This window comes from Lytechinus pictus, chromosome 3, assembly GCF_037042905.1.
Source record: "Lytechinus pictus isolate F3 Inbred chromosome 3, Lp3.0, whole genome shotgun sequence".
NCBI lineage: Eukaryota > Metazoa > Echinodermata > Echinoidea > Temnopleuroida > Toxopneustidae > Lytechinus > Lytechinus pictus.
In genome coordinates, this window is record NC_087247.1 from 51,076,747 (window position 1) to 51,146,271 (window position 69,525).

The window sequence follows — 69,525 nt, forward strand, 5'->3', positions numbered from 1 at the left end:
AGTAAATTATGAACGAAGGCTTAAAAATGAATGAAGTGTTTTGGCGGCCGATCATATATATAAAATATATTCTCGTTTGGCGGTAATTTGTCAAATTATGCCGCCTAAACACTGTTGTCATAAGATATATTGGCATGGAATATGTTCTTTAATCCACAATGGTCACTTTTGCAAGGTGTGTAAAGCAGTGAATGATATTTTAGCCTCTAGTTATTAGATTTTCCACTTTGATGCCATGTACGTTGATTAATATTTCATATTGAATCGGGTCCTCATTCGGTACCTAGACGAAGGGGATTTATTTATAACTTTACATAGTACTTTAGGAACGCAATTGTAATTTGAATGTAAGGGTGTCACGCTCGAACTTTCAGTTTAGGCCTCACCTGATCTCATAGGCGGGGAGGCTGGTATTCTGTATACATTTATATTTTTCGTGAAATTTTGGCCTCACCCAAGTTCTCATGCGGGAAGGCTGGTATATATATGTATATTATATGATATAAGTATGCCATCTGTAATCCACCGATTTGCCGATAGCTCATCATGTAGTTAATAGCTGTGCTGGTATTCCTGTCCGGCTAGCAGAGAACCAGTGGGAAAGCAGCCGTGAAATTTAACGTTGAATTTTCTGGGAGGGGGGCCTTCTAGCCGGGGGTTTAACCCCCCTTCGGGGAGCTAAACAAAGGCTATCGGTTGGTTCCAGACATACATGAATGTAAGTCTATAATCAGAGGTATTCATATCCATGTTTTATACTTATGTGATTGTGACACCAGATTCGGAAAAGTGTTCATCTCTATTGAATAAAGCCACGACATAATCGCATATTATTTTGTTTTGTCATTTTGTTTGCCGAGTATAATGTATTTTAAAGACGACTCGGCGATTTAAAATGATTTATAGGTCGGCGAACAAAGCCAGGTCATGAAGGTGTTTGTAATTTGGAATGGCGAGGTTGACGAGGTGATACGTCACAATGGTGCGCCAGACGGTATTGTTTATGCGCACAATGACAATAATTTATACTGGGCGCAAGGAGCGCCCATATTTTGGCGCGCGCGCCTAGGCGAAGGCGCGAAAAATCCTTCATTTTAGTCTTGGCTTTCAACGGAGATGAACGTCCAAAATATTCGCTTGTAATTTTCCCACCTCCTCCCCAACAACCATCCATGTAAATGTTACGTTTGGGTCAAACAATGTTGGAATGTTTAAACACATGCAATGGGGAAGGTCGAGAATAAAGATACTCTAGGTATCATTCAGAGTTGATTTGTGTTTTATTGGAGTGTATAGCTCGTTATGAATGGAATAACGGATGTAGAATTGTTATATAATAATTTGGACATTTGAATTATTTTACTTACATGAATTTAATGTTGATTTATATAACGAAACACGAAGTCAAATCCGGGGGCAGTTTGCCTGGTCGCACATCAAAACAATATAAAGATCGTCGTGTATTTAGAAATGTGGGCCGTAAGGGAATTTTATCCTTCTGATCTATTTTGGTCTGTGGTCAGGTGGGTTTTCGCCCTTACCCGTTTTTGGGACTGGGTGTTCGTTATATGTTGGTAATTCACTTAAATAGAGTTCTCATATTATTGGCATGGCATATGTTCTTTAATCCACAATGGTCACTTTTGCAAGGTGTGTAAAGCAGTGAATGATATTTTAGCCTCTAGTTATTAGATTTTCCACTTTGATGCCATGTACGTTGATTAATATTTCATATTGAATCGGGTCCTCATTCGGTACCTAGACGAAGGGGATTTATTTATAACTTTACATAGTACTTTAGGAACGCAATTGTAATTTGAATGTAAGGGTGTCACGCTCGAACTTTCAGTTTAGGCCTCACCTGATCTCATAGGCGGGGAGGCTGGTATTCTGTATACATTTATATTTTTCGTGAAATTTTGGCCTCACCCAAGTTCTCATGCGGGAAGGCTGGTATATATATGTATATTATATGATATAAATATGCCATCTGTAATCCACCGATTTGCCGATAGCTCATCATGTAGTTAATAGCTGTGCTGGTATTCCTGTCCGGCTAGCAGAGAACCAGTGGGAAAGCAGCCGTGAAATTTAACGTTGAATTTTCTGGGAGGGGGGCCTTCTAGCCGGGGGTTTAACCCCCCTTCGGGGAGCTAAACAAAGGCTATCGGTTGGTTCCAGACATACATGAATGTAAGTCTATAATCAGAGGTATTCATATCCATGTTTTATACTTATGTGATTGTGACACCAGATTCGGAAAAGTGTTCATCTCTATTGAATAAAGCCACGACATAATCGCATATTATTTTGTTTTGTCATTTTGTTTGCCGAGTATAAATTTGCAGTTAATCCACTAATTTTCGGACATGTACGTGAGATTAGTTTGCTAACCGAGGACGCTTCGTACCGCAATACACACATAACTTGAGCTTAATAAGCCTAACGGGAACTTTTCACAAATCATGAGATTACGATATGGAGCTGTTTGAAGAAAGATGAGGAATTAATAGGCAGGATCATCTGGACCGGGGACGTCCCCGTTGATAGGTAAATTGTAACAAAATATCCCTAGAAGTCGGTCACTATAAGCTCATTTATGTATGTGGGAGCTTTGAGCAAAAATGAAAACGAGGAACAATTCTGTTCACTTTGAATTTTGTTGTCGGCAAATCATCATTATATATAAATATTCATATAATCATATATTGCGAACTATACATAAAGGATCAGGGCTTAGTTTATCTCTTATCATTTTATTTGGGGAGGGGATTTTCTCCACTATTTTTCACGTTAGTGGTTTTCAAACTATTATTTTACACTATGTTGTTAACACAAATGGTGATATGTAAATTTGTTGTCAATATTTACCTTGAAATTATATAATCAAGGTTGGATGAAATCTCTAAGAAAAACATGTTAGAAAAAGTGTGCGCTTGGGTGAGTGTTATGGTGTATGTGTGTGTATTTATATTTGACATACATACATGCATGTATACTTTATATTTCATATGTATTACCAAACCAAACACAACAAATGTAGGACTTCACATCTAATGAAGATAACATGCAGACAGTGCTTGTATTCTAGCCCCCCCCCCCTTGACCTCCATGTCTAACTTTTTGGACGTATTCTAAATATTTTATATTTGCTCGAATAAATGGAGATCCCTGAACTTCACATCTACACTCTTAAAATGTTGGGCAACATACTGTCCACACAACTGATTTAACAAGTTATCGAACTCTGGGTAGTTTTCAACAAAGTTTTTATACTGTGTAGTTTTCACCCAAAGCACACATTATTGGTTTAAAACTACCCAGAATTGTTTTAACCAATAATTTTTGTGTGGACAGTATGTTGCCCAACAAAGATAAAATACAAGCGGTGCTAGTATTCGAACAGCCCCCCCCCCCCCTCACATTGACTCCATGTTTTTTGTTTTTTTAGCTTTTAAAGTTATATACTAAAAACTTACTTCTATAAAGCAATAAAGAAACTAATTACACTTCATCTGTTTTTATTTTGAAACTATACTATTGAACTGGTTTTTTCTGTCGTAAATGAATAAACACGAGTTTGAAAATGAGTTTAAACCCTTTCCTCGGTCATTCAAATGAATAGTTTGCACTGTAATGACTAGACGTGCCATCCTACATGTATTTTGTAATCTGAATATTTTATATTTTTTAAATACAATTCCAAATAATCCTGCTTTTGATCCATCATGACGCGAATTTCGATTTATTTTAATTCAATGTACTTTGTGTATTTTCCTTTTACTGCCTTTTTCAATCATTCTACCCCTTTATTACACTTTCCTTCTTCGCATTCTTTTATTATTTTGTTACTATTCTTTTATTTTTCTTCTTCTTCTCATTCTTCTTCTATTTCTTCATCTTTTTCTTCATTTTACGTTTCTCTCATTTAACTTCTCTATCTTTATCTTCACCCTCAATTTGTTGTTGATCTTCGTCCTACCTTGGATAATAATGACGGAGAGAGATTCCTCACTTCGGTTGAATATGGCGCCGCAGAGAAAGCAGGTCTCAATCTCCATATCCCTTAAATCCATGTCCGATAGTCCTGATCCCGTCAAAGTGCGTCAAAGATACCGAGCTACTTACCAATAATCTTCATTGGAAGCTTTTGTACTTTGGAAGAGATTTACAAATAAACCACACCCGAAATCATTATGAAGTTCCAACTATGGATGGTGGCGAACGACCTGTTGTCAGTAACTACTGAAAGAAAGTGAAGTTACTAATCCGATCAGTATGAATTGTTAAATGGGGAATATGAATACAGTGATATTCTAAATCGATTTTGTAGAAAATGCTTTTGGATGACGTCATCATACAGTACCTCTAGCTAAGGTCAAAGAAAATTGATATATTAAGATATATTTATTGAGTCTCTTTTTTTAGAAGGAAACCTCGTTCATTAGGTTGTACCCATAGTAGAGGGATATATCCCCTTACTTCTTTCTTTCTTTCTGATAAATAACTAACAAAATATAGAGAAGGAAAAGGAAATTTATATTCAAATGAGAAACAATAAAGAAATAAATTAAATTGTGTTGTGGTAATGATGTCACGTAGCAAAAAAAAAAAATCAAGGCAGAGAGATCCTTTGTCCCCATATCTCTTTATACTATGCTTATAATGCCTTACTCACCATGCTCTCTGTATTAGAAATAACAATTTGGTTAAAGGTATCCACTTTGGTGAATCAGATGTAAAGCAAATTCTTTACGCTGATGATATGACTATTTTTGTCCAAGACTTATATAGACTTGATATATAGATTGGAGGTAATCTTAGAGAATTTTTATAAAATATCTGGTCTCAAGATTAACAGAAATAAAACGTTTATTTTGCCGTTAGGGCCTACTGCCTCCGGTATAAACTCTTTCCCACTTTGGAAAGCAAGTTGATATTGTGAAAAAAAATAGGTACCCATTTTCATTAAATCCTATATAAGGTGGCTGAAGAAATAAATTCAAAGAAATTTTGAGCAAAATTAGAAATATATTAAATTGGTGGAAACAAAGAGACCTCACATTAATTGGAAAGATCCACTTAGTGAAAACTTATATACATGTATATTCAAATTTGATTTATGTGAGCACTTTATCCCCACTATATACTTGAATGGGTATTCAAAGAAATCAGTTTTATTTCTTTCTATTTTTATGGCGAGGAAAGGACAAAATAAAAAGCTCTTTGTATCTTGATTATGGGAAGAGGGGGGTTAAAATGCGCAATTTTAAACTTGTTATTATGGTGAAAGGGTTATGTGGATCAAAAGACTCGTAACAGGTGATCAGACTGTGACATGGGAAAAAACACTTTAAATATCTCCTTAGACCTTTTGGTGGTAATCTGATTTTTTTCTGCATTATTTCGCCTGATATGATTAACATTAAATTACCAAGACATTATCAGGAAATGCCAAGTATTTGGCCTGATATGATTAACATTAAATTACCAAGACATTATCAGGAGATGCCAAGTATTTGGCCTGATATGAATGTATTTATAAAAAAAAGACATGAGTAATATAAGAAATGTAAACTTTTTCATTTACATCCAAAAAACAACAACACGCCCACGAACGACTAGTATTTCACAGTTTGCCAAGTACATTGTGCAACATGCTATGATATGCATTCAAAGTAGGAATGCAACAAATACCATCATAAAGTGTTCATTGGTGTGCTATTCTAGTCACCTGGTGTATTCAATTTCTTCATCCTGCTATGTAAGGCATGCTTACGTAATATCTTGCTTTGAAATCTGCCTATCATAATGAAAGAAATGAAAAGTCATTTGACCAAAATTGTCATAAAGTAACTACGAACTATTGTCTATTGTCCAGGGGTGTATGAAAAGGATGACCGAGGTTCCAGTACCTTTTCATAATTTAAAAATAACATGAAAACTGTCCGTACAGGAAATTTAAAAGACATTTTATCATCCTAGTATTAGCACATTGGATAACAAATTAAGAGAATTTCAATTTAAGTTACTATACAACATTATTTACGTGAATCACCATTAACACATATTTCATTTTGGAACAAGTAATAAATGCTCATTCTGCTGTAAAGATGAAGAAACCTATAAACATATATTTTCGAATGTGAAAATGTGGAAATGTGAAATCAATGTATAGTAATCTGTTTAATCTCCCAATTCTTGATAACTTAAGTTGGAAAGCAATTTATGTTGGTTTAGAGGTAGAGGAGATAACTGATGAAAAACAATTACTTAATCATATTGTTCTATCAATTAGATATTCTACATTATTTTCATGGAAGATGAAAATTCAAACTTACGAGATAGTTTGCTGAAAGGCAAAGAAGTTGAAAAGAAAATTGCGATCCAGCGAAATACACTAACACGGCATAAAAAAATGGAGATTTATTAATTCTCTAAGAATGGGGGAAGGGAGGGTGATGCCGGGTTTGCTGTTCAAAGCATTTAGTAGGCCCGTCGGATGTGCCGCGGTAGACTGCCTCCTTTGTTTCGTGTTGGGTTCCCCCCCCCTTGTGCGTTGCTTGTTCATATTTGCTCGTGTCCCCCCTAGTCTTTTCTTTTTTGTGTTTTGCTTGTTGATGTTTGGGTGTATATGTGTATTGTGTGGGGTTTCCTGTCCTTCAGGTTACATTTCTTTTGATCAAGTCAAATGTATGATGAAACAACTATGTATATTTTATTTGTATTATGTTACTCGGATATTTCATATGTATTATGTTACTCAGAAAAAAATGATATTGTATTGATGTGTTGAATGAATTCAATAAATAATAACTTAAAACAAAATACAGCCACACATTCATGTGTTACCATGATTACAATATAAAAGTATGAGAAGGGATTGGGGAGAGAGCTAATTGAGAGAAAATTTAGAAACTTTTTGGCAAGAAATTATTATTATTGATGTGATTATTAGTATTATTCGTTTAGGTACATATTTTTCCTTCACCTTTTAAGAAAATATGAGACCTCTCGAGAACTTTCAGAAGATAAACTGTAAGCCTAATTGTCTTATGTATACTTTACATCGAATCAATGAATTCTCTTTCATATCTCTTCACTTTAAATATCGATTTCTCATCATATGTATTACTCAATAACTTTATTTACTTTTATGGTGCTTAATTATCAGATAGTTTTGCCACGCTTTGACCTATTTCCTAAACTCGATCCTTCTCGCTATTAAGCTGATGACATTTTGGCTTGTCTACACAACAGCTGGCGTGTATGATAAAATGAGTATATTAGAGCAGTCAGTTGTGATTAGATGCGTGGGGTGTTTTAATGACGTTCTATTTCATCGTGTTTGTCATTAAACTTTGGTATCATGCAGGTTCTTTGCATAGCTGAGTAGCTACAGGTTCAGAGGACCCCTCCCAGGTGATAATTGCTTTAAAGCGATTTAATTTTTCAACAAATGCACAAAAAAAGAAGGAATAAGCTAGCGAGGAAAATGAAGGAATAAGTATTTCCTTAAAACACACACACATCAGTGAGCCCTGTATGAGAAATAGGGTTGCTAATTCCTTCACAGATGAATGTTATATGCCACCATAGTATACCATAAATTATTCCAAGTCAAACGAAATGGTTGAGGCCCCGAGATGATCCAAGCATACACAATAAAAATAAGAAAATAACAAATATTCAGATGGGGATTTTTATTTCTCCAAAATATTGTTCACCTTAAGAAACATTTTTAATACCTGTCTGCCTTTTTCCTATATGGAGAAAAAAAAATGCATAATACGTAGTCTTATATGGAAAAGTTGGTATGAGATGCCGTTCAAGGATTATTGTTTGGCTAATAATATACATCATAAGCTGAAAGGAGACCTAAGTCCATCATAACGCACTAAATAAAAATCAACCGTTTTTTATATCACTCAGAAAAGTAGGTTCTGCTTTATCGTGACAAATCTAAGAATCGTGAAAATTTTCAATTAAAATGCTAATGCAAACGATCGTCTCACGTATTCTATCAAGTGTTTTATCCAGGTGCCGATCTAGGATTCTTGGTTCATCCATGTATTTGTTTTGTTCTTTTCGGAAAAATCAAAAGCGGCGGCAATTTCATGAGATTTGGCCCATCTAGAGGGACGAGAGCTTAATCCTTTAGACACACATTAAAAAATTAGGGGGCACGCCCCCCCCCCTCCTGATCGCCTATACTGTGCTTTTGTTAATCAAGGAATGTTTGTTTAATTGGGATCTATTGAACAGAAAGGGGTATTCAATTAGCCAGTTGATATCACATGGAATCCAGTTATACGTATTGTTTGTTGCTATGTCTGGGAAACCCCAAGTTTGCTTTAGACCTTTCTTCTGAAAATATTCACACAATGTGAATACGTTAGTGACGGTAATTGTTTGTGCGTTCTTTTCAATTGCGCCTTAGAGTTTGTATAACTAATGAACAGGGTTACATCATTAGATTAGAAAATGGCTACATTCTTTTCAAGCAATAAGTAAGGTAATGATTTCGTTTCACGTTAGATTGTCATCTTCACTTTGGAATCACTGTCCTTGGAATTACACACATAATCATTACCATCTTTGATAATTCTTACATGAAATTTCTTTGAGGCTTTAAAGAATTTCGCTGGCCTTTTCGCTTGACCTACTTCCACCCCATTCTTTTCCACTTGAGCGGAAAACCAGTTTCACCACACCTTGTAATTTGCGAAGTTGAAGCACGACAACCTTAGCAGTTTCAGGGTGTGTCGCTATTGAATCCTTGGATAAGCCACATCGTCGTCCAAGTCGCATTTACCCGTTCAGCTTCAATTCATTATGGGCGCTGTGGAAGCCGTATTCATACCATGCTTGGTCGTCGTCTCCTTCGTTCACCTTTCATCTGCAGCCAGTCTTAAGAATTTAGATAAAAGCGATGCAACAACGGTAAGTAAATACGAGCATGGCGATTGTAGAAACGATTAGATAACCATCTTGCTAACCACGTTGCACTGGTGATTGTAATGCCATTCACTTAAAGTTTGCTTACTCAAATACAATATATTATTAATATTTTGGCAGCATCGATCGGCTCTCGGAATGTGGTTACATAACAAATATTCATTGCATAGATATACCGTAAATAGATGTGCACTTAGGATGATTTGTTTTTTTCATTAGCCTATGTGCGTGAATTATTATGCATGCATATATACTATATTCATCTCGCAGGCTTAACAAATATTGTTAAATGTCTCTCCACCTTACGATTTTTTAATTGACATCGACGGATATATTCTAGAAAAGGAACATAGTGGATTTCAATCATGTCAGTATATAATGATTTCACAATTTTTTAATTCCTCTGAACAGATTATTGAAACATTCAAGCGACAAATCAAACCAGATGTCATTTCGAAACTCCGTAAGTAAAATATGCAATCTACTCGTTGCTTTGCTTAAGATGGCGCTCTTGTATTTCATTGATCATACGCAATATATTTATGACTCGAGACTCGAGTCTTCCTAACTACAGGTACTATATACATGGACAAGGTCAGTATTCAGTATGGGTTATTCTCAATATCTAATTTTTGGTAGTTAAATATAACAAAACTCTGAACGATTTCCATTGATCACTCACACTAGTGCGAGGTTAGTATTAGTATACTAACCTCGTACAAAGAACCGCGTTTGGCAGTGGACTAGTGGGTCGCGCGTGCTGCGACGCCACTTCTGGCGTCTATAACACACGACTTCTATTACTTGGTTTTTCTGTCCTCGGCGGCATGAGTGACTATTGATTTATTTTTCTTTAATTGCATGAGATACATAGGCAAAGGCATAGGTCCAGTTGAGTTTCTTGGATTGCACTTTTTTTTAAAGACGGTGCCAAAAAAGGGGAAAGGCCGCCAGTGATATTTTGCCAACTGTCCATTTCAATGGTTTTCATACGCACCATAGGTAATCGGTATATATTTCATTTGATTCTACCTTATCTGTTATTTTATTTTTTTAACTGAAAATATGAATTTCACTGTATAATTCAATACTGAAATTGATACTATATGTGTTAATACATTTTGTATTCATGAATATAGAAGAAAATAAAAAGAAACCTATCAAAATGTTGCATGCCGGGTAAGGAAAGAAGACTATCTTGGTAGTATTGCACGCATTGATGATATTAATTTGTATTTGTATTTTGACTATATCCTTATTTTACTAGCTTTCTGCCAGCGATATGACGGGTCTCGGGGGTTCCGTTGCAGTGACGGTGGTTGTGTACGACTGAGAGAAGTCTGTAATGGTGAACCTGACTGTACAGATGATGCCCAAACAGCAGATGACGAGGATGCCATGTATTGCTCTGAAAACAACCTTCAAGAGGTATAGACCCGATCCAATAATACTACGTCTCACCTGATATAAAGAAAGCATAAAACGAGAGAACGATAAACATATATAAAGTTCCGGCGAAAAGCCTTCTTTTTTTCGGCGAGAATCCATTAAAAAGTATGTATTTTATTGGTGTCACGTGGGAGCGGTTACCTGTATGTCATCTCATGATCGGTGAAAACAGGAAACAACATAAGTTTCAATGTCATAATTTGCCCACTCATTACTACCATGAGATTCATTGCGGCTTTTTGTTATAACGAAAACAATATGGAATTCCATCGAATTCTCTTAAATCATATTTAGCCGATTCAAAGATACAACTTGAGTATGAGTAGATAAAGGTAATTTTGAGTAATAAAATCTAAAACCAACCGACTTAGCGACACTCGTTCATGTAAACAAAATTCAAAACACGAGCCTCATTGTTTACAAAAATAAGATCGGGTGAAAAGAATAGCTTGTATTTGATTTGAAGTGATGTTATTGCTCCCTCATGGTGCATTTCATGATATCTACGACATTTTTCATAAATACCTTCGCATCTATGTAAGGTTTATGTGACATCAACCTTGCTCGGTCTCCAGTGATATCTAAGCTTATTACAGAAGCAGGGTATGAACGAGTATTGTTAACCCCTTTTTACCCTTGTGTGTAAAGATGTTGAATTTTTATTTTTATTTTTCAATAATAGTTCTTACCAGCTCTCTCATCCGATAAAAGCAATTATACTTTGTTACATTACGCTACATTGCTTTCTTAAAGGGAATACAAGAATGAATTCAATTCAGAAATGATTGTGTCTCTTGAATCCAGCCATGCAGCACCTATCAATGTTCAGGAGGGCAGTGTATCCCTTGGGATTCAACGTGTGACGGTGATCCAGTAGATTGTGAATATACTGGGGAGGATGAGACTGAGGCACTTTGTGGAGTTACATGCCCTGGTGACGTCCGAAGGTTCCACTGTAATAATTCGGTAAGATTGATTATTGAAGAGAAAAGAACATAAATAGGCATTAAAAAAATAGACCGAAGAAACAGTAAAGGGAGTGCGAAGAGAATGGGATTGAGAAAGAAATGGTGAATAGAGAGTGGCAGACAAGCAAAGTTTGGTTGGGGAGCGAGATATTTTTTTATTATTTAAGGACGTTCCACAGTTAAAGTGAAATCCATGTCATTTTCACCAAACTTTGCACATAGATATTTTAGAACCTGAATATTCGAAATATGTAAAAAATAACATAGGTCCATGTGCTTGATTTTTTGCTATAGAGCTTCAAAGTTCACCCAACTGGATGTTCTTAAGAATTGCGCATTCAAAAGAATTTGGCATTTTTAGACCTCGCAAGATCACTACAATGAGTTTAAACCTCTATTACTCAGTCAAAATACATGAAAAAGACATCAAATTTCGCAAGAGAGTTAATAATTGTATCGTTAGATCAGCATTTTTATTAGAGCAAATGTGTTTTTAAAAACACCAAAAATGCGCCAAATGCTTTGTATCTATGTGAAGAAAAAATCAAAACCACTCTACCATTTATTCAAACTTGGGGTCATATTCGTGATTCTTGGCAGCACTGCAGAGTAAAGTATTTTGAAATTGTAGAGATATTTTTAAAAATGGTCCATGGAATAATTCCATTTTTTTAAACGCATCGGATCTGCAGTTAGAGTGCAGATGATGAGAAAAATCAACACATACCCACAGCTATTTAATCGCCTGTTCATCCATTGTGACGTCAGTGCGCAGAGTGTAAAATATGCGCAATTCATAATGCGCACAAACATAACTGTGGAACGTCCTTAAGGACAAGTCTACCCCAACAAAAGTTAATTTGAATAAAAAATAGAAAAATCCAACAAGCATAACCCTGAAACAAAGTTTTATTTCTCCCTGAACATGTGGAATTACCATTGTCCAACATGGTTCAGTGAAGTGGGTCCTTATTGTCAAATCTGTAAACATTTAAATATTGTATAATTCAAACGATAAAAAACAATAATTAGTGAGTGAGGGGCATCATTGATTCTCTCATATGCATGTGACTAAATTGTGCATGTAACTATTTTGTAAAAAATAAGCAAAATTGTAGAATGTCATCTTTCTTGATTATATCCGATTTTGATGAAATTTTCAGTATTATGCTCGTCTGATTTTTCTCTATTGATTCAAATAAAAAAAAAATTATGAGGTGTACTTGACCTTTAAGTATGGCAGTACATGTTGTTTAGTGAAATAAGTTATACCAAAGTTATACGCAATTTATTTAATGGACTCCTACGTAATACGTCATAATTGATAATTGTATACTTTGTGTCGATGGTCGACATGAATGAAGCAATAGGAGACACTGAGCGTGTCCAAACTTATTGGCCCTATGTCCTGCCTGACGTATCAACTGTTAGTGACAAGAGGTGGATTTTCCCTCAAATCAGAATAGTGGACAGGCAGTGCACGTGGGTGTGTATCGCGGCGCTTGACTCAACCAACTTCGTATCCCTTAAAGGAGAATGAAACCCTTGAAACCAGCTGAATCCATATCAAAGAGAAAAATCAAAGAAACATATTGTTGAAAGTTTGAGGAAGATTGAATGAATAATAAGAAAGTTATGAGCATTTGAATGTCGAGATCACTAATGCCATGTAGATCCTCCTATTGGCAATGCGACCAAGATCTGTGATGTCACACACGTACAACTCCCTCATTACTTTAGTACTATTTTCACTTATATTCTCACTTTTATAGAGTCTATCACAAGGTGAGGTGTTCTCTTTATGAGAGGACAAGTACAGAGGTTTCACAACATTATATCATTGATGAATCGTTTGTCATATGATTAGAATGAGCAAAAAGAGATGTTTTGGGGTATATTTGTATATTTTCAGTGTTCAAAAGGGGAGAGTTGTTCATCTGTGACATCATAGATCTTGGTCGCATTGCCAATGTGAGGATCTCCATAGCATTAGTGATTTCGACATTCAAATGCTCATAACTCTTCTATTGCTAGTCCTATTTTAATCAAACTTTTGTTGATCTTATTCTTTGATTTGTCTGCTTTCACAAAAGCTAACTTGCTCCAAGAGTTTCATTCTCCTTTAACGTCATGAACGTAGAGCATACAATAGCGTGTTCCCGTATAGCAGTCCACGAGGGAACGTGTAATTCTAAAAGACCCTAATCGACATTAAGATGTTGATTTGTAAGTGGTAATGATGAACACGGATGTAGGAGGCCTAAGGTGTCGAATGTAGGATAATGGTCCATTATGACAAACACATTGTACCTCATATGCTTATCATCCATAGGTTTGCATCACACGATCCCTGATCTGCGACCTCCGTTGTGATTGTGACGAATGCGATGACGAAGTCGGTTGTGCAAAGCATACTTATCCATGTGATGACAATAAGCAGTTCAGATGTGATGATGGTACTTGTATTCTTGATGATCAATTGTGTGATGGCAAGAAGGTTAGTGTGACACATAGTGGTAGTAGGAGGAGGAGAAGGAGCAGAAAAAAGTTAGTAGTAGTAGTAGTAGTAGTAGTAGTAGTAGTAGTAGTAGTAGCAGTAGTAGTAGAAGTAGTAGCGGTAGTAGTAGTAGTAGTAGTAGTAGTAGTAGTAGTAGTAGTAGTAGTATAACCAACTCGTCAGCGTAGCTTTATGGCGTAGTCCTTGTACTTTCAATGTCAAGATTGTGGGTTCGAATCTCAATATAAACCGTACTTGATTTTCTTTGTTTTCGTTTGAGAGGATACTTCGAAAAAATAAAAAAACTATGATTTAAAAACTGCAAAATAGGTTGAAAACGGGAAGGAAGCTCGTAGGAAAATAAATTCGCGCTCCGGAAAATAAATTCGCGCTCCGGAATGTTGCTTGCCTAAGATGTTAGGTTGGGTCAGGGATTCGATGCCCGATGCCCTTGACCAAGCATTTTATGTTAATTCCTATTTTTATTAACCACCAAATGATAGAAAGTGCTGCATACAAAATGAGAACCATCGCATGTTCGTTTTAACTGGAAATCAAATTTTGCTCATGTTTGATTTGAACGTTAAGATTCAGCATCTTTATGGATTCATATTTTACCATTACTATTCGGTCAGGATTGTCCTTCGGGTGAAGATGAAGAAGGTTGTACAGATGATCATGGATGCCACATTCGACAAGAATTTTACTGCGAGGCAAACTATCGTTGCCTTCATCGCGACAGGCGGTGCGATGGTACGGTAGACTGCCCCAATGGGGATGACGAGAAAGCATGCGGTTTCACCACTTGTTTCAGTGAAGAGTTCAGATGCGCTAGCGGTAGGTCCGATTTACTTTACTTACTTTACTTTAAGTCCACGATGCTGTAAGCTTGAGTTGAGTGCCTGTTCATCGATCGTAGTATCTCCTCTGGTGGTAGTACAGTATCCATGGTATTAAAACAAAATATATATACCGGTACTTAACACGAGAAAGGACTGTCAGAAGTTTGTACATGTATGCTAAAACCGTGGGAAAACAAAGACAATACTGCCTACACTGGCTTATAGAGCAAATCATAATTTTTTGACCAGTGCCTATCTAGCCGAATTTTAAAGGAGTTGACTGATTTGTTTGGGTTCATGAGTCTTTCAACAAACAAAAATAAAAACTTGTCCTTGTTTACAATCCTACAATATCACTCTGGTACACTTATATATATTAAGACAAATTCAGCTTTATATATTTGACAAATAAAGTAGTATTTTAAGATATGTCATATTTATCATGCTGTTGAAAAATCCACTAAAAGGCAATGTACAAAAAATGTTCACATACACATGCACTCATCAAATTCGATCATGAATCGGGCAGCTGATTATGTACACATATACTTTCATATTTGACGATATCATTAACAATCGGGAATTGTTCTTTCTGCTTTGTGACATTCAGGAGCAGGTGATTTCTTTCTATTAAGCACAATTCGGTATTATATTATATTATTATATAGGAAAGTGTATCGGAAGAGAAAAACGATGTGACAGGGTGGTCGATTGTCCATTGCCCGGAGACGATGAAATTGACTGTAATCGAGAATGCAATGAGGAAGAGTTTGAATGCCTTGATGGTGAGTGCATTCCTCTCTACCGGGCCTGTGATGGATTTGCATTCGACTGTAAATCTTACTACGGAGAGGATGAAGACGGGTGTGGCCAGAGAAGATGTCCGCAGCACTGGTATTCTTGCTTCAATGGTCGGTGCCTACCTGAGAACTGGAGGTGCGATGGAGAACCAGATTGCAGCTTTGGTGAGGACGAGACCAACTGCGAACAAACGGTAGGATCGACGTAATTTGACACGAGAAATGTGCAAATGTTTTTTTTTTCATCTTGTAAAACAAAATATTAAGATAATGCTTTCGCGGGAGAAAAGAGATACATGTGGAATGGATAGATACATTATTTTGCCAAAAAGGGAATCTAACCTAGTTGGTAGACACAGTGCATGTTTAAAATTTATATTTCACTTTCTCTACCAAATATACATTTGGTCGATGAGCCCTCAGGATCTTAATTCCATGTTAGATAATGTTTGGTCAGACATTCATATAAAATCATTTTATCCAGAAAGATTGAATTGCCATGAATTTCACATTTAGTAACCAGGGATGTCGGGTCTCTTTAAGACTCAGTTTCCTTGATGGAAAGCCATTGATAAGCATTACTGACGCTCCATTGTTCATGTAATTGCATGTATGTGTTAGACATGGTTAAGGGACCCGCTTCATAAAGACTTACTATTATGGCAACTTTGCCATTAGTTTGTAAATAAACATTGACTGTGATTAACTGCTAAATCCTGTTACCATGGTAGTTTGTCAGGATGGAAAAGTTACCACAGTTTTGGTTCCTAATAAATCAGGTACCATTTTTACTACTGAGCAACACTCTGAAATAACATGTACATTCGACCTTCCTGAAGCTTTATTTTCTAGTTCATTTGAAAGGTTGAAATGTTCTGAACAAAAATGTATATCATGACTTGAGCAGTATGTGTAGTGAAGTCAGAACTGAGGAAAATGGGAGTCGGTTCCGGTATCGAACGTACACAAAGATTAATTTTTGTGTAATTTCCCCCAATCGACGAAAACCTGATGAGGGACCATTCTCATGAGCTACATTCTGTCTCCCTCTCTTAGATCGTTTCGTCTTGTGTTCAGGGAGAGTTTAGCTGTGGCGACGGTCACTGCATCTCTGAAAGACATAAATGCAATGGCTACAAGGACTGCAACAATGGACTGGATGAAGATAGTTGTAACCTAGTTACATGTCCTGTAGGACAAGTCGACTGTGGTAACAACTATTGTGTTGTTGGTGGAAGATGTGATGGAACGTTTGACTGCAGCAACAGACAAGATGAAAGTGGTTGCCCACCCACAACAACTACATGTCCAGTCGGGCAGGTCGACTGTGGCAACAACTATTGTGTTGTTGGTGGAAGATGTGATGGCAGGTTTGACTGCAGCAACAGACAAGATGAAAGTGGTTGCCCACCCACAACAACTACATGTCCAGTAGGGCAGGTTGACTGTGGCAACAACTATTGCGTCTATGGCACAAGATGCGATGGCAAGACCGACTGTAGCAATGGGAGTGATGAAGATGGCTGTATTCTTCCATTTATAGGTAAGAGAATAGGAATGTGTATTATGTGGTTGGCAGGCCAAATCATTAAAAAATCCTCATTAAAAGTTTTCCATTTTAGGAGTAAAACTTATTTCCAAGATAATCATCATTGACCCTTTTTTATTCGAATATCTTTCATGATAATTTGATACCACTAATTCATTGTCAGCATGATTTAACAAAATATAGATTCATACTTACATTTTCATAATAAGTTTATCATCGTTCTGAGAATAATTGTTTAACCCCCTCCGTTTCTCTATTTTTCTGCCCTCCCCCCTTCTCTCTCTCTCTCCCCCTCTATCTCTCTTTCTCACACTCTCTCTCTTTCCCTCACTCTCTCTCTTTCCCTCTCTTTCTCATTATAATAGATCTTGAAGGGACTGTGAGGTCTTTGGTTGAGGCTGTGGAATCTCTTGAGCAACGAGTAACAAACTTGGAGCAATTAGGTACGCAAGAAGTCAACCTCAAACATAAATATTGAATATAGAATCTACTCAACAATAAATTGACATATCAGTCGCTAATCATGTATGCGATGAAAAAATACATACCTAAAATTACAAATAGTCCTGACTAAAAATACAAAAATAGTATAATTTATCACACGTTATAGGTAGGCTTCAAGATTCGTGATTGTTCTTTTAATTTTTTTTTTCCACAGACTTACAGAATACTTTACTTTACCTTCAAGACCAGATCGACTATATCTTTGCTTCACAGCAGTATTATGCACATTCAGATGAAGAAGAGGAGGATCTAATAACTACTCAACCTGCCACAGTGGGCACAGTGGAAGGAGGTATTCATGATACGACGTCAAAGACGAATTTAGCAACAACAGAAACTGATCATAGTACGCCGACACCCACTTCTTCAACTGCATCATCGGCAGCCGATAATGATGTTGCGTCGACACCCACTTCGTCAACTGCATCATCGGTGGCCAATAATTATGTTGCGTCAAAACCAACTTCAAATTCTTTACATTATGCACATTCGGATGAAGAAGAGGAGGATCTCATGGCTACTCAACATGTCGACATAGTGGAAGGAGGTATTCATGATGCGTCGACACCAACTTCATCAACTGCATCATCTTCAGCCAATACTGATGTTGCGTCGACACCCACTTCGTCAACTGCATCATCATCAGCCAATGATGATGTTGCGTCGACACCCACTTCGTCAACTGCATCTTTAGCCAATACTGATGTTGCGTCGACACCCACTTCGTCAACTGCATCATCGGCGGCCAATAATTATGTTGCGTCAAAACCAACTTCAAATTCTTTACATTATGCACATTCGGATGAAGAAGAGGAGGATCTCATGGCTACTCAACCTGTCGGCATAGTGGAAGGAGGTATTCATGATGCGTCGACACCAACTTCATCAACTGCATCATCTTCAGCCAATACTGATGTTGCGTCGACACCCACTTCGTCAACTGCATCATCGGCAGCCAATGATGATGTTGCGTCGACACCCACTTCGTCAACTGCATCATCGGCGGCCAATAATTATGTTGCGTCAAAACCAACTTCAAATTCTTTACTTTATGCACATTCGGATGAAGAAGAGGAGAATCTCATGGCTACTCAACCTGTCGGCATAGTGGAAGGAGGTATTCATGATGCGTCGACACCAACTTCGTCAACTGCATCTTTAGCCAATACTGATGTTGCGTCGACACCCACTTCGTCAACTGCATCTTTAGCCAATACTGATGTTGCGTCGACAACCCCTTCAACCACTGCACCATCGACGGTCAGTGAATCTACATAGTTTAAAACGACGAAGTAGGTTTCCCATAAAACAGCAGAAGATGAAGCTGAATCCGGAAATTCAAGCAATTAAATTTTATAGTATCCAATGCACAAGGATTATATTTTCTTGATCAATAGTAAGGGCATTGTTTTCTAGATTAGAAAAGGTTTCAGCTTCGGATTGGTCCTTCCAAGTACCATGTTGCAGCTGGAATGGTATGGTACAAATATGGATTTTGAAATTTCAAATGAAAATATATTTGGTTGAGTCACAGCATATGCAATATAAATTGCACCTCATCTGCACAATTTCTCAGCCAATGGTAAAAAAAAGATGGCGGTTCCTTTCATGACTTATTGATAAAACCGTTTACTGAAGTGCACATGTCATTTGTTATCAATGTTCGTTATTTTGTTTTAAATAATTTGACAAAAACGTCAAGCATGTTGTAATATTCAACAAAATTTTCTTAAAGGATGTTCACAATTCAGTATTATTCTAACAGATCTTATTTGTTCATTTGTAGTTTTCACCTTGATAGTGCATTTTACTTTTTTTAAAGATTTTTTTGTTATATTATATTGTCAAATTCTAAAAATGTATCACGTTAAGTGATTACTTTCTAGATATCTTGTAAACCAATCATTAAAATTGGCCTTAGGCGAGGAATGTTTAAGATGTGATTGTGTTTCTTGTTAGCATTACTGCATGTTAATAAATTATTAATCCATATTAGAACGGAGCGAATATATTCTCAATACTAGGAAAACAAAATAAAAGTAACAACTCGAGGAGAAATAAAAAAATGTCAGGGGAAAATTGTACAAACTACTCGTTTCATATTTATGGTAAACACGGTGAAAGTAATTGTTCTGAAAAGCCGAAATTACTTAATGAAAAAAGAAGCCTCATGCAAACAGGAATTCCTCTATCATGAACAAAGTCCCATATTATAGTTATTATGATTATAGTAAGCATTGGTATACTAGTATATGATGTACGATTTGTTTAAATGAAACTAGAATGCTATGAATATTGAACCATTATCTCTTCCATTTTAAGGGATGTGCACCGTAATATTGATCTGGATTAATAGTTAAGGAGATCAAACAGACGGATAGTATTTAACGGTGTTACAAAGAAGGCAAAGTGCAAAGCAAATGTCACGAAATAACAATGAAAATGTTGCTAATGTAATTACACTGCTATTGTGGAACTGCTATAGTACGCCTACAAGAGAAAGACAAGAGAGAAGGGAGGGAGAGCGGAGGAGGGAGGAAGGGAGAAATAGAGGGAGAGATTGGGAGGTAAAGAGGCAGAAAGAGGGAGGGAAACAAAGAAAGAGTGAAAGATAAATGAAAGAGGGGAGGGAGGAGAAAACGATGAAGAGCGGATACAAAAAAGACGGTAGAGAAATATTATTAGGAAAAGAAAGTTTTTCCTATTTTTCCCCTTGTTTTGGAAACTGCCACAACTCCAAAAGGAGAATTTATACAAAGCATGTATAGGGGTGAATCCAAGATATTGAAGGGAAACAGGAAAAAATGCGACCAAAATTATTTGTTTCAAGAGAAAACAATATCACAAGCAAGCAAAAAGGTCGTATTTCTTTTGGAAGTTTGCGCTCTTTCCCTCGATCAGGCAATGACCTATTTCAAGAGTTATTTATTTTCATGTAAACGGATTACAATCATAGAGCATTTGGTCTAATTGATTTAAAAATAGAGAAAATGATGATATATATATACATAACAAAAAAAGTAAGTCCCCCCTTAAACAAACATCAATAATTTCCGAACCAATGCGAGTTTTTAATATATTTTTACATGAGTGTGTAGGTAATTTTATAAGCTACCCTCTGATTAAATGTTATGGTCGTATTTTACGTCATGCTTCAGTGAGCACTGTCAGAAGGCAAAAATGTCACTTTTCAAGTCACAAGCCAAATATCATGACTTTGATTCCATTTTATTGGAACTTATTCCATTCTCATGAAAAATAGAAGGCTTGTAAAAGGTACTTTCTAAAAGACGATACTTTTTAAGCTAAATTTTACGGTTGAATAAACACAAGTCCAAATTTGCTATAATTGGATTTTTTACACATTTCTATCAATAAAAATAATAGAATATGATGACATTTATTTTTGGGAAGAGTTATCTTCAACAATTCTTCGTTTCACGGTTCAATGAACATTTATTGAAACAAAAAATACGATTTTCAAATATCACAGGCAAGTATCGTTTCAATTTGGTAACTGAAAATGATCTTTTCTCAACTTTTTCGTAATGTTCATGACCAATTAACATGCTTCAATGATTCAAAGGCGTTTAATTAAACATTCATGCTTGAATGAACATGTGGAATGTGATTAGCTCTTTTTTACGTTATTGGAAAGATGAAATTTGTAACCATGGATATCTGTCACAAACCTCCTTGCATAGTTCATTTGATTTGATTTTTATGAAAATCCCGATGCTTAATGCATCAGTGAACACACAATATTCGATAATTATGCAAATGAGAAGAAAGTTCAAAGCCTTGGCCCCACTCTGTGCCGTATCGAATTGTTATTTTGGTGTGCGCGCCTTTTGGATAGTGTTACTCTGAAGCCATTTGCGAAGTTTCATGAAATAACTGTTGGCAGAAGTAACAAAAACCGTCAATGAAACAAACCCTCATTTCATATTTGTTAAGATGTTGACTTCGTCTCTCATAGACTTGTGTACATTATGGGTGCATATGTTTAAGAATAAGTAACCCCTTATTCAATATGGTGGAAATTTTTTTCAAGGCTGTTCTTAGCATTGTTATTTGGCAGTAATGTTTATCAACCTATGGGCAGAATTCTGTGCAAAAATGAAATCGATTTGTTTATTTATGGATGAGTGAGCACGCATCAAAGTGGGAAAATTGGTATTTTCAATGTCACAGACTCATTTTAAAGGGTAATACAGTGAATATTGGGGGCAAATTCGTTTTTAAATGTGACTTTAATTGCTGTTGTTTTTATCATCCATTTCTATCACCACACACTTTCCGAACTTTAAACATTTTCATGGTTGAGCGAGCATATTCGAAAACTTAGGAATGAATACTTTTTATACTGCATAAATGTATTCTTTTCCTAACAATTTCTATGGACAAATCAGTGGTGGATCCAGAATTCTAATATGGGGAGGGGCCGAGTAATTGGGGGAGCCACCAACATTTTCACATTTTAACATGATCTAACAAGTTGTAGAGGATACTACCATAAACACCTATGATAATACGTCACAATACAGGGGCCGCGGAACGGTTTTCAAAGTGGGGGGGGGGGGGGCTGACCATGCAAAAAATCACAATCGTATGGTCATTTTTACATTTTTGTACATGCTTCCGCGGCCCCTGCAATACATTGTGCTCACTCAAACATGAACCTATGATATCAAAATTGTGTGTGGAGTGGCTAAATGATGGATAGTAAAACAGCTTAACACCATAAAATTCACCTAAAAACAACTTGCCCAACTTTTTATTTGCACAATCTGAAAAACGACTCTTGTGACTTTCAAAAATTGTCATTTTTAATTCAATCTGATTTAGGGTGGACTTACTTTTTTTGTTGTGTATATATATATGTTTAGATTTTATAGCCAAGAGGGGATTCTGAAATAATACTATTCGCCAAGGGGCATAAACCTGAAGAGAATGATAATGTTGGAGTCACATATGCCCATATTTTAACTATTGATATATTTGGATCAATATACGCAAAAATACATCGAATTATAGCTTATACCTTTATCATTCAACCTCAAATTCCGACGAGTTCAGCACTGAAAAACATTAATTTAAAAGTAAGCAATATTCTGTCAAAACGGTTAAATGCATTGCCCTTATAAATATGTAATCGGTGGGATGACGATATACTGTCCTAATTATCCTTTAAGATAAACATGATCAAAACCATGATTATCTCAGATTTTTAGATATGGTTGTAAAACATGTCTCCAGTGTAACAACATCAGTTTCAGTAATGATCAGAATTCATTCCTACTTTTCCATTCTTGGAGAGAATAAATAGAAACAAATTGTCATGAAATACGAAAGAACAAATGGGAAGATGATATCATTCCAACTTCCCATTTGACATGCATAGAACCTTTCACCAAAATAATGCGAAAATTTATAATGTCTTTTTTTTATATTATAAAGTGTTTTGTTGGCATGATATAGCTCTCTCTTTTCAGTATGGAGTCCCTTCAAACATCAGAACCCAATCAAAGGCAGTTAATTTAAAGTCAGTTAAAGTCTCTATACTCCAGATTTTTGTTTTCTCAGCCCACTAAAAAAATAATCAAAATATTCATTACATGCTGGAGAAATCATTCTTTGTTAAACCATTTGACATATAAAAACACAATCTTTGGCATCATCAAAAGATGGCGCTATGCTTATTCCTTCTACTCCAGATAAAAAAAAATTGACCAAATTATAGCCTTCCGAAGTAAATCCATTTCTTTTATCGTTAGCGTTATCGTTTCCATATTGAGATGGATGTGGAGGCACCGTGACCGAGGGATCTAAGGCGCTCACTAGACATTTGAAAGTCCAGGGTTCGACCCCTGCCACGGTACCTATGCCCGTGAGCATGCAATGCATTTAATCGACGGTGCTGTTTTATCCTGCATTAAAATAAATAGAAACGCTTCATGCATTTCTGATAACTCGGTATGCATGATATGGACTTGTTCTTTTTTTTAAGGTGGCTCTGGCGTCATTTCATAAACAGTTGTTTGGATGAAGATTGAAAAATGCAATTTCCCTTATGGTCAACTTTTATTCTTACACTCGATCACGTAAAGATATTTCAACCAATCATTTAAAGTATAGATGGGAGGTTGGGGCCACGGCACCCAAAAAGTTTCAAGACAAAGAACACAAAGGGAGAAAGAGAAAGAAAGGGAAAGAAAAAGAGTGAAATGTTATATCCTTTTCCTGATTTTCTGAATACATTGCAAAAGATAACTCTTGTATGAAAAATATATTCAATAACATGTTTTGGCTATCTATTTTTCTTATTGATATTGATGATGCAACATTAGGGATACGTATGCCTCCCTTCTATCCGATGAATCTTCTGAGATTTTCTTCTCTCTCCCTACTCCCCCCTCCAACTTTCCCACTCTCTCACATACTCTCTATCTGTTTTTGTTTCTGTTTATGGTAACTACTGTAGGAACTCGGCAGGGCAGCTTTTTCTGGTAAACGCCAAGCTGGTATATAATCAATTACCATGAAAACATTTTACGTCTAGTTTAATCAGTCGGAGTGACTGACCTTATAGACGACTGATTACTCTCGGGCCTTTTTCAAAGTGGAGACAACAGAGTGGGATTCGAACTAACAACCTCTATCCCTCCCCCTCTCTCTCTCTCTCCTCTCTCTCTAGTCCTACATATCTCTCTTCTATTTCCTCTCTTTAACGCTCTCCATCTTCGTCTATCTCACTTTTCTTTTTTCCCCATTTTACATCCTCGCTATGTATCATCATAACATAAAGAATGACGCCATATGGAACAGTTTGGACCCGCCCTCCGTTCTATATTTCAAGTGATACATCGAAAAAAATCAAGAGAGGAATGAAATAATGAAGAATATATTAAAAAGAGGTGGTAAAGGTCTCCAAACTATATACCTCTATAAAAAAAAAACCTCTGTAAGATCCCCACCCCTATCAAAAAGCCTAGGGTAAATCATTAAATGAAAGCTGATCTGAAAGGTTAAGAAATGCTACCTCGAATTCTATCTGATCCCCATCATGGGGCGGATCCAGCCTTCGCCAGTAGGGGGAGGTGCGGAATATTTTTTAGCCTCATTTTTCCCGTTCGGCCGCTCGAAGTTGATTTTCGTTCGTTTCTTTGAAGGGGTAGACCTAATCGTCACTTTTAAGCTTTATTCTTATAAATCAACATAAATATATAATACTCTCATAACCCTTATTTAAATTATGCGAGCGCGAAACGCGAGGTATTTTTTTATTTCATGTATTTTGTCCTAAAATTTAAACATTATCGGCAATGTTTGTGATCCTAAACGAGATGTGTATCCAACTATACAATTACTGCGAGATACGTTTTGATCTGATCAAAGAAGGATCAGTTAACGGCTGCTTGCAGTTAGCCATCAAGACGTTACATATTTCAACAATCAAATCATGTGAGCGCGAAGCGCGAGCTGAACATTTTGACATTTCTACCTGAAGAATGGAAATTTTAAGCACTTCTTGTAATCTTGAAAAGGATGAGTAATTGGCAATCTTTCTGAATTAATAATGCGAGCAGAACATTTTTTGATATTGTGATTTGAAACTGCTTGCAGTTAGCAATGAAGACGTTACATATTTCAACAATCAAATTTTGACATTTCTACCTGAAGAATAGAAATTCTAAGCACTTCTTGTAATCTTGAAAAGGATGAGCAATTGGAAATCTTTCTACATTAATAATGCGAGCAGAAAAATTTTGATATTGTGATCTGAAACTGGATAATGATTTAAATAAAGAACAAGCTAGCTGCGTATCTTAAATTTACATGCGCGCGCGTGTTTCAAATTTCGACCTAGAATCTGGACATTGTAAATTCCTTTTTTTATCATGAAAATCAATAATGCGAGCGCGAAGCGCGAGCTTAAAATATTTGATATTCCGATCTAAAAAAGGGTCTGTATTTCAAGCACTTTGTATGATTTTTTTTAAAAGCTGATATGTTTCATTATTATAACTTTGAGTTTTGACATATAAGACCGGGGGGGGGTGTTTCACAAAGATTTAAGTATGACTTGAATCGCACTTATATGCCTACGCGTACATGATATGGAACGCGCGATCTTTTTGATAGAAACCATAGAGTTAGGTTTATATAACTCTATTACCCCTTTCATAAACCCAATTATGCGGCTAATAGCAGCATAATTTGGTCGTAAAATCGGAGGAGGACCAGAGTTATCCGCATTATTTTGATGCTGCAATTTTCCGCATAATAGCAGCATCGGGACAAGATTTTGAGTTTATGAACGTATTTCCAAATAATGCGGATAATTGCCATGGTGCGGTCACAAGGTCACCCTTTTCCAACACAACCGCATCGGAGGGAGTGTGTCCAGTTGTCATGACGATTATCCGCCTTTTTCAGGACGGGCGCTCGTAAAAATAATACGGATAATTTTCGGAGTTTGTGAACGCAATTTTTATTGAATTATCCGCATTACTATTAGGCGGCTAATTGGGGGATAGGTTTATGAAAGGGTTATATGATAGACACGCAGTAGTGCGCGTCCTCATGACACGATCTGACCAATGCTGTCGAGCCTTTCATACCGTACGCAACTTGGTATTTAAGTGCGACTCTTAGTCATACTTAAATCTTTGTGAAACACCTCCCTGGACATTCTGAGAACATTATGCCATCACATGAAAATGATTATCTTCCTATTTCTCTTCCTAAAATTAAAACCGCTTTTCCAAAATATTGGTTCGATAAGCTAAAGACTGCTCAGTTTGAAAATCACGGTGATCAACGAATGCAAAACGATAAATTTATTCAAATTAAAACCGGTGACTCGATTGACATTACAATATCCAAAACAAACAATTCTACACATATTTTGTAGATTTAAAATAAATTTACACCCATGCAACCGTGTAATATTTTTGGCAAGATAGGCTGTCACTTGCAGAAGATTATGATTGGAGCGAATTGCTGTAATTTAAGTTTGGAAAATTATTTAATAACAGAGTAAAGATATATAATTTCAAATTGCTGCATCAGATTTTGCCGTATAAAGAAAATTTAGTTTGATTGATGTAAGATCACATCAGATATGGCTTGTAACCATTGTAAACAAATTGAAACTCTAGATCATGTTTTGTTGCATTGTCCACAAGTGAAATTATTTTGGCAGTTGAAACTAAGCTATTTCACCATAAGATCCAGTTTAATTTAAACATTATAATTAATGAGAAAACATTGACTGGCCACGATGTTGAAAATGAAAACATGGCCTTTCTGAACGTAATTTGGTTTTCGCACGATATACGATTTATAGAGTTTACATGCTGGTTCATTTTACCTTAAAAAAAATCAGTTATTTTTTCTTTGTTTTCAGGATTTTTGAGATAATTAGTCACTAATTTGTAATTTCTTGCAGAAAGTTATAAGATCAAAATAACAGAAAAATAAAACAATGAAATCAAAGGCTTGTGAAATGTGAAACTAATTGTATATTGTCTTAATTTTGTTTGTGTATTGATTTTAATGTAATAAATACCTCTGATGAGTACAAAAAAAAATCTCCCTATATTTCTCTTCCTAGGCGCGAGATGAAATTGTAAATATTTCATTCTGAAAAAGAGACAGTTTGATTATTAAATCAATATCTTACTTTAATAAGCCTAATGAGAGCGCGAAATCTGTTAATATTATGGCCTGAAAACTAGACAATTAAAACAATTTTGTAATTATGAATAAGATGCACGAGTTAATGTATTTTCAACAATCAATGCGAGCGCAAATCGTGAGCCGAAATTGTTGATTAAAGGACAAGTCCACCACAACACAAGTTGATTTGAATAAAAAGAGACAAACCCAACAAGCATAACACTGAAAATGTCATAAAAATCGGATGTAAAATAAGAATATGACATTTTAAAGTTTCGCTTTATTTCACAAAACAGTTATATGCACATCCTGGTCAGTATGCAAATGAGGAGACTGATGACATCATCCACTCACTATTTCTTTTGTATTTTATCATTTGAAATATGAAATATTCTTATTTACTCCTCATTGTCAAGTGAAACAATGATTAATTTTTTTCTGAACATGTGGAAATAGCATTGTTTAATACTATATAGAGTTCAGTGAAGTTGGTCCTTATTGTCAAATCTGTACAAAATGAAAAATTGTATAATTCAAACAATAAAAAACAAAAGAAATAGTGAGTGAGTGACATCATCGACTCTCTCATTTGCATGTCACTGAGTTGTGCATATCACTGATTTGTGAAAAATAAGCTAAACTTAAAAATGCCATAACTTTTTTATTTTACATCCGATTTTGATGAAATTTTCAGCATTTTGCTAGATTGATTTTTCTCTATTCATTCAAATCAACATTTCTCTGGGGTGGACTTGACCTTTAACTGTCAAAAAATTGGATTTTAAGTAGTTTGTTACATAATTAATATTGAGATATACATAACTCATCAATCAAAATGCGAGCGTGCAGTGCTAGCTGATACGTTTTGATAATCTGACCTGAATAGGGATAGTTTGAGAACTTTATGCAATACAGGAAAATAATAGGTACCTAACAAATCAAGTTTTGCGAGCGAGCAGAAAATGCATTATTCAGACCATAAAACAGAAATTTTTACAGAGCACTAAAAAAAATGTAAATCAAACAAAATAATGAAAGTTCGATTTCCGAGCTGATATATGTTATGTATATTGACTTCATATTTTAAGCTCCATATTGAGCAATATATGTAAATCACCTAAAAGACAACGCGAGCGCGAAGCGCGAGCAAAAATTTATATGACATGAAAATATTTTTAAAATCGTTTGCCAAGTCTTCTCTCAACTCATTTTATTCCCTTGTCTTCCCTCCTCTTATGTTTCCCCTTCTTTTTTCCCCTCTCTTTTCCTTTTTTTCTTTCTTCCCCCTTGGTTTTTTTTTGGCCCTGCCAATGGGGGGGGGGCGGGCCCCTCGCCCCCCCACCTGGATCCGCCTATGCCATGTCCCCTGGTTTGTGTTCTGACGGTGTTTATGAAACACAAATTGTTGGATTGTAATAACGAAAGCCGGCAGTCCAATAACATTCAATAAATCTATCATGAAATGCCATTTTCTCACAAATTTTGATGAAATGTGAGAGTTTCAGTATTTTCTGCTGGAAAAAGGGAACCTCAATTCCTGCATCCACCCACATCTGATTTACGTACCCATGATACTATTTTAAAAAATGGTTGAAAAAAAGGTTCGCCACATCGCAAGTATAATGTAACGCATCCCATTGTTATACTGAGAAAGTGACGTTGATGCATGAATTACAGAATAAGGTCACTGATAGCCTCAGATTGGAACAGGCACCTGTAAAGTTTCACAAAGGAATTAGGCGTGATCAAATCTTTTTGCAATCTGCGTTGCATTTTCGGTGCATAAAGTATCTTTTGTTTACACATTCCTGAACTCACAGAACAGGTCATTGGAAAGCCTCCATTATCATTCCTCAATTCATTCTTGCCAAATTAAGCACCTGACTATGCAACATGATAATAGAAGCAAGTAAATTCAAATGCAGGTATTTCAAATGTCCATTATACCATATCACTCACATTTCGATGTCAGTGTATCTAGTCATGCATTATATAGAAATGCTGCATTTCAGACAAATTCACACATCATTTTGGTACCAGTGTGACTCCGTATCAAGTGAAAGGTTGGGCGGGGAGATCTAGTTACCTCTAAGGCAATTTTTTTTACGAGGCGTGATAATTTTGTTTATATTCATGATGAAATCTGTTGCACTGATCACGATCGTTTGCCTTCTTCCAGCAATAGTTGCAGTGTCTGTAGATAATAACAACGAGAATAAAGATGACTTACACCGGATCGTTGAAAAGGTAAGTTAAGAATCTTTTTTTGTGTCTTTAAACTCACAAAAAGCATGAACGTCTGTTTATCATACACATTTAAAAGAAAGGTTGATATTCATTTACTCGTCGTAATGTGTTTAACTTTCAACAAAAATAATTGACATCTTCTTTGATACTCGTGTCCAAATTATTTTCAGTAGTTAACGTGACCGGTATCTTGTCTTCGATAAAAGAATGATAGGCAAGAAGTTTGAAATAATCACCATGTCGACACGGGTGTAGAAGCTCTTCTTGTATGAGCTTGGGTGTTGGACCTATATTTGCTAAGTTAGGAAGTAATAGTCCCTAAGATTGTTTGGGGTTTCTTTTTTGTCATTTCTCTTCAAAGTTCAAGTCAACCGCATAAAAATGTTGGTGTGAATCAATTGAGAAAAATTGAACAATCATAACGCTGAAATTTTTTATCAAACTCGGATGTGAAATAAAACTTATGACATTCTGAATTTTCACTCATTTTTCACAGAACAGTTACATGCACAACTCCGTGACATTCAAATGAAAGAGTAGATGATGTCCCTCACTCACTTTTTTTTTGGTTTGAATCATTTTTTAACAGAATTCACTATAAAGACAAACTTGACTGAACCATAAATTGTTAAAACAATGGTAATTCCCATATTCAGGTAGGAATACATTTTTCTTTCACAGGACAATGAGAAATTTGAATATTTCATAATAAAATACAAAAGAAATAATGAGTGGATGACGTCATCATACTCTCATTTGCACACCGACCAGGTGGTGCATATTGTTTTGTGAAATTAAGCGAAACTTTAAAATGTCATTACTCTCGTATTTTAAATTTGATTTTGATGAAATGCTCAGCGTTCTGCTTGCTGGAATTTGTCTTTTTATTCAAATCAAGTTTTTGTTGGGGTGGAATTGCCCTTTAAGTTAATCTCAATACAAAATATGCTATTGTAAGCCTGTGGATTGAATCTGAAATAATTAGATCAAATCCTAACTTATTTTTATTGACTCTTATTTTAACCTTTTCACAACGGTATTTTTTTCATCGTGAACTATTTCTTTCAATTATTACTCATTCCACAAAAAAGAGTTGAAAATATTGTTTAGAAAAAAATATTTAACTACAATAATACATGATATCTTTGGTCCTATATTATTATAATCCTGGTGATTTTTTTATCATTACTTTTAACGGAGCGCTCAAAAAATATAATTTAGAGCTCATTCTCGTGAGGCCCTCTATTTGTGGTAATTCAGAATGCAGCCTACAAACTTTTTTTTATTGGAAAAATATAATTGAAGAAGTCAATTTAGTTTTGGTCCAAGGCCTATGAAATTATAACAAATCGATTGTCTAATGAAATCATTAAGCAGTTGACCATTGGATCAGAGACATGAAGAAATTTGTGAAATGGAGGAAAATGTTTATTTGAATTGAAACAAAAAGCATGATGAGCCCCAAAAAATTCCAAACATTGCCAAACATAATTCAGCACAGGGATTTCATTCAGCGGCGTAACAGGGGTCGGTGGCCAGGGGGGACAAGAGCCAACAATTTCCCGGTCATAAATATCATGGTATGAACAGGCGTAATGGTGTAATAAGGCGACTATTTTGAGAAGGCCAGATATTGCGTATCGGGTAGAATTTATTTTTAAAAACAGTTGCGAGCGAGCGAAGCGAGCAAAAATTTGGACCTTTTTAATACAAAAATCCAATTTTGTGATAGATTTTGACATATCCAGAAAATAATATATTTCACTCTTCTCTCTTTAGATTCCTTTTTTTGTGGTCTGTACGCCACTGTAAACAGGATTCTTTGTGGCAGTAGCGTGAAGAGTAAAAAAAGAAAAAAAACAGGGGAGCAGTATAGCACATGTGCTAAAAATCTGCTTTATATAAGTCCCGAGCGAGCGAAGCGAGCGAGAAAGAAATTCACCTTTTCATGATAATCTAACTTTGAGCTATTTTTGACATTATATTCAGTAAATAAAATCATATCCTACACTTTTCCTTTGCTTTTCTTTCCTCCTTTTTTTTTTATTCTTGTTTGTAGAACTTTTTGGGGCCATGGCCCAACCCTTCCATACGCAGTGCTGTGCGGTTGGGGTCCGGGGCAGAGCCCCCGGGACTTCTTGATATCAAAGCCATTTAAACCTCGCAGATTGCCGCTATTTTAATCGAATCGCGGGCATATACAGAATATAGCTTTTACACATCACATTTATTCAACCCAGTTGCGTAATGAACCAAATATTTTTAAGGGGCAAAACATAGCAATGTGGGAAAAATTAGCAAAAAGTCGCCAGCGTGCAAAGCGAGCTGGAAAAAAATTGCCTATTGAAATTAAATTCTAATTATGTGATAGATTTTTCCATTATATTCAGCAAATAACACATTTCATTGTTTCCATTCATTTCATTATACGTTGTCTCCTATACTTTCTTTTATTTCCTCTTGGGTGTGGAACCAACCCCCCCCCCCCCGCGCGCCTGTATGCAAGTGATTGAACGGGGGCGTTAAAGAGCCATTTGAAGGTTATAAATGAAGAGCCCCTACTGCGTGGGGTCTGGGGCAAAGCCCCGGTAGCTTATAGCACAATGCTGTATGAAGTCCATCTTTCTTCCCGCTCTTTAATTTCAATCATCGGCAGCCCGGTCGTGTTATTATTTTTTTCTTGTCCCTTTTCTTTGTTTTCCAATTTAGCTTTTGACTAATTACATTCTACTTTCGTTTCCCGCTATTGTTTGCTATTTTGTCATCTTTTGATTTATTTCCCACCGTGCTATTGCATTACATAGGCCTCTTTCGGAATGATTTGTTCTTTCACAAATGTTCTTCTTTCGTACATTTTCCCGCTTTCCTTTTCCATTAAAAAAAGTCTTCGTTTTCTTTCCCTTTTCCCTTTCCTTTTTCTCCTTTCCTTTTCCCCTTTCCTTTTCCCCTTTCCTTCCCCTTTCCTTCCCCTTTCCTTCCCCTTTCCTTCCCCTTTCCTTCCCCTTTCCTTCCCCTTTCCTTCCCCTTTCCTTCCCCTTTCCTTCCCCTTTCCCTTTCTTTCTCCCTCCTTTTTATCTTTTTCCCGGTGAAATCCGCCAGGGGGGGCAGCTTGCCCCCCCTGCCCCCCCCCCCCGCCTGTTACGCCACTGATTTCATTGCATGCCATGGTCCAAAACTGACTTAATATATTTACATAACTCTTAATTTAAAAAAGGCTTATGAGCCTGACATGAATATAGGCCTACCTAAAATGACCGCTCTAGTAAAAAAAAAATAAAGATAATTATACAAGACAGTTCAACAAAGTAACGAAGTATTTTTTTTTGTTACAATGTTGTTTTAAAGACTTATTTTAAAATGTTTTATAATGCCTATTCTGAACGCAGACAAATGGTTCAAATATTTTGTTTTCTTATATTACCTATCTAATCGAGATAATTTTAAGGAAAGTAGCTGTTAAATATTCTAAAGAAAATTGTTACTGATTCATTATCTTTATTATTTTACTTACCAGACCGTCCCGCCTTCTTACAAGAACGCTTACAACATTTTGATGAAAGCAAACGAAATAAAAACAAGGTCTCACAATACGAACGAAGGTAAGATATTGATCTGAAAATGAAGCACGCCTGAATTATTTTAGAAACGTGAAGACAAAATTACACTGGAATAGTTGGAAACGGGAGAGGGAGACAGATAACTATTTATTGTATTAGAGCGTGATGAGCTCAGACTAAGAGTCATCATTGTTTGTTTCTTTTGCCTTTTTTACGTTCTTCAATTTTTTAGATTCAGATTTCGAAGTTCCACAGACATTTGGATTACTCTATTTTATAAAAGGGTGCCCAATATCAATATCACGTGGAGCGTTGTGGCCCAGTGGATTAGTCTCCGGACTTTGAAACAGAGGGTCGTGGGTTCAAATCCCAGCCATGACGTAGTTTCCTTCAGCAAGAAATTATCCACATTGTGCTGCACTCAACCCAGGTGAGGTGAATGGGTACCTGTAGGAATTTATTCCTTGAAATGCCGAGCGCTGGAAGCTAGCTGCTTGAGTTACAGCCGGTGTGATAATATCCAAGCCCTTTGGAAGCGCATATATAGAGACGTTATTGATGTGTTATGTGCTATACAAGAAATACTGACTATTATTATTATTATCATGGATGGACGTTTAGAATTAATAACTTCATATAAACAAATTGATTGATATACTTATGATATATATGATGGTTGAATATGTAGTTTTGGAAAACCAATGAACTGCGATATTGTCCTAGAATTACTATTTATGTTAGAACATACATTCACAATATATTATTGATGTTTCCATTTCACAAGTTAACACTCTATTACTATCTTATATCTCAGTGACTAAGGCTATAGAGAAACAAAACCATATATATTTTATGACAGAAGCTATGTTATTTTGCCTACTTGTGTTTTGAAGAAAGAAATCATTGATAGTTTTCTGAAATTTATTGCAATTCAATAATGCTATGATATTTCATTTTGTTATCGAAATGAACGCGAAACCTGTAGTCACTATGATCACCAAGATCAATTGTTTTAAAATGTTTTTTTTTTTTTTATTTCAGGTCACGACTACCCTCAGATTCCTCCGATTCCTCCGATAGATCCACAGGTCAGGTTGGAAGTCTCCGAAAGTAAGTAATATTTTTAATTTCTGCCTTTAATTTTTTATGGAAATGAGTGTACAATATAATTATGTAGACGTACATGCGTTGACTGGAAATATATGAACAACAGATCCAACCCAATACGTTTATTTAAAAACGTATTGAAAGTTATCGCAGGCAAGGGGGGTTGCTTATGATTGAATTGTTTACTTTTAAAGAGGACGTACACCCTAACAAAACCTTTGTTGTAAAACTAGCAGGAAAAAAAAATGATGAAAGTTTGAGGAAAAATCCATTAAAGATTAAGAAAGTTATTTGAAATTCAATTTTGTTTATTTGTGACGTCATAAATGAGCAGCTGCCCCATATGTTATGTAATATAAAATGCACAAATTTTAGTATTAATATTTCGTGATGACTTGTTTTATTTTCTTTTTAGCATTGGGTGGGATAGGATTTGTGCATTGAAATACTAAAGGTACAATAAAACCGATTATCAATTTTCTGAGAAAATGACATTTCATTGATTTTTTTACCGTACGATATGTAGGAAACAGCTAGCATATGACTTCAAAAATCGAATAATTAACATTCTAATAACTTTGTTATCCTTTGATGGATTTTCCTCTAACCTTCGCCAATATTTCTTATTTTTTTCTTCCATTTTTGTCAGGGTGAACTACCCCTATAATACGTTTATGACGAGCTTTACTTTTAGTCGAAACTATATAAATGATTCTAAGATGACTTTAACTTGTCAGCATCTTGATGACCTCTCTTATTATCATCAAAATATAGAATGCCATCAAAGACCGTTTCGTTAATCACAGGTTTTCCTCCCTCTTCTACAATATACCTTCTTTATCCCCTTTCTTTAATTTCATACACTTTGCCTTTTCAGTGATCAGCTAAGTCTAATGTATATTACTTTATTTCCTCACGTGATGATACCCTTCCCCTTGCCTTATTTGTATTTTTCTTCTCGTCTCTTCTGTCAGCTAATTCAAGCCTTCCCATTTTCATGATTTTTTTCCCCCCTTTCTTTATTTTCCTTTCTCCTTTGCCCTCTTCCTTTCTGCCTCTTAATTTAGTTTTAAGGTGAACATAATCCTTATGAATATACAATATGTATATACAATATGTGCTGAATTGTATCCCTTTCAACTATCCTTATTTCACAAAATCAAATTAATCAAACTGCAATTTGGATTATCATCAGCTCCATGTAATCAAGCCTTTGAGCTGCCATGTGTAGTTTATATGAATGAATGCCTATAATGTAGAATTTTATTATGTGTAAGATTTTTTTAATTGAATTAATTTTGAAATTTCTGTATCATATTTTGCTCTACAGTTCTGGCAAAAACCATCGAAGACATCAATGATCGCCTTTATAGCTTAGCCGAAAATATCAAAGTGCTATCACAAAACCGTAAGAACTTTCTGCTACAGTTTCTTTACCCGTAAATTAATTTGTCAGACTCAAACTGTATTTACTGTTTAAGAGAAGATATCGCCTTTGGCTCCTTTATTTCATAATCGGTTCAAAATGAATTTTGGTTAATAAAAATAGGTTTTCAAACCCCTATACACCAAAATTGGACCTAATTTCAGGTAAAATAGTTCATATTTGGAGCAATGTACCTTAACGATTTGTAATGTTAAAATAAGGAATAAATTTATTGAATCAATTAGTCGAACTCTGTCTCTTGCGATCTATTACGTCATTCAAAGATTCATTAAGAAGATAATTATTAGATCTTCGAAATAGCTTTAGAAATGTAGATGTAATACGAAATATTTTGATTTGACATTGATTTTGTTTCACCAGAACTCCTGTTTAACGCGAGGTTATTTGCCATAGAGGATGCAAATGAAATGGCCATTGTTCCAGCAGTGGAAGCCATCCACAACCATCATCAACAAACAGACCAAGGCAGTCGACATGGTGACGACAGAAACGGGGATGATATGGAGGGAAACCTTAGCCTCATTAATGAACTCGTTGATGTTGCAGTAGATAGAATTGAAGACGCTCATTATATTGTTGTAGCAGAATCAGGGGAATCTCACGACGAGAGTTCACAAGCAACTTCAATGCCACCTCATACATCAAGAAATGTCAATGGCGATCAACAGCAACAGGCAAGTACAGCGCAACCACATACATCAACAAATGTCAACGGCGATCATCAGCAACAGGCAAGTGCATCGCAACCACATACATCAACAAATGTCAATGGCGATCAACAGCAACAGGCAAGTACAATGCAACCACATACATCAACAAATGTCAACGGCGATCAAAAGCAACAGGCAAGTACAATGCAACCACATACATCAACAAATGTCAATGGCGATCATCAGCAACAGGCAAGTACATCGCAACCACATACATCAACAAATGTCAACGGCGATCATCAGCAACAGGCAAGTGCATCGCAACCACATACATCAACAAATGTCAATGGCGATCATCAGCAACAGGCAAGTACATTGCAACCACATACATCAACAAGTGTCAAAGGCGATCAAAAGCAAGATGCAACTACAATGCCATCGCATACATCAACAAATGTCAATGGCGATCAACACCAACAACCAACTGCAATGCCACCACATGCCAACGTGGTCACAACCACAGCACAATCGCATGCTAACACAGAACAAGAAACCAGTGCAATGCCACCACAAAGCAACGGTGACTCGCAGCAGTCTACTACTAACCACGCTAACGGAGTAGAAGTCCTCGATGAAAAACGGAACTACCTCGGTGACCATCGTCGGTATTCTTTTCGTGGCTATAATCCTTTTATTAGTGATCGTCGTAGTAGCGTTCTCAGCAGGCTTCGTGATGGTCTTCCTCTCAGACAAGTGTCCTACCAGGTACCGGTCAAACTCCGTAAAGGGGCAAGACTGGGTCAAACATGGTACCCGAAGGAGTTTCAACACAGGAATTAACCCACCAACCTATTACTATTATGGATTTTAAACTCTTCTGCAACCATGAATTATTTCCCCAACAGCTCAATCAGCAGGTATAATTTCGTTATTACATAAAAAAAAACAATTTAAAAATACAAAATAAAACCAACTGCAAAGATTTTATTTGAATTGGGTTATGTTTGAGGTGTTAACAATGAAATTGAAAAAGTCATTAAAAAATAAATGATTTTAAACGAGTGTTTAGCATCTAATGCAATACTTTGAAGAAAAAAGGATAATCGGACGTCTCTTTTATAAAATATGATTATAATCAATGCATATAATGCACTGCGTATACAGACTTTTGGTTTGATCAAAAAGATGCACTGTATAATTTCTAGAAAGCATTTTATTAACAAAAAAAAAATGACGATCATGCTCTCTCACTTCCATTTACCCCATCTACTTTATCAATGTCTCATATCCTATATAAAAATTTTATTCTTGGTTTGTGAGCCTTATCCAAGTAATTTCATTGTATTTTTTTCTTGCATGTCGTGAAATGTAGTGCACAATAAAAATAACTTACCTTAATGTAACTTTTCAGTTGCGTATTGTGGGTACTGGGTAGGTTGAATGATTGATTGGTCGATCGGTCTGTTAATCGATGGATGGTTGAAGATGTTGGTTGGTTGGTTGGTTGGTTGGTTGGTTGGTTGGTTGGTTGGTTGGTTGGTTGGTTGGTTGGTTGGTTGGTTGGTTGGTTGGTTGGTTGGTTGGTTGGTTGGTTGGTTGGTTGGTTGGTTGGTTGGTTGGTTGGTTGGTTGGTTGGTTGGTTGGTTGGTTGGTTGGTTGGTTGGTTGGTTGGTTGGTTGGTTGGTTGGTTGGTTGGTTGGTTGGTTGGTTGGTTGGTTGGTTGGTTGGTTGGTTGGTTGGTTGGTTGGTTGGTTGGTTGGTTGGCTGACTATGTATGAAATAGACCCATTACATAACATATCTATTTGGAAATGTGAAGTTGTGAAGGAAATGTGAAAGGTCATGACAGGACGCAGCAGGGGCAGAGAGGCAGTTGCACATTAGAAAGTTTCAACAACTATTTTCAGTCTGATGATTATTGCAGATTCTCACAAATATCTGCACAGAATGTGTAGTACGTAATAAATAAGATTTTTGTTTGTAAGCAGCTCGGTATCTATGCTCCCTCATCTTGATATGTTTAACCATGGACCTACTACGGTTTAACATATCAATCCCCTCCCCTTCCTCAAAAATATATATATATATATATGCGGCCACAATGATCATTAAAGAAGATGGCTCCTTTATCAACATGTATATTATGTTTGATTAAAGGATGGAGATACTAGGATCACTATCGTATCGGAAGTATAAAATTGAGAACTCGTGGGGATGATAATGATGACATGGTAATGACAATGATAAAAAAGCCTGCAATACCCTTCATTATAATAGGACGTTTAAACGAGGTGAACTGTTGATTAAAGATTGTGTTAAATTCACTATATTAAAAAAAAGTTACTAAAAGCTGGGGAAAACATCCGAAGGCTTTGGTCTTTTGTTCATCTACGTTTAACGTTAATTTTACACATAATAGCAGTCATTCGACCAAATAATTCAAATTCTGGTCACAATAACACGATTGAAAAGCATCCATGCTAAACGCTTTACAAAGTAAACGAGCTTTATCGCTCAAGGGTTGATGTATGATGGTGGTAGATTTTATTTTAACTTAATAAAATGGCAAACTAAAGTGAAAGTCAGTTCAACTGTAGCTTTTATCACTGTGTTGTTGTTATTTTTGTGAAGAGCGTGTGTATATCATCTATAGTCTGGGAAGAAGTGTCATGAAAGACTGCGAGGGTGGCGAATGACCATCTTTGGCGCCTCTGGTATTTTCTTGCAGTGGTCAGTGTTGTCCACGCGGCTTTGTCTCTGGCCTCGACCACTTCTATTCTCAGCTTAGTCCCTTGCTACCAATCTTTTGTCACTGGGTTGTATAGTGGAGAGGGTAGGGTGACGCGATGAGGGTGGCCGACCAGTATTTCAAAGCCTCACGTTGGTATGAAACCATTGCAAACGACGGCTCCGAAACCTCTCTCGTCTGAGAAACAAAAAGCACATTTTCCGCCCGACGGACGTAAACTAACGCCATGACGTAACCATCAGCATTTTGGACAAAAGCTATCGAAACATGACGAAGTGTAGCATTTCGAGAAAATTCATGTCTCTGAAAGCCAGCGAATAATTTCATTCCATTAATGTTTTCTTTACATAGATAAAAAACCGCATGACTTTTTTTCTCGGTACTATAACTTGATTGGATGAATTAAGTGTTAAGCTCAACATTATTACTCTGATATCGGGGCTTTTTTTCATTTCTTGCCCCGCTGTTACACTGACTCCAAATCGCTCCTTTATTATGAAATTGAATTATTTTTTATCAAATCTATTTTGATTTTTTTTTACTTACTGTATATGAATCATCAATATTAATCTACCACACACAAAGTTTGGTCTTGAACTAGACTCAACAGCAGGTCGTTCGCACAGTTGATTACATCGGATTGTTTGGAAGAACAAGGATGAACAGTATGTGGAGACTTTTCTTCTAGATCTTCAAAAATCGCTGATAAATCTCTAATATTTCTTTGTCATGCCACGTTTGTTTTGATAACTTGGATTTTGTGAGTGTATTTTCCCTGACAAAACCAGTCGGTTTTTTCTATTCTACTTTGATGTATTCGTTTGACGTTGGGAAGATGAATTCTATGCTAGATGGATATGGCGACTACCAGCATATATCATCTCGGTCTGCCTTTACAGAGATCCAGCACCAGGCAGCAATGCCTTATCATCACGCTACCGGGACGGGGGCGCCATCCCACTACCCCCGTCCAATGCCTTACGGTGCAGCGACAAGAAGACCCATGACGAACTCTAGCGCTGCCGACACCCACCCGTCTCTGAGTGGGATGGGTCCGATGGGTCAGACAAGACATTACGGCTATCATTTCATGAACTCTCCTATCGCCGGACATCCTCCAATATACGATCATCCTGATCAAATCACTTCATTATCATCAAAAGAAGGTGAGATACATATGTTACACTAGATATCCCCACCTGTCTTCATCACGTCCTATGTAAATGTCATCCTGTGAAATTAATTCATTTTTTATGGCGAACGATATAGCCTTTAAAATATCTTCTACAAAAATATTAACAGGCGATTTTATATATTCAGCTAGATAAGAGGTAATGTTAACTACCATCAATTTCCATTCTGCTCAAAATATGTTCCTTTTTCTTCCTGAAATAAACCCTATATACTCATTAGTAAATTTATTACGAAATTATGACTTTATCCAACCGAATATCTCTCCATTAAACATTAATTTCGCCTGTCTTAATAATACACCTTTTCACATAAATATATTCCCATTAGTATTCGATTCCAATAAAATACAATTCTCTTTTTAACGTCACTATATATTCTAGTGCTCAACATGAGAAAAATATATTCCAAAACATATGGCCCGTATTCTGAAGTCAGGTTTAACTTAAGACTCCGGTCTAATTCTGTGCTAAAATTATGGGGAGCCAAAAACTCAAAAATGCTGGTTACATTGTATATTTCGTATGTTTACTATTTTGTTTCCATTTGTTTACATAATGAAGAAAAATACTTTAGTTATCATTCCCAGCAGTTATGAATGATTTGAGTGTCATGTGAGTTAATGAATTGAAATTGTACAAATAGAGATTTGTGCAACAATTAGCTATCCATAGTTAAACCACAACTTTAAACCAGGGTTTAATTTAGACCCGAGTTCAGAATACGGGCCTATATATGGGTTTAAGAAATTAAATCCTTAAGTAAATATTTTACATCATTACACACTTAAAATGTTGGGTAAAATACTGTGTATTGTGTTTCGGTAATGTATGTATATATATTTCTATTTCTGGGCAATTATTATCCAGTTGAGCAAATTTAGTACCCAATTATTATTTTTATTACCCAATTTGGACAGATTTTAACGAAAAGTTGTGTGGAAAGTATGTTGCAAAGTGGTAGTTAAAAATTGAGCCTTTTTTGTCCAACTTCTTAAGAGTGTACCATTCTTTCTCTGTTGTTTTTTACCTTCTATGAAGTAGGTGTCAAAACCACTGTAATGGTTGTGACCAATTGAATCATGCAATATCGGTCATCAATTGAGCTTACAACTACTCTTTATTAGATATTCTAAACATTTTGTAATGAAAAAATATTTTTGATCATTCAATTTATGCAGTTTTGAAAATACTTTTATCTCTTTGCCTTCAGAATAAATATATTCCAAGAAATAATCCTTCATACATATCCTAATGACCATTGTGGATACAACAAAACGAATGTTAGTGTCAAGTGTGCAAAAATCGAGTACATGATTTTTTTTTACTTTGTATTGTATTGTTCTTTGAATATTACTCTATACATATCTTGTTTTTAAAATGGTTGAATTTAATAAATGAAATGAAAATGAAATCTGATTATCTTCACACTTTGCGGAATATATTTTAAATATTAATTGTTTATTTTTGTTGTTGCATTACTTTGTCCGAGCAAGTTGATGCAAAGTCTTGTCAAGTTTGTGCCAAGAAATTTAATGAAATCATAATGATGATCAACAATCACCGACAAGTTTATTTTGTTTAGAAAGAAAGTGGTCACAGAAGATCGTTCCTTCAGTGAAAGCGAAAATACAATGACTTTTAAATACAAAATATTATGAATATCATAATTAGATGCATTATAGATGGTGATTTTCATATACTTTCGGTAATTTATTTCTATTTTTGTATTTTACATCATTGTCATAATAATTGCTCTCTGTTGATCATTAAGTCTCCGAATCATCGTCAATTACTTTATTCCTTCATTACAGTTTTTAAAGGACAAGTCCACCCCAACAAAATGTTGATTTGAATGAAAAGAGAAAAATCAAACAAGCATAACACTGATAATTTCATCAAAATCGGATGTAAAGTAAGAAAGTTATGACATTTTAAAGTTACGTTTAATTTCACAAAACAGTTCTATGCACATCCTGGTCGGTATGCAAATGAAGAGACTGATGCCGTCATCCACTCACTATTTCTTGTGTATTTTATTGTATGAAATATGATATATTCTAATTTTCTCCTAATTGTCAAGTGAAACGACGATTATTTCCTCCATGAACATATGATATTAGCATTGTTTTAATACTATATGGTTCAGTCAAGTTGGTCCTTATTGTCAAATTTGAAAACAAAGGAAATATAGTATAATTAAAACAAACAAAAAACAAAAAAAATAGTGAGTGAGGGACATCATCGACTCTCTCATTTGCATGTCACTGAGTTATGCATATCACTGTTTTGTGAAAAATAAGCGAAACTTTAAGAATTCATAACTTTCTTATTTTACATCCGATTTTGATGAAATTTTCAGCGATATGCTAGTTTGATTTTTCTCTATTTATTGAAATCAATGTTTTCCTGGGGTGGACTTGACCTTTAAATTGATTGTCTTTAATCATCCATAATTTCGCATTGCATATATTGTATTCTCATTTTCTTATTCATTTACATCTACCTCTTTTGTAACAATGGAAAACCAAACTAATGAACTACAGAATTCATACGTTTTATTAACTGAGAAAAAGATATCAAACACATATTCTCCCTGTGATATATAAGTGTTGGTAATTTTTTATTTCAAGTCATTAAATTTGTACGCAGTTTGTACAGTTCATTATGTTTTTTATGAAATATTTTGTAAACAGACAATATTTATTGTTTGATTGCGGAAAAAATGACAAAATAACAATTTAAGAATCAATACTTTCCTGTAAATGTTTTATTTTTCCTTAGTGATACCCAAAACGTAACGTGCGATAATAACTTGACTAGAAATCCTTAAGATTTTACATCCATAACAAATCCTTACCGAGTAAGGTAAATATGAAGAAAAAAAACAGATGTTGAGATGAATACCTTGTCGTGCATGTCATGGTTTTACTGTCATGACCGGGTTTGATGAAATTTTACCGTTTAACTTCTTCAAAGATGTACTGTAGGAGTGGATGACGAATCGGGGAACTTGAATAAGGAACAGAATCTGTAGTCATTAAAATGAATAACGATAGCAAAGGAGTTTATACTTATGCATGATTTTCATTATTACATAATTATTTCCATTTTAAAAAATCATTGGTTAGAAATTGTTTTTTCCAGCTTATGGAAGGTCGGTATAGTTTTTTGTACTTTTTGATTGCGATATATAACTTCAAATTGATATTATGTAATAGAAATCTCATATTGCAATAAACACAAGACTATAACAACTTCAACTGAAGTTTCCTTCCGATGTTCACACTATGGTCGTGTTTGTAACGACTATTTGTAACGACTACATTCGTTACCTTTTATAGTTGTCTATTTATGTAGTCAGTCTTAACAGTGTTAGGCTAATTCTGTGTTTTATTTTATGAAAAATAATAAAAATTTTCATTATACCATACCTATTAAGGAACCTAAGAAATAAAAGCTCTGTTTTTAATTTAGTTCCTACCACTTTTGTTTTTTACAGAACCTTTTTTTTTAACTTATTATATTTAGTTTTTTTTTCGAGACATGTTCACCTTTTCAACTTTATATGTAATTTAACTAGCCTTTGTTTGTCACGTATGTATTATGAATATTCATATATAATATTCACAATCACTCATATCATTCTTCAAGTTCATGAAAATGTTTTCTAAATTTTACAAATTTAACAATCATTCTTTTTCCCTTTTTACAACGGTAAAGTTGCACCGTTGTATTGAAATGTAATGAAAAGTGTATAGAAACTAAAATAATGACACGCAATTAAGTAAGTTCTTAATTTTAATCGTCACCATTTCATCGTTGATCTACTTCTGGTACCATTAAACAGACTTAACGAAATCATGAAATGTAAACTGAAAATTATCACACCGAATAACTACAACACAAATAAGCATATGTGGGGCATGGGGTAGCATCATCCTTTCAATGAAAATGACTTCATTAGCCAGTGCACCCGGCAAGTATGTAATTACACGATATATACATGTATACCAGAATCATTCGGTTCATAATTATCCATTCGTACAAAGACTGGCGTTAATCTGATAGGATTCGGTTCGAACTTTTTTGAGCTCGTTAACTGACATTTTGTTTCAAACATTTGTTTTTCAAGTGTCGACCTCAGTTTTATTCCTCCAACGATGGAACCCCTCTCCCACCCTCAATTTTTTTTGCTGATCAAACCTATTCCCTCCCCCCTGTCACCCCCCCCCCCCCCGCTCTCTCTCTCTCTCTCTTTCTCTCTCTCGATCTACCACCCGCCTTCTCTAATCAATTGATTACTCGTAAGAATACCTTTGTTTACCATTCGAGGACGTGTGTTCATTAGCCCAAACTATCCGCATGATATACTTCCAACTCCTAGATTATAATTAGTACTGTACGCATCGTAATCAACAGCTTAAAGGGTTTTTTATGCATGACACGTGAAAATATTTTCATTAGTTCCACAGCATTTACAATTTTTGCCTCCAGAACAATATGCCTCATTAACCATGTCAACAGAAACATATTTAGAAAGTTGGTTATTTGAATTTATGTTATTTTTGTAAAAAAACACAATATATTCTTCCAATAGAGAATGCTGATGTGCACATAGAATAAAATTCAACAGACAAAACAAATTAATTGCATTATAAGAAATGACGTAAATAGTTGGTATAATTTTTAGAATCAATCCTAATAAATTTGTAAGGTTGCTGAAACATACGTTTTCCCAGAAAATATGCGTTGCATAAATATTGATTCTAACTTTGTGCTTATATCCCTAGGAATCGAACCACAAAATTTCAGGGATGAAATGGTAGAGAAGGAAGGAGAGAAGAAGATGGTGATGATAACAACAATACTAGTAGTAATAATATTGATAACAATAAAAATTATAATCATTATATAAATGATAATAATAATAATAATAATAAGAAGAAGAATAACAATAATGATAATAATAATAATAATAATGATAATAATAATAAGAAGAAGAAGAAGAAAAAGAAAGTGAAAAAGTAAAAGATGAGAAATAAAAAAAAGAGAGGGAAAAGAAAAAATCAATATCATAATGCTACCATTGATCATGTTCATAATATTGTCTGCATTAGAAGGCGAGAAACTCATATTATAACCTCAATTGATGACTATGATATATCTATATCTGAAAGAGATTAAAGTTGTATTTGATTATATTTTATCTAATTGAAATATAAAAAATAATGAAATCAATGTTTATGATAGAGTATGGGTAATTCAATTCACGGATGTAAAAAAGAAGTTTTGATATTCTTGTAAACTAAATATACAATTGATCTATTCTATGGTGTTTATTTTATCTCAATGGAGAGCTATAAGCAATAGAATGGAATAGAGATGAATTGAATTACATTAGCGATTCACTTTACGTATGCCGTGGTGATCGGTAAAAGGGAAGAGGCGACCGCAAGAGAAAGTATCGACAAAACCAGATTAGCGTCATTGATCTCCTTCGAGCGCAACTTGGTCTTTGAAATTGAACAAACAGAGAGATCTGGCAAATAGAGGGTTAAATAGGCTTGCTAATAGCTTGGGTATACATCTACAATAATTGATCCTCTTCTAACGAGATTACTGTCTCCCAACCTTCTTTTCTGTCTTTATGAAGATATCGAGTCCCTCGACCAACTTTACCAGTTGTCATATTTTCAAAAGAAACTTTCTCTTCCATCCGGCAGACGTCAGCCAAGACAAAGCCCGTGATCAGTTTTCTCTGTTTTATGTTGGAGACGCAGCCTTATCGAACCTGCAATCGGGTTTTTTTTTTGTTAAGAGCCAATATCCCAGGTCGTTGCACCAGTATCTATAGCATAATTGCATTGATTCAATAGTAATTATGATTCTATTTGTAACCCGATACCCTTTTCATGCTATTTCATTCCAATTATTACCCTGTCTGGATACTCAACTCATCGTCTGTCCTCTGTTCGATTCACTCAGAATCTAGCTCGATGGTATCTCTCATTTAAGTGTTTCAATAACCCTAACACGCTTTACAGACGACGATCCAAAGTGCATACCACCTACAACAACCCTGATAAGAAACTATATCGATTGTTCATAAAATAAAACATGAAAATGCTGTAAAAAGTGAGAAAGTAAAATGTTACTTATGATATGGTTTTAATATTGCTTTTGACCCTGTGAGTCATGCTTTAGCATCGGGTCACACAGCTGATAAGATCGAAAAGAACCGAAAAACGAGCTGTGATAGACAATAAATGACACTCGCTTATCAATTACTTCCCCACTTATCTCCTCTTCAATACAAATTAGTCTGTTTCCCGAGCGAAGATCTGTCTCTCTCTAAGACAATCAGTTTCCATCTCTAATTTCCCGTATCTTTTTTTTTTTGCTTTTATTTCAGCAATTTCGTCTCATTTGCCGCAACGTTCTGCTGCCATAATTATGTTGATGCTACGCTGTTGTTCTTGATTCAAAATTTCTAACACGTTCATTTTTCACAAAACGAACCGATATCTAATCGATCAGGATCGTTCAACTTTAGAAAATAGTGATGATAACGGGTTTTTGTATGTTTTTTTAAATAATTTGAATCGAAATAGGAGAATGCTTGCCTTGAATGTGTCGAGTTTTACTTCTAACGTTACCGATGATTTTCTGGTGTTAATGTTGTCGGTAATTATGTTTTTTTTTTGGTCATGGTATGCGAATTAGAAGATGGACATTAGTTTTTAGATATCAAATCAAATGCAGAATATTTATCTGTGGTAAATAGTATGATATGATTTTCATAATTGTTTCGTTCATTTCTTTTTAATATATCCATGTTGTTTATACATACTTGAAAACCATTTTCGAATTAATGTTACAGAAGTTTGTTTATTCTTAGCATGAGCATAGCTTGAATTTGATCCATTTTTTTTATTCTCTGGTTTGAAACATCTTTTACACAACTTTTCAATCACGTATATCTTAATGAAAGTGAATTTCCATTGAAAATGAATTTCCATACCAATATTTGTGCATCATGTTCGAATATATTTCAAGTTAAAAGGTTTGCCGTCACATTGAAACGAAAATCATATATCGAACGAGTGAATATGTTTTTTCTTCCATCTTTTTTATTCATAATAGTATTCAAGAAGTACTTCTACAGTAAAATGCTAATTTTGAAGAAAATCAACATAAAGTATGACATTGACATTCATTAAATAACTAGATATTGATTATTGAGTGCACATCATACCGTTCTGAGTCAGATTTATTGAGATTAAATCAAAAGGTGGAAAATAGTAACAGAGATGTTGTTGGTCATACTGGTATACACATGCACCTACACATACGGTACCAAAAACGATTTTTTTTTTTGCCGGGGGCTAACCTACGGGACACAAGGAACATGACCCCCTCCCCCTTGCCTTTCTTCTCAGACATGCCCACATTTTAGAATAGGTTTACTCTTATCATGATTTTTTCTGCTTCTATTGTCTTGTAGAATATTCAGAGAAATTGGCACACTTTTTTGTGCTCCCTATAAAATCATAGATCCGTCATTGACGAATTGACGACTAGAAATGGATTTTTGTAAACATGAAGTTGTCAACATCAAGGTTTTTTTCGTATTGTTTTCATTTTATTCCAGGTTTATTAGATCATAAGAATGAGAGTGAAACGTCGATTGAGACCAAACTGAGTTTAAGGGGAAAGAAACTAAGAAAACCCCGAACGATCTATACCAGCTTACAACTGCAACAGCTCAATCAAAGGTTCCACCAGACGCAATACTTAGCCTTACCGGAGCGAGCCGAGCTAGCTGCATCGCTTGGTCTCACTCAAACTCAAGTAAGTTTTAAAAAACATTATGTTTATGTTTTATCATAATTATTTATAGCACGGTACAGTATGTAATAAAGTTTTAATCAATTAATCCTTCTGAAGTAATTCATGTTGTATTACCATTTGAGTTTTAACTCCACTGTATATCTACAATGGTATGAGGAGAGGTGTTTCTGCCGCCACTCTGCACCACTTCATCGCAAATTTGTGTTACCAACTTCAATATTGAATTGAACTAAATCGAATTGAATGGTAATTATCCATTCATTAAACGACATAGCCACGATGACCACTAACATGGCTAAAGCAAGCTGTTGCAAAGCACACAATGATTTAAGCTATCAAATATAAAGAGAATTCTATTCCAATACATAATTATGGCAACGGATCGTTCTATAACTATAGATTCTTCAGAAAATAAAACGTGAAAGATAAAACAATTCCATAAATCGATTCATCTCAAGCAAATTATACAGATCGGAATCAGATCACTCAGGGAAAGCAAGTATAATGATCACATACAACTTTATTAATATTTGAATTAAATGGATATGGAAAAATGTTGATATTGCAAATTATAAACTTCATTTTTTATAATCATTTTATAATCGTTTCAAGAAATTGTAAACTAGAATGAGACCATTTATGCATTGCTCTCTCCACCTAAAAAATATTCTCGTACTAACAGACTTACAGCTTTTCATAATTATTATATACGGTATTTCTGCAGATAAAAGCGCACAAATAACGGTGAGTTACACTGGTCAGACAACGTGCACATGAACATGGCCTTCAATACATTGTGATAATAGACTTCATTTTGAAAATCCTATTTGAACACCTGATGCATTTATGTATTACCACAATGCCGTAATTATATTCCCACACAGTTTTCTCTTAGATATTTTCACCGTTCACCTGTTATATCTAAATGGTGGATGTCCGTACAAAAAATATTTGATAAGATATTCTCAGTTATCTTTGCGTGTGACCATAAAGCATCCAAACAAGTGGATATAACGACCTGATTTGATTGGGTAAATGAAAACACAAAAATTGGCGAAACCTTACACCGTGAAAAAGAATCATCTTAATGCATTATTTAGCTTGTTAGATACCAAATGAATAGTTAATTAGCCAACGTAAAATTTGATTCCTTTTCAATGAATGACACGTTATGTTATTGCTCTTGACTCGTGTCGACATCTAAAAGTCTCCTCATTTGACTTTGACCCTTCGAGATTAAGATCTGGTCTCATTTGTAATTGATTTCCTTCTGTGTCTTTAGAGCGGAAGTTTTGGATACTTGTATTCACGTTGCACGGACAACACCTATATTCAAGCCCGCTATGATAATGGCGGAGTGTGATTAGTGATACTACCTTAACAATAAAAAAAAAGGGAGAAATTCATCGATTTGACATTGAATGCATGTGGGTGGGGAGGCTGTTTGGGATGGCAGGAGACATGATGTCCCGGTGAAGATAATACCAGTTTACTGAGTCCATGTCACCAGTTCGGTGTTAATTACAATACCCTTGATCCTTGATGGCTATTTCAAGCAAGGAGAATAGCAAGTTTATTAGGAGGGAGTTTATATCAGTTCCATTCATTGCTTGAAAGGAACTTAAGCGTGGCAGTGGTCTGTGATGTTCGCCAACCTTAATGTTTATACTGACTCACCTGCTCAAGCGAGGCAGCTTATCGGCCGATTTTTTTTTCTCCTTTGGTGGAATGAACATTGTTCACACATGAATTTCAAGACGCCACCCAAAGGGCGCCGAATTTCTAAAAGGCCCATCAAAAATTATTAATTCATAGTTCACGATTTAATTTTCAAAAGATTCTACAAAAAGATAGAATTTTGTGCCAATCCGCACATTTTTGGAACAATTTCTAGATGTTGATATATGACTTGTGTGAGTTTCTAAAATGGAGAAAGGATCATTATCATTATTTAACTAATTAGATGGGTAAACATACTAACAAACTCCCCAAAATGCGTCCTTAGCCCTTATTTGCCTTTTCATTATTTCGACACCTTACAAGATTTTGACGCCATTATGATTCCCCTCTTATTTTGAGGGAGGAAACCATGTTATTACTGATCTTGTTTTCAAAGGGAATGAATTGTACCTTTTATTCATTCCTGTAAATCTGATATATTTGCAGATGGATTAATTAAACGAGGATTTGCTCGAAGAGTCTGCAACGATTATCCTCCGTTGCCGAAGAAAGGAGCCTTGCGAACTCAGAGATTGCCATGAATAGCAAAGGTGTCTGAGTCGAAACTGCAATAGATATGAATAGGCTGGGAAAAAACTTTAAAAACATTTACTTTTTTATCCTTTTCATTTCTTCTCACCCGTATTCTTATTTGGTTAACTGAATGGTTTCTTCCAAATGGCAACACGAAAATAAAAGGAATCAGTTTTTTTGTGTTGAAAACAGCAAATGAAATTCTTATCAAATTGTTAGCCCTTCTCCTTTGTGATGTGAATTACTACAGGCAATTTGCAAACTGAATAGAGGCTGATACATTATTACCAGTTAGTTTTTACAACGTAAAAGGCATTATCACTTCATATTGTAGCTTACCCAGAACTAAAACATGGAACTTGTATTCGATTTGGATTGCAATGCAAGACTTTCCCAATATGACGCTGGTAAACCAATGCCTCGTGGCTACAGCATTGACAAATGCAGTCATTTTGCTTCAACGATGGTTTCTTTACCTTCAAGAGAAACAACCATAGACCTGTTTGCGCAGAGCTTGCTTTTGGCAATCGCTCTTTGAAACAACATTGGTTTTGGATTATTATATGGGCAACAATGCAGCCTGACCTTGCACCAAATTGTCCCATAGTTGTTCCTCATGACCCGCATCCAAACCTCATCCATCCGTATATAAATACAAGGAAGCTAATAAAACCAATCCTCATTACAATTTGACAATCACTTGCCGACCAATTAATCGTATTTAACGCGGGCTTATGAGTTGTTGGACCCTGAGGGAATATATTCTTGTGCTGCTAATTTACTCATTTTTTCGACAACGAACGGGGTAACAAACTGATCGACCTCTGTTAAATGATGACACCAGCCTCACGCTGCGACGAATCAAGGTTTCTTTGGTGACGGTAGAAAAATATGCACCTATTTATAGCAAGGTGCACTTGATAGATGAGTTACACCAATATGGAATGATAAATGGCTTTATGCCCCCTCCCCCTCCCCTATCAGAATTGGGAATAATCCACAAACCAACGTTCTTTTCATTTCTTAATGCATTCCAGCAATCCAGAATAAGAATTTGCCACACATAAGAGTTTCTTTACAAATTTGGAGTATTGGTTACAGTTTTGAAAATAATTGCCATGGTGATATTTTGTCATTACTTATTCGTCGAAAGGAATTAGCCTCCAATTAAAAAGTTGCATATTCTGAATCGTTATCATTAAGAAGTTAGTCCTCTATTTGTCGACATCTTGACTTCCAACTCTGAAAGCAAACACGCCCCAGGCTAAAGTAATTGATAGAACAAGAATTAAAATAGTATTATAAATGCAATGTATCAGTCATAGATAATGATTATAAGATATTGTGAATGAAAAGGTGACAGAGGGTACTGACTCCCATATTATACTCATTGTTAAAGTTATGTTAATAAAGTAATTAACATGTATTACCGAGCAGTAAAGATTAAATCATCACAATTTAACCTTCTTAGGCTCCTGTCCCTTTGCTACGAGAATGATGGCTTGCTTTATTATACTAAACATTCTTGATAATTAGCTCCTAACAAAAAATCAAAGTTTATTGTGTAATTCACTCGCACACATAAAAAACAATACTTAACACCTAAATAGGCGATTTTTTTTCTATGAAAACAAATTCTATGTATATTTTCTTTGGTTAGATACCACCAGGGATTTTATTCAATATTTGGAGCGCATCAAGCATCTTGAACAGAGGTCTTTGGTTCGAATCCTGGCCTAGTCATACCAAAGACTTAATGGGATCATCTTGCCTTGTAGGAGCTAAGTTTATTGTCAGATTGAAGAAGGGTTATGATAACACATTCGTGTTAATACCTTGGCCAGGTATAACAATTTCATAACTGAATGCACTACGATGGGCTGATAAAACGTAATATCATTCATTTATAATCTTCAATAAAGATATGGGCTGTATAACTTCATTGTAAGCGAGCTATGTGTTTGTTTGTTGTTGTTTTTTGCCTTGTCCCAATGATTCGTCAAATTCTATGCAACCTCATATATCACATGTTATCATTTTAACTCGAAACGCTTTTAATCGATAGATTTTCAAATAAAAATTACAATTAAATACTCAAGTTTAATTTGTTACTGCTAAGCATTTCTTTGGCTTTTTAGAGAAGATTGAAATAATTATAATTTGATAGTTGCTATGCAACATTAAGTTCATTTGAATAGCGCATTACCACTAAAGTGTACTCATTCGGCGAAACTATTATCATTGTTTTCATAGTGGGCAAGAACTGTCTTATACCATATCCGACTAAAAATATCATTTCCATTACGAGGAATGGAGTTACGCTTTAGATATGCACTGTTCATGCGTATCATTAATGAAAAAAATGGTTTATTTGATAAAATATAACACTTTTCTAAAAGTCTTACCATTATTCAAATCTTGTAAAGAAGCGTTCCAAAAATATTCCCTTGAACAATATATTCCAGTAGTAAGAAAACACCATGTTGCATGTGCATCTACTTCAGCCAGATAACTAATCGCAGAATAGAATGAGTTTGTACTGACTTTGGACCTTCTTATAAATAACATTCTAGTCTATACTGCCATTACATACTTTCCAACGACCCTACACAAATACAATATTGATTTGATCATATCAGGCTTTGATCAAGCCCATCAAAGTCTCGGATGATTTGTTCATGTAATGAGGTGATAATGTGGCCTACAACTATGGGATTCATCAGAATATTGCAGAGTTGGAGTACATTTACCGGACTTCGCTCCTAATCGTTGCAGTCTTAAAATTAACTTCTCGAGAAAACCCAAGAAAGTAAAACTTCTTTTGAAATGTTCAAATGACAATAGATCTATTCAAGTGTTAATGATAGGAAGCATTCTTTTGTTTTGTGATGAGGCTAATTTTCGTATTAATCATGCACGGGTGATTGCATGATGTTGCGTTTGTCATGCTCTTTTCTTCCCGAGGTCTTTGACATCAGGGTTCAGTATATTAAAGGCATTTCATCATCTCGTTTAAGTCAAGATCTAAGTTAAAGATATTACAAGAGATTTAAACATTATATAATTTATTTTTATTTATCTTAAACCACTTCATAATATGCTGCTAGAAATACTTAGGTTAAAAAAAATCAACATGCAAATCATGCGTGAGAGAACACCAATTTATAGACTAATGTAGTTTGTGCACCTTATTCTACTCATATTAACAATTTTGTAATTCCCACTGAGTTACCATAATGTTTTAGGAGTATTGATTTAAAGCATTGCTAATATGGGAAATTTTTGAGTTTGGTTAATGGTTGGTTACGTGTATCTTTAAACTGCAGTTAAGCGTTCACAAAAAGACATAAAACCAGATATCTTAACCGAAATTGTTTGATAGGGATTCAGGCGGCTCATTCTATTTGTTTCCTCCGTTTAACATCAAAGAAAGTATTAGACGTCGGATTTCTTTCCAAAATGGTTGCCTTTTGAGATCTGTAAAGCTTGATCATCGTTTCCTGCAGATTTGCTCATTTCCCCCAAATTCTTCCAACTTAATCCTTCTTGTTTGCTCCACCCTTGCTAATGAAGATTGAAAGTAACAGGGACCGTTTTCACAAAATCTGAATTCTGTAACACGATACAATAATCGTCGAAGGATAGTGTTATCTTTACCTTTGATTGGTTGTGAGTAGATTTTGTTTCAAATCTGAAATATTTGATGTTGGTATAAATTTTGGTAAAACGTTGTATGGATCCATCTTTCCCGGCATGCAGACTCATAGTTAATAATCTAAAACTGTTTAAAATAAACACATACTCTGGTAGTATAGGGATACTCATGCTCAGTTCAGCTTGAGCTTCCATAATCCAGCACTGATAATTAATCCATTTTATATATACATAAAGGACCTATTTGGCAGTATCTATTTTTTGGAGGGGAGGTATTTAATTAAATCAATTGAATCTAAAAATTAACAACTACAGAGTATGTAAGCCTATCAACCAAGCATGCGACCGATGGCCAAAATTAGTTAAATGGTTACCATGGTTACAACTTTTTTCACACCATTAAAAATGTTGCAAATAGTCACATGGCCATTGTGTAAATTGCCTATACATGTATACCGTATACGTGCATTGTTTCAGTTCACAAAATAAATTATATCATATGTCATGTAGTGGTCATGTTGCTGTTTTATGTTTTCTGATCGAATGTATTATAAAATCCTGTCATGCATAATATATATATATATATATATATTTTTTTTTTTTTTCTTTAGATATTGGTTATGGGTCATGCAAATTAATAATCAGCATTTGTTTGGTCTAACTAATGCCTAAAATTGTATTTCTATACTACGAATGGTCTTACAGCATACTCCATATAACCTTTTTAACGGCATGAACATTATAAAATCGTTTGCTAACAACAATTTTTTTTTCAATAAAAGTGTTTTCTATTAATGAAGTGATATGCTGACTTATTGAGTTACCATGGTGTTTTATGGAAATGTTAATCAATTTTATTCAAGATAACATTCTTGTTTACATACCACTGTATTTTCAATATATTTGTTGAGCAATAGGTCACTACTTTTTAATTGGAATATTAATTTCGACTCATAACGAGTTTTGAATATCAATTCTGATGTTAGTTTTAAACTTTGTTCAAATTTCCGATAAAGGGTGTTTTGAGAAGTTCGGTATAGTTTGTATTAACTTAGCTATATTTTAATTGGTAGACCTATATACAAATCGTTAAGAAATGACTTACAACTATCACTTACCTAGATTGTCACCGTTTGGATGAGATGCACAGTTTGTATTATTAAAGTATTTCATTTGTTTCACAGTAGATTTCAATAAATGAAATTTTATCCCAGTGAAACAATTTCTTAAAACTATATTATCTCGTAATGTTCATAAAATAATATAATAATTTTTGTTAGGGTATTTTAAATGAGTGCCTAATCATATTATTATCAACGATAGGATGACAGGCTAAACTTTCTTAACAATTTTCCGGAATTATTTTGAAATAATTGTAAATGAAGTTTATTAATAATCTTTATTATCGTTCTTTCTTTTTTACCTATATGACTCGATTCAATTCTCGTTCTTATTTTAGGCAGTCACTTTTCACATAATAAGGCCAATATGGTATTTTCGATTTCATAATTAAAAATGTTTTCCTTTCGTACCTTTTCTTTTTTTTTAATTTCAGGTGAAGATATGGTTTCAAAATCGACGCTCAAAATATAAAAAGATATTGAAACAGCAAAACCAATCAAACAACAACAATAATAATAATTCGTCGCACCCCGAGATGAGCCAACAGGTTCCTCAAACCCAGCAACAACACGATATCCAGACACCACCTACAACCCCACATCCTAGACAACAACAATTGCCACCTCAGCCACCTTCACAGACGCAAGATGCGCCACCACACCAGCATCAGCCGTCCACACCCATGGGGCATATTGACATGCATAAAGCCTCCCCGCCGCTCGCCCAAGCTGCACAGCATGCTACGCACCATCTCAATCAACAGCATCAAATGACCATGAATCATCCACTCAGTCCCCCCGGTGTGTCGGCGAGCATGCCTTCAGCGGTCCGGTGGGAGGCCGCAGACTCGGGTCGCAGCAGCGGAGGCAGCATCGCGGGAAATGCCATTAGCATCGGAAATAGTGGTCATCCGGGAATGGACATGTCTGTCCATTCGAGAGATAATTATTATCCGTCACATGCATCGCAACATTCGTCTACACCCCACCCTTATTCACATCATCATCACCACCACCACCACCATCCCCACCCCCAATACCCTAGCTGGTATGGTCAAGACGTGGATCCACGTTCGCAATACCAGGGCGTGGCCCCTATGGCGCCTCATATATAACGCCATTTTCTCTAAATAACACAACCATCAGGGGGAAAATGTGGTTTCAGACATTCTTTTTCACAGTTATGATTAGCAATTGGAATCGAGTTTAAATCTAAAGCTGTGCAATTTGTGAGGTATTGGCACTTAGAATGGACACTTGGATGTATCACAAAGACACACACGATCACCTAAGTATTGTACAGAGGCTTAATCACATCGTGACATAAATATATGACAACAAATTAATTTGTGTTTTAAAAGATATACACGCGCATGTTATTATTGAAAACCTGGTTTTAATGTTGCAAAATATTGCTGTTAAAGGATGTGTGAACTTATTTGCATAAAAACAAAATATCGTTATTATATTATGGCGATAAACATAGTTTTATTGTGCATTGAAAATTCAAGAAATGGCTGAAAGTATTGTATCTTTTTTTAAGTATTGTTATGATTTATAGAACTGTTCTCAAAGAGAAATATCTCTGATGTTCCTGTATGTATAACTTTATGCTTATGCGTTAATGTTATTTCGTTACTTAACAAATTAAAAGGTGCTTCATTGTGTTTATGATCAAGATTTCATTACAGACTTGTGTATAATAATGATTACATTTCATGCTAAAAATATTGTTGTGTGTTCAAATATCTTATGTTACCCGTTCATTGATTTATTGCAATTCATCCAGAGTAGATGTTAATATGTAACTTTGGTCATTGTCTTTTTGTCACAAGAAATAATATCCAGTAAAGTCCCATAATAACTTACAATCTGTTAAACAGAACATACATAAAATAAATTAAAAAATATGGTAATAATAACTGTTACATGATAAAGAACTTCAAGAAATAGCGAAATAAAGTTACAATTATCCCAGATTATCTGATATATCTCCCATTATCGACACAAAGTTCTGCAGAAAATGGGCTTATATTTTACAGTCTTGAAGTTTAAGTATGGCATTGCCTTATATAAGGTGAAAGCATTGATAAGAAATTTAAACATAAGTACAAAAAGAGCCACATTTCATAAGACATCAATCTTTATTATTGATGATGATTCAATCAAGTACAAGTTTAATTCTCGAATTTGTATTTTATACTAAGGATCTTTCAATATTCACCAAGAAAGGATTTTTTTTCAGAATGGTTTAATCATTTATAACGAACTACCGACCGAGACAACCAAAAAGGGTTCGAAGACCTCTTGCTTTGTTATTGAAGATAATGAAAACAATAAGAGTTTAGAAAAGACTCACGTGGTAGTTAGTGCCAGGCGGTGTTATTGCGATATCTTCAATTCCCAACGATCAACATCATAAGGGTGTTAACCAAAGTATTCAATGAAAGTACATGTTACTTATAGGTACCTACGTAATTTCACCAATGTCTTAAGATACATTTACTCGAAAATAAGATAATGACAGAAGATGCGAAACATAGGAAACAAACATGTTTTCAAATCATTAATGTTAACAAATCTAATGGAAATAATATTGTTGAACTATTTAAGTTAATGATGATGTAGAATGTAAAAATATCAGATTCATTTAATCCGATATTTTAAATGACATTGTCAAAAGGACATACATCAATGTGAGCATTCTAATAAAAGAGTAGATCTTAATATCAAGAGAAAATTCAGAGAGAAAATTTGATTACCAAACTAGAAATATTTTTTATTCATTTCCTTTAAAGAACAAATATAAAAAACGAAAACAAATCTAGATAAGTTTAATTCATTGGTGTGTTTTGTTATTCGTTGCTTTACTCACTTTTGTATTCGAAAGGTTATTGGATACTTTATTTATTTTATTGGATATATTTTTTTTTCACAAGTATTACGAACACCGATCACCACCCTACGCAATCTTTGAATGAGATTTTATATTGTAAAAGTGCAGGGTGCAATGCAAATGGCAAACTCAGCTCTGTCGTTGTAGGTGTTATCACAATTTATCCTCTGTCTAAAATGTTTTTAAAAATGATAAAGATTTTAAAAAATATGTCATATATAAAATATGATGCTTTACAGTCTATAAGTAAATACTGAACTCAATTCATTACCTCTATCATTTTATCGATTATTTGTTCATTCATTTTGATATATTTTTAAACCTTTGGTTTTACTCATTTTGTTTTTCATTCATTCATTAATTTCTTTGTGCACTCTAAAAAATATTGGGTAAAAGTGCTCCAAGAGGGTAATTATGTGTCCAACCAACATTAGGCATTTCTTTTGGGCGTTTTCATTCATCCAGTGTGATGAAAATTTTGCCCATTCTAAAGTAATTGCTGCTTATTTTTCAACCTTACTAGACAATGCGCTTCCCGCATCTGGTAAAATACTGCCCAAAATTGGTTGGACACATAATAACCCTCGTGGTGGTAAAAAAAATTCACCCAATATTTTCTACAGTGTGAGATATTAAACATTTTGTTCATTTATTCATCCATTTATTTTTTAATTCATTATTCTTTATTTGTTGATCAAAAGCATGTCTATAATCCAAATTTACTTACTTTGCCTTATTTTGATTTCTGCCCGATTTAATTACAAATGTGAGAAGCATGTGGAACTTGTGCACCCCTCACAAACTCGCGTGGACATTATGGGGGAAAAAATTGTTACATTATTGTAACTATTATTTGTTTTGTTTGTTTTGTGTAAGGTTAAAATGACAAAAATGTGCCACATGGTATAACGAGCACAATAAAATTGGACGATATATGAACATCATCTTTCTAACATTGCCTTATTTGTTGTATTACATCTTGGGTATTCCTAAATTCACTCTCGAATGCTTAGATTAGAAGAGGTCGGAAAGAGTATAGGGAGCGAAGAAAGTAGATTTGTTTTCCCCTACACGATATTGATTGCTAACGTCATCAATTAAAGTAACATTAATTCAATCATTTTTTGTAACAAACAAGTCTTTTTGGATAAAGTCCCTGTCTATAATTGTAGATTGATGATGAGATTTGAATAATATATTTTTGATTATTTCATTTTGATGAGATCTACAGTCAACTATCAACTATCCACGTATAAATTAATTTGTGGCTGAATTTCTATTTTCTTAAGCGCTTAGAGAAATTTCGGGGAGAGTATAGGCGATATGAATATTATTGATCATGACTAATTGGTATTAATTTATTTAAACTTACTGCAGGTTAAATAAATTTCAAGTGCTAACTATTTTGATACAGATTAATCTCCCTCCCCCCTTTCCCCTTCTCTCGTTCTCTCTCTCTCCCTCTCTCTCATTCTCTCTTTTTGGTGACTATAATAAATTTTCGCATTCCCAAACGAAGCAAGAGTATAAACACAATAAATATTCGTCGGTATAAATAATAAGTATAAAAGTATTTTTGATATGAAATATTCAAAAGTTACTGATAAGCAGTCTATTAAAAAGAAAAATCAGGTTTTTTTCTTCGTCGTGTGCATGGAATCATTTCATTTTCGTTGAGATAACATCAAAAAATCCATAACGAACCAAAAATCCGCCACACCGTTTTTTTTTCATGTTGATGTTCGTAAGTTCTAAAACGTTGTAATAGTTTGAACATAATTGCCTCAGTCTACCAAATAAAACGTCCCTTTACAATACATCTTTTTAGTTTATACGTTTTTGCAAGATAAAATGTTCCTCTATTATAAAAGAAAAGGGACTTGGTTTAATCGAATAATCACGATTTATTGCCTTTTTTATGAAACGTTTTCCAATTCCCAAACATTTATTTCTGAACACCAGACAGAATTTTAATTCAGAACATGCTTCTTCCAAAAGATATAGGTCTACCATAATAGGGGTGTGCTTAAAGTGAAAACGTTTTGTGAAGAAAGTAAATCGGTGGACACGGTGCTTTTTATGTCTGGGTGAATTATTTTGTGAGATGTTTGTGAGGTAGATTGAAGATGGTGACGCCATTTGATGGAACGATTGGTGGATGGAAGTAAAAGGTTTATTGGAGAGAGAGAGTCAGGGACACCTATACTGCGGGTCGAACGGCGGGATTGGGCTCAGTATCAGAATGTAAGAGATATCATATCAATGGCAGTCGACAGGTCCTAGACAGCAAGGCGCTTCTTCAACCCTCTTCATTCTTTACATACTAAGTAAAGAAACTTTTCTCACAATAATCATATTGTTTGGAGAACCGATCCCAATCACACCCCCTCTTACCCCTTTTTGCTGTTGTTGTTGATTTTCTACTCCAAGTTTTATTTTCATGCTTCGACTTTTTTTTTCTTATTCATGGCGTCTATGGTGCGTTCAAAAGGAGGTTATTGAATCTCGTCATTGGATGGTCTATACTCTGACCTGTAAAAAAGCAGTGTTTCGCGTGCTTTGTAACGGGGCGCGCTGGGGCTATTACTACATTGATTAGCTGGACTCATGCCATTGTTAACCTGCCCAATAGTACTTGTGTGGCGCTTTTGATGTGACTCTGGCCCCATTCTTGATCGAATCAAAAGCCGCATTGGAAAGAAACTCTTCAATGATGGGTATAGTCTTCACCAATCGCTAAAACACGCTCAGGATTAGTGAAGCTGTACAATCGACGGTATTCGAATAATAAGATTATAACCACAACCCAAAGTGTGTAATGAAGTGAAGGCGCTCTTGCCAAACTGGTACAATAGCGTGAAATGACGATCTATTGAAACATTAACGATATTTATTGTTGTTCTCTCCATGCAATGCTATGAAACGGTTTAGGCGATGATCACTCCATGGTAGGATGAGAAGTAGTGCCATATTTCACACCCCTGTATTAGTTTGTTGGTTTTTCACCGTTTATCATTCTCGATTCAGTCAAGGTTTCGATCCATAGCCAATAAAGACATTAAATGAGGTGCTAAAAATCTATATCATCAAAAAGGGTGTATAAATCATCGATGATGTTTAGTGAAGGTTTTCATTAAGGTGAATGCGAAAGCTATATTGATTACAAATTTGGATCATTAATGCCAAAAGTTGCAAATGAGAGCTATCAAGACAAAATTGGTTAAATGTATTATAACATAGTTATTACAGTGTGATCAACTCGCTCAAAGACTGAGATCATTTACTTAAAACAGAAAATTAAGTATGTATTGTGTACTGAAAATAATAAGCACAGTTTTTGCTAGGTTCTTAAATGATGACTTTAAATTTAAAAAAAAATCATAGCACGATTACTTGAATAAGATCTCGCGCATATCATGAGACTGAAGTGAAGGCGTCAGTCCGAGAATCGAAATTCATTACTGGGAACATATATATATATATATATATATATATATATATAATATTGCAACAGATAAGGTTAGAATCTTTTATGACCTTTGTGATTTTCAATTTTAATGAAATATCTCTTGAAAAGGTTAGAGTGACTTTGTGACTTAAAAAAAAATTCTATATTTTTCAGACAAATAAATATATATCAGTTATTCAATACATTGTTAACGAAATGAAGTACTTCCTTTCAGAACTAGCTCATTATCTCGCCCGCTTATCTTGCAGGCATGCCGCCGTCAAACGTGTCGCCGGTTCGCAGGCCTAGGACAGTTAGCGACGACGCATTTACCGGGTTTCCGAGATTGATCGCCAAAGCGCCACTTGTTACCCCGTAACCCCCGGGCAATGCCCATACGTGTTCGCCACTCACTCTTTAATTGATAGTTTTGGGAATAATTAATAGACTGGGTGCATGTAAGATCATGTCAGCGATAGAATTAATTCTTTCGTGGGTTGTTTCACTTCATTCGCATATTTTAGACTTCATATATTATAGTGGGGGTTACAAATAAGAATTCACTTGTCATCGAAGGTATAGTTGATGAATGATCGGTAGAAATTTGTATCTTTCATATAGAAAACAAATATTTATCATTGTGGTCTTAGTCCATTCATTGGAACCTATAGGAGTTTATCAGGATGTGACCTGAGTAATATGACGTGACGGTGCATGACATATAATCTAATGAAAATACTATAAGGCAATTGCTTCATAACTCCTTAACTTACATTTTGTTTACGATGTTTTAATTCAACTCCATTGGTCAATGCATAATAACATTGACATTCTCTTAGTTTAAAGACCAAAGTGATGAAAAAATGTGCAAAACACAAAAATATATATAGATAATGAGCACATGCACGATGAATTATTCATAACAAACTTACGATAATGATAACATTGTCATTGAACTGTTACTGTTTCATTGACTGCTCAGCTCTTCTCCTTTGCACAGACGCTCTTCTGGACAGGTTCCCCTTAAAAATGGATTTCATAAAAAAATGATAATAATTATAATAAAAATAGAAAAATAAAAATCGAATAAAGGCCTATATACTTTCAGCATGATAAATAAGAAGATATATATCCAGCGTATTCTCCTTTTTTCCCCTTTTTTTTGGCTAAACCGAATCAGAACCAATCCCAATTTACATTGTGACCTATGTATTTGCTCACTCGTTTCTCCCGCTGTCAAATCTTCAGAAATAGTGCAAATCGCAGTATTATAATTTTTGACCCATCGTGATATTAATCAAGTTTATACAATAAATGATAAGTATTGTCTTTATGGAACGGCACAATACCATACACGTTTCTTAAGCACATCGATTTTATCAATTGCAACTATACGGGGAAAGTGTGGGTTTCGGGGGGAGGGGGGAGGGGGGAGTCATCGGATATCATGTTCATTCGAACTTTTAGGATTCACTTAAAGTGTTTATCATTTGCAACTATACAGGGAAAGTGTGGGTTTCGGGGGGGGGGGGGTCCGTTCACTTGAAGTCTTTATTCTTGAGCACATTAAATTGTTTTGTGTAAAAAACTGATCCATAGATTTTGGATCCCTTTTCACTTCGCACATCTCTATTTGAACATCAGTAACCTCGATTTCGAAGAATAAAGTAGATATTAAATATCATGAATATAATATGTACATCTCTTCATCACCATTTCCTGTTCCAAATTTTTTCAAAGTATGGTAAACAAATGTGTGTTTTTTTTCTCTTTTATTTTTTTAAATTTTTTTTATACAATATTGGATATAGCTCCTTTTGGAATTAAAGTCTTCTCCTTAAGGTCCGCTTAACACTCCAAAAGGATATTGATTGTCAAGGGCGTATTATCCGTTTCGGGACGTATAGAGAGAGGATTACAACAGAATGGACCTAAAATAGAGGTAAATGAAGCTTGAGATGCTGCTCTATTAACCAGTAAACCCCTAGAGAAAGAATAATTGATGGAATGCAAGAATAACCCACTACACACAGTCCACAATCTGCATGATAAACATGTTGGGACTGTTTTGGTTTTGACAATTAACAGAGCGAAACCGTTTGGAATTCGGCAACATGACGTCTGATGGCATTGACTCCTCTCAGGAGGACCTGGCTCATCAAAGGTCTTATTATACATTTTTTAACAATATTTCATTATTATTGTAACATGATTTAACCGAAAAGGACTCATCTGATCATTACAAATGAGAAACTGTCGTATTGCTGATATCTGCCCGTCTTCATTAGATCTAGACATATACTTCTGCATTATGTGGCACCATGATAAGAGAGCTCTTAAAATTTAAAAAGGGAACAACGTTGATAATGATATTGATTGATTGGTGTTATATGGGAGGGAGTTGAGTTATGCCTATAATAGATTAATTTAGCGCAGTCAGTCATTGTCTGCATGTTTCAACCTAGTATGATTGGTCTGTGTATATTATTCGTTACCCGTGTCACCACGCCCTGAAGCAAGACATTCACTACACTCTAAAAAATGTTGGGCAACATACGGTCCACACAACAATTGGTTAAAACTTTATCCAATTCTGGGTAGTTTTACACCAATAATGTGTAGTTTTCACCCAAAGCACACATTATTGGTGTAAAACTACCCAGAATTGGATAAAGTTTTAACCAATTGTTGTGTGGACCGTATGTTGCCCAACATTTTTTAGAGTGTATGCAGATGAATACAAATCGTGGTATTAACTTTTTGTTTATTTTAATTTAAGAAACTAAAATCTAATGAGAAAATTTCTTGCAAATATGATATTCCAATATTTAGGAAATTCTCTTGAATCAATAAAAGCTTATATGAAACCAATCATATTTACTTTCTGATTTAAAAAAAAAATCGCTTTGGGTCAAAGTGTTTATTCGAATCACGTGACAAATTGTTTAAAATGTTCCCACCCGAGGTGGTCCTAACTTAAGTCCCTGTCCATTCAAAATCAGATCATGTCGTCTACAAATCAAATTAAAAAACCCTCGTATAAATAGGGAGCTGTTCAAAGCAAGAGAGATAAAAAAAAATCTTTGTCCTTCAAAATTGTGAAAGGAAAGCGCAAAATCTGATTCGGAACGATGTGTGAGCGCATCGTTCTGTCTCCATAAAGCAGAGATGTGATTTATTGCTTTCAATGTACCCGTATGGCATTCTTGGTTTAATCATTCGCTGCGGACACAATACTTTACAATCGGCTATCTCCGAGCTCAATGACCATTACAATAGTTATATCTATGCAAAAGAATGATTAATGAAGACAGTTAGTCGCCGGCGTGGACGGATAAAAACATACCTTAGACCGTACATCTTTTATTCCCTCTCTTTTCCCCATTATTTTTATCCATTTTACACTAACTTTTCAACAACAACAGTAAAACTAGAGAAAGACAACATGCTAGATTTATTTCTTAAAAGATGAACAAACAAAATACGGCCTAACTAATAATTCATTGAGTGCACTTTAAATATTTAATGGACGTTATGTTCATCTGCCCAAATAACCCTTGTGTTCTGTCAGCATTAATCACATTTAGTTATCGCATGTATATACTTCTTTCTTTACTTAAATCTTATTGATTAAACGGTGAATTTGTTTTTCTTCATCTAAAACTGTTGAATATAAAACCTACTTTTGGTTAGGGAATGCGAGGGCACAAAATCCATTTTGTTTGTGTTTTTTGTCTATTCATTTTCGTTTTGCCGTCTCTTTGTTATTGGACTTTTGGGGAAATTCCAATATTGCATTAATTACTAAAAAAAATGTTTTATGGCCCTTAAACACTATTCTCATTTCATATACTCCAACAAAGACATCGAAAAGGGGCCGGAATTTTTATTGTTGCTGTTCATCGTTGATGTCGATTTGTTCCATTTATTTGTATCTTTTTCTTTTAATTTTATCATCTTATTAAGGGAATGCCTGAAAAGAAAAAAGACACTCCCAACTATCCATTTGCTAATTCTTAGACCCACCCCTGAGCTGAGAAAGGAATGACATGTGATTCATCCGACCTTCAAATTGCATTCAATCAGATGAAAATCTATCTAGAATGGTGTCCCGTCAGGTTCCCACAAAGCATACATCAAACTAGGGGATTAAAAGATTTCTGAAATCACATCATTTGTGTTCATTAAAGATAGCCCAAAATGACATTTTATTGCAAACAGTCTGTTTCTATCACAGATTGGTATCCTAATGCTTTTGGGGGTTTTCCGCACGAATGAGGCCAATACAATCAACAATCAGAGCGGGTTATGCTCTATCCCCAATTATGGGACTATGTTTTGTAAGACCTAAATCAACATATTTGCTTTTAAGCTGATCTCAAACGAAGCCGGCATCTTATTTTTCCGTTTTCATTTCATGCATTTACAAGGTCCATTTCACTTAATTAATTATGGCATTATCCATTGTAAGAAGGTGTTACAATGTAAATTCTTTGATTGAGGAGTAACTGAGAGGGCATATTTTAAGTTCATTCACTTCTGATCTCATCCTTTACAAAATACAGTTTCAAAGTATCAACCCAATTCCGCTTTGAACATTCATCATGTTTATTCCAGAATGGCATATCATTTGCATAGTATTGAAGGTTAATAGCAGTCCAATCTTAATTATAAAACTATTAAGTCATGGTCCGTTGAAACATTTATCACATTGTAGTCCCATTAACATGATCAACATAGGCAGGCATTTATTTGTCGCTTGACCATGTCGGCTGTAGATATTTTAAGATTCTGGAAGATTTGAGGTTGACCTGAAACTATTTATGTATTGCGCTAAGCTCTAAACAGCTAAATTGCAGAATATCGAGATGGATGTAAAACATATAATAATTCCATTCATCCGGGTCGATTTTGCAAAATCGGAAGAAAAAACTACTTGTATTTTTTTCATTGCTGTCTTGTCTGGATTTACAACCTGTCACGACATAAAACGGCAAAAGACTCCTACATTCAGATACAAGTGGTCAAAATTTCAAAAAGATTACATTTCAATTCTCTCGGGTGAGCGCATGTTGCTTTAAGCCTTGCTTTAAGCGCACTCATCATGCTCATGGGCGATGCAAGCCTATCAATAATTATTTCATTGCGTACTACGGACACGATAGTGCACAGGACAACGCACATTTACCTACCCCCTTTACACCAACGCTACGTCCATGCAGTTCTCGCTACGTCAACGAAAAATGGCCATGACGCAGTGGGAACTGCTACAGCGTACCTTGGTCGTAGCGAGAACTGTTATTGACGTGTTATAGTCTGAATGATCTCCTGAGATCCATTTTCCGCTACGTGGACTTTGAACATGTCCAAAGTCAACGTTGGAGGGGCGCCGTGTGAACAGTGCGTATTATGACGCAGTAAGGACCTCTCCATCGACGTAGCATAGACGTGGTGGATAGGAAAGGACGAGCAAGATCTCTATGTCTACTGCGCGGCCGCCACGCATATTCAGTTGTTGCTACGTCCTATACCCAAGATGAAGTTCCTGCTACGTTGTTGAAATTCAGAAGAAAACCTAGGACGAGGTGCTTTTCTCAACCCCCCAAAAAGTGAAATGTCAAGTGCATGATTCGTCTGTGCCAAGTCCTTGTGAAATCCCCACGAAGTTTATCTTGTGCGAATAATCGGTCCATGCTGCGTCGAAACGGTTTGTGCTACGTTCTGACTAGTTCTGTGTTTACTCGCTGCATAAAAAAAAGCCGATTCTGCATCGGCTCGCGGTTCAGAACCGCGAGCCGATGCCGAATCGGCTTTTTTTTTCAGATTCTGCATTGGCTCTCGGTTCAGAATCGGAAATTTTGCACCACCAAATTAGTAGGTTCAGAACCGCGAGCCGATGCAGAATCGGCTTTTTTACTACGTGTAAACAGAAAGCCGATTCTGCATCGGCATTTGGCGCGCATTTCATTTACTTTACCAATATGACGTACTTCAAAGCGCACGGATCCAGCGTTGTCTTTATTATGACGTATATTGTTGGTGCGCGTATCATTTCAGGTTTTTGCCACGCGAGCCGATTCTGCACCGCGAGCTGTAACATCGTGTAAACGCGGTGGAAGATAAACCAAAGCCGATTCTGCATCGGCTTTTGGTTCTGAACCAAAAGCCGATCATGCACGGTATTGGACGGAGTCGATGGCACGTTCTTCCCGTGCCCGCTACGTCTATGCTACGTCGATTGAGTTGTTAGTAGGTCATTACTATGCACTATTCAGACGGCGCTCTCCTACGTGGACTTTGGACATGTTCAGAGACCACGTGGCGGTATTATTCACATATGTCATCCTCTACTTGTTTTTGCTATTGTTTTTATATTTGATAAGGTTATACGTATACTTACTTTTATTATAGGCCTATTTAATTCCTTTACAGTTAATAGTAAGGTGATCAATAACGTTTCCATGTTTTTGTATTACATTGATATTTTTATATGTCTTACCCTGTTTTTTTATACATCGGGCCTACCTTGTTATCATAGTTATTATTTTACTATGTTTATAGACCAGGACCAAGATGCAAAACAGTAATTTTATCTCTGATCTTGTGAACATGTTTAAATATGTTTAAGTAGATTAATGAATGAATAAATAAATAAATAAATAATTAAATAAATGAATAAATAAACAAATTGGTCTCCGGATATCATGCAGACTACGCCACGTCAATAACAGTTCTCGCTACGTCATTGTGATTTTTCTTTGACGCAGCGAGAACTGCATGGAAGTAGCGTTGGTATAATTATCAGTTGGCGCTACGTCCAAGGTACAACGAGGTACAACAAGTCGCGTAATCTGCTGGATGTAGTCAGAACGTAGCGGGAACCGTTTGGACGCAGCATGCACCGCTTCTGCGCGCAAAATGAACTTATTGGGAACACCGCACACGCAACATAAACTTCACCATGACCAGGCGCGGACGTAGCACGCGCGTGAATATTTGGCATCTTTCTAGGAAATCGACCGAAGTTGACGCCTCGTCCTAGGTTGGATTCAGAACGTAGCGGGAACTTCATCTGATGTAAAGGGGATATAAGTTTATACACAGTGCAAACGTGGATCGGAGATTGTAAACAATTCAAGAAACTTTCATTCCGCGATAATAGTTTATTTCTGCAACCTATTTATAAACAATACAACCAATCTCAAAATGTTAGCTTTATGTCACGTGCTCCAGGTGAAATAGCGGAGGAGCTGGGAAGTACTTTAACAGATGGTCAATCATCTGAGTTGCCCGACGTCATTTATTCGGATAAAATTAAGTTTTGTGTACACTTTTTAACTGATGAGAAACTACAATTTTGTACAATAAAAAATGCTATCTGTGCATCATAAAAATAGCAAATGTGCAGTTTAAACTCAAATCTTAAATGACACGCTTTGGGCACTATTTTAGAGCAATGTGCAAGAGAACAAAAAAATATTTAAATACACGTACTCCTCGAAAGTGACCATATATGGCATTGTAGGTCCCAAATTACTCAGTGTTACATTTTTTTTCAATTTCCAGCCCTGGCGTTAATATCATTAATTTTCATAAGGAATTATTTTGCCAATCGGAATTGATTGTTGAGATGCCATTTTTTTTTTACTTAAAACCCCTCTAAGTCACGGATAATTTGATTATTATCTCTCTTCCAACGACGGCGGCCGAATCGCATTGAAATCTTAATTGAGTTGAAGTTTGAAACTTTGACAATATTGTTGGTATTTTTGTTTTAAATGTCATCATAACTTTGAAAGTTTGTGGATCTGATTATAGGTCACACGATTAAGGTCAAAAGTCATTGTAGGGTCAATGAACTTTGACCTTGTTTGGGGTATTATGTATCATAACTTTGAATGTTTACGAATCTAGTTCATGAAACTTGGTTATAAGTCAGACAACTGCATGGGTATACCTTGAATTATAAAACAAACTTTTTTTTAGCAATCGTACAAAAGATTTTTTTATGTAGAATATCAAATTGTATGTTGTGTTATATCTAAGGTTGCCATCGTTATATATATGATTTAAAAAAACACCAAATCGGCGGGAAGAATTG

General features: G+C 35.3%; 3 protein-coding genes across 3 annotated transcripts; all 3 read left to right on the forward strand.

Moving 5' to 3' along the window:
- Window positions 1-8,453: 8,453 nt before the first annotated feature.
- On the forward strand, window positions 8,454-20,544 carry LOC129257064 (low-density lipoprotein receptor-related protein 1B-like). Its single transcript, XM_054895295.2, has 10 exons — window positions 8,454-8,943; window positions 9,370-9,421; window positions 10,226-10,386; window positions 11,212-11,373; window positions 13,708-13,872; window positions 14,508-14,709; window positions 15,383-15,708; window positions 16,571-17,057; window positions 17,429-17,506; window positions 17,722-20,544. The coding sequence occupies exons 1-10, from the start codon at window positions 8,836-8,838 to the stop codon at window positions 18,843-18,845; spliced, it is 2,865 nt and encodes a 954-aa protein (XP_054751270.2). The 5' UTR covers window positions 8,454-8,835; the 3' UTR covers window positions 18,846-20,544.
- An 8,660-nt stretch (window positions 20,545-29,204) lies between these two features.
- LOC129256243 (uncharacterized) lies at window positions 29,205-41,617 on the forward strand. Its single transcript, XM_054894492.2, has 5 exons — window positions 29,205-29,498; window positions 33,013-33,097; window positions 34,097-34,165; window positions 35,493-35,570; window positions 35,970-41,617. The coding sequence occupies exons 1-5, from the start codon at window positions 29,385-29,387 to the stop codon at window positions 37,097-37,099; spliced, it is 1,476 nt and encodes a 491-aa protein (XP_054750467.2). The 5' UTR covers window positions 29,205-29,384; the 3' UTR covers window positions 37,100-41,617.
- LOC129257063 (homeobox protein DLL homolog) lies at window positions 38,751-59,093 on the forward strand. Its single transcript, XM_054895294.2, has 3 exons — window positions 38,751-40,174; window positions 47,853-48,052; window positions 55,515-59,093. The coding sequence occupies exons 1-3, from the start codon at window positions 39,820-39,822 to the stop codon at window positions 56,193-56,195; spliced, it is 1,236 nt and encodes a 411-aa protein (XP_054751269.1). The 5' UTR covers window positions 38,751-39,819; the 3' UTR covers window positions 56,196-59,093.
- The last annotated feature ends 10,432 nt before the right edge of the window (window positions 59,094-69,525 follow it).

What these genes read in the sequence shown, in the direction of transcription:
- LOC129257063 (XM_054895294.2), top strand. Translation starts at nt 39,820, where the DNA reads ATGTATTCGTTTGACGTTGGGAAGATGAATTCTATGCTAGATGGATAT. An exon ending in TTCATTATCATCAAAAGAAG is followed by an intron (nt 40,175 to 47,852) that starts GTGAGATACATA and finishes ATTTTATTCCAG; the next exon opens with GTTTATTAGATCATAAGAAT. An exon ending in TTGGTCTCACTCAAACTCAA is followed by an intron (nt 48,053 to 55,514) that starts GTAAGTTTTAAA and finishes TTTTAATTTCAG; the next exon opens with GTGAAGATATGGTTTCAAAA.
- LOC129256243 (XM_054894492.2), top strand. Translation starts at nt 29,385, where the DNA reads ATGATGAAATCTGTTGCACTGATCACGATCGTTTGCCTTCTTCCAGCA. An exon ending in GTCTCACAATACGAACGAAG is followed by an intron (nt 33,098 to 34,096) that starts GTAAGATATTGA and finishes TTTTTATTTCAG; the next exon opens with GTCACGACTACCCTCAGATT. An exon ending in CAGGTTGGAAGTCTCCGAAA is followed by an intron (nt 34,166 to 35,492) that starts GTAAGTAATATT and finishes TTTGCTCTACAG; the next exon opens with TTCTGGCAAAAACCATCGAA.
- LOC129257064 (XM_054895295.2), top strand. Translation starts at nt 8,836, where the DNA reads ATGGGCGCTGTGGAAGCCGTATTCATACCATGCTTGGTCGTCGTCTCC. An exon ending in ATAAAAGCGATGCAACAACG is followed by an intron (nt 8,944 to 9,369) that starts GTAAGTAAATAC and finishes TCCTCTGAACAG; the next exon opens with ATTATTGAAACATTCAAGCG. An exon ending in CTGTATTCTTCCATTTATAG is followed by an intron (nt 17,058 to 17,428) that starts GTAAGAGAATAG and finishes TCATTATAATAG; the next exon opens with ATCTTGAAGGGACTGTGAGG.